The sequence below is a fragment of the Prosopis cineraria genome, unplaced genomic scaffold, assembly GCF_029017545.1.
Source record: "Prosopis cineraria cultivar Desert tree isolate PC_DT_omini unplaced genomic scaffold, ASM2901754v1 PC4, whole genome shotgun sequence".
NCBI lineage: Eukaryota > Viridiplantae > Streptophyta > Magnoliopsida > Fabales > Fabaceae > Prosopis > Prosopis cineraria.
Genome location: NW_026555335.1, coordinates 12,574,291 through 12,646,379, shown reverse-complemented (window position 1 = coordinate 12,646,379; position 72,089 = coordinate 12,574,291). Strand labels below are relative to the sequence as shown.

General features: G+C 31.3%; 3 protein-coding genes across 3 annotated transcripts; 2 read left to right on the top strand and 1 right to left on the bottom strand.

The window, feature by feature from the left end:
* Positions 1-13,316: 13,316 nt before the first annotated feature.
* Positions 13,317-17,050, bottom strand: LOC129308271 (protein SUPPRESSOR OF MAX2 1-like). Its single transcript, XM_054949338.1, has 3 exons — positions 15,535-17,050; positions 15,011-15,287; positions 13,317-14,929 (listed from the first exon to the last, which is right to left on the bottom strand). Exons 1-3 carry the CDS (start codon positions 16,704-16,706, stop codon positions 13,436-13,438), a joined length of 2,943 nt encoding a protein of 980 aa, XP_054805313.1. The 5' UTR covers positions 16,707-17,050; the 3' UTR covers positions 13,317-13,435.
* Positions 17,051-31,910: 14,860 nt separating this feature from the next.
* Positions 31,911-37,865, top strand: LOC129309426 (uncharacterized). The gene is given in 12 exon segments (XM_054951003.1): positions 31,911-32,214; positions 32,348-32,469; positions 33,198-33,298; positions 33,752-33,947; positions 34,027-34,119; positions 34,647-34,706; positions 34,861-34,935; positions 35,502-35,541; positions 35,544-35,581; positions 36,272-36,618; positions 36,692-36,871; positions 37,628-37,865. Coding segments are annotated over 11 exon segments (1,296 nt in total). The 5' UTR covers positions 31,911-32,057; the 3' UTR covers positions 36,759-36,871; positions 37,628-37,865.
* A 15,783-nt stretch (positions 37,866-53,648) lies between these two features.
* LOC129308015 (diacylglycerol kinase 4-like) lies at positions 53,649-68,469 on the top strand. The gene is made up of 12 exons (XM_054948970.1): positions 53,649-54,068; positions 54,965-55,087; positions 55,291-55,428; positions 55,510-55,595; positions 56,613-56,700; positions 61,746-61,821; positions 62,293-62,375; positions 62,666-62,736; positions 64,191-64,268; positions 64,535-64,622; positions 65,731-65,847; positions 68,094-68,469. The coding sequence occupies exons 1-12, from the start codon at positions 53,727-53,729 to the stop codon at positions 68,250-68,252; spliced, it is 1,449 nt and encodes a 482-aa protein (XP_054804945.1). The 5' UTR covers positions 53,649-53,726; the 3' UTR covers positions 68,253-68,469.
* Positions 68,470-72,089: the final 3,620 nt, after the last annotated feature.

Sequence of the window (72,089 nt, the reverse complement as noted above, 5' to 3'; positions counted from 1 at the left end):
AGTCAACTCATTAAACTGACACGTGTTTATCTCGTATTAAATTTTACTTTTAACTTCAATATGATGTTTGTTTGTTTTTTCCTTGCTCGTTTCTTATGTTTGCTACCATTTGTTTGCAAATTAAAGAAGAAGAAGAAGAAGAAGAAGAATAAAACGACCTCGATTTATTAGTTACATAATATGCCCTTACACACGAATTTTGAAATTGAACACAGTAAATCTAAACTGATAACCTAATAAATGGGTTGCTCATATATAATAACTATTAAATACAAATTAAACAATATAGAATATTTCCTTAAATAAATGCATTAAATGTGGGTTCATATTTCTTGGAATTGGTAATCAAACTACAATGCCCAAATTAAAAGTTTAAGATATTCTATTTAACAACTGCTTCTGATTTTATAAGCTTGCAAAGTAGCTTGGCCAAAAAAAACAAAAAAGCTTGCAAAGCAGCTGCCAATAAATTCTTGATTTTTACACTCTCTATTAAAAATATAAAATATTTTTTGAGAGAGTTAAATGTTTAAAAATATAAAGTATTTTTAATCTTTCAAAATGTAATCATTACCCTTTTTTTTTCCTAAAAGTGTCCTTATTGATAGTAACTTTATATTTATTATAGGGTGTTTAATAGGGGTGAATATGAAAAGATAGAGTTAATTTAAAGTAGATAATTATTTTTTATTGAAGGGTAAAATTCAATTAAAAATATTTTATATTTTTGAACAGAGAGAATATACACTTCCAAATTTTAATCACCAAACAAATCAATATGAGAAATTTCTAAATTGATAACCTATTAAATGCGCAGTGTGCTCACATATTTAATGCATACTAAATACAAAATAGAAGACATCCAATATTTCTTAAAATAATGAAATCAAATTTAATTATATTGGATGTTGTAAGGAATATTTAATGTGATTATTCAAACGAAAGACACTTACTTCTCTGATGCCATTTATAGGATAGAGAGAAGAAAAAATTTAGTCCTACTTATAAAGCACTTAGTAATATTCAATGTATTTATTTACATTTTTGTCTTTATTAAATACTTTGAATAAAAATATTAGTAATGAGATTTAAAAATATGTATTAGGAGTAAAGGTGAAAATTTGTTAAATTTTAAAATAAAGTTAATGAGATTTAAAATTTTTTTAATTTTGATAAAATATGTTAAAAGTAACTTATAAATAAGATTGGAAGGAATATATTTCATTAGCAAAAATATGCACATAAATCACACAGTTAGTGAAAGCATTTAATGGGCGAGTGTTTTATAGAATAATTTGTGCACTAGCAAGTATCAAAATTAAGAAAATTAATATTAATTTGTGGTATGTTTATTTTAAAAGTTAAAATTAAAAAATTAAAAAATTTGTAATAAAATTGATAGTGTTTTAAGAAATAATTCGTGCCCTAGTCAATATCAAAATTAATTCAATTAACATCCCATCTAGCTGCACGAATTATTCATGAACGCAAGACACTTTCATTCAACATCATGGAAATCATTCTTGCCACCGTGGATTTTTCATTTTGGTATGCTATAATCGTGCTATACATCAATGGTTGACGTTTTAGTTTTTTATGTCATAACTCTTTCTTGAAGCATTTTTCAATCGTTTAAAATAACACAATATTGACACCAATCATAGTAAAAGTATAAGATTAATTGTTATGAAATCACAAGGTGAATCATCATAATCAACACCTATCCTGATTTTTTTTTTTCCGTATGCCCATCTTTTTTGTACATTGCACTCACCTCCAATTTTTATTCATTCTTACCAGATTCAATCTTCACTACTACAAAATAAGTTTACAGGAGCACTTTTTTTGACCTTAGGGAGCGCTTTTGAAGCGCTCCCGTATCGAGCGCTCCGAAATGTACAGGAACACTTTTTTAAATGCGCTCCTATAAGAGAGCTTCGATTTATAAAGGCACACGTCATATACGGGAGCGCTCTTTATAGGAGCGCCTCCGTATGCTGACACCTTATCGAAGCGCTCTTTGTAGGAGCGCTCTCGTATGCTGACAACTTACCGGAGCACTCTTTAAAAAGTGCTCTCGTAAGTGACTTTATCGGAGCGCTCCTCAAATGAGCGCTCTCGTATATTATATTTATTTTTTAAAATTAAATTTTTTAAATTTCTCCTTTTACATATCTTTAACAATGGCAAATTATAATATCAAAAACTAATTTAAAAATAATATCGACATAAAAATTTATATACAAGAAAAGAATTTAAAACTGATACAACAATTTCAATTTTCTAACTAACCTAGTTTAATTTCTAACAAGCTTAACAAATGAAACTATTGTTATTTTTTTAATATTAAAATCTAACTTCCTATCACAAACAGCCAATAATATATTATGACCATTCTTTAACTAAATTTTATATTTGCTTCATAGTAAAATGTAAATATCTTGCTCCGATAAAATACTACACAAGATATGAAAGCAATATATAAGTAATTAACATTATATTAACTTAATTTCAAAGCTTTTGACTTACATTTTTAGGAATGATCAACTCTTGTTGTGTGATTACTTCTCTCATAAACTTCATAATATAGTATCCACACTCTCAACCTTCTAATGTGTAGGTACCTATAAAACAATAAAAGATCGATGTCATTATCAAAATATGGTAGAAATAAATTTTAATTTAATTTAAAATACTTCAGTGATGAAGTTATATATATGATACAAGTATTTGCTGTCAAAAATCCAGAAGAGTCTCCCCTATAACTTGGAAGTTCCAGAATTTTTTAAAAATTCTACATCAATCCAGAATAACATATTCCGAATAACAAATATAAAATATCAATCAAAGAATCATTTAGATATGTACCAACTTGTTTTATTAAGAAAATAATACAAACCTTTATTCTTTTTCATGAATAAAACTCAACAAAATTAAGTCTTTCGGTGTTTGGAGGGAGACCTTCACCTCCTCGATAACGTGCTACAGCCCTATTATATAATGATTAAGCATACCAAGTAAAAATTAATTATTATAATAAACATATATAAAGAATATAAAACTAAAAACTTACTGATTAAATAATATCCTTATAGATTTGTAGTTCTTAAAGTCACTATCTCTTAATGAATCAAGATAATAAATCACAGGGATAAATGGATTGATACAAACAAGCACCCAATGTTGCCTGAAAAAATAAAGTATTTCATTAACTAAAATATCAACTAAAATTAAAAATAAACAATAATAACAGTTTACCTTGAATTGTGAGGAGCTAAAAATAATGTTTCTTTTACCTTTGGCTTTGAATGCATCAGTAATTTTTTGAGAATAGTACTCAACACTGTAGGTACCAGTGTTGTGCGGGTTAATAAATGAAAATTTTGTCATCAATGAGCCTGCCATCACAAAAGTATGATATAAGTACCTAAAATGAAAACAAATAGAATCATTCACAACTAAAATTAAATAAATAACATAATAAGTAATAAAATTGAGAAAGTACCTGATGTATAAACTAATTTGTGTGGTTTGTAGCCAATCCTTTGTTAGAATCTCATTAATATTTTTAGCTGCTAATTTTTTGCTAATTATTTCACCATAAATCTCCTTTTCAAATTCTATTTCACGGATCTCATTTTTAAATGTTGTCCACATAATCATTTTAAGTGCATTTTGATGAGAATATTTCAACTGAGTAGATTATGTGCTGGTCTTCCCTGCCTTAGTCACAGAAGTAGATCCTTTCGACGGCTTTTCTTTTGCTTTGATTGGCTTCTTTACAACTTCTTTAAATTTTGAGGACTACAAGATGTAAAATGGATTAGTAAGGCCGTAAGAAAACATGAATGATTTTAAAGAACCATCAATTATTATACCTGTAACTTAATGAGCTTTGAAGGCCAAGCCACATAAGTTCCAACAGCATCAAAAATTGTGAATATATCCTCATCTTCTATTTGCACTGGCACCTCAGCATCGTTTTCTATTGGAATAGTTATAGTCACCTTTAAGTGATCAACAGGCAACGGTCTGGAGTGTATAGTAACACTATTGTCATTATACACATATCTGAGTATCACAACACGACAATGTAGTGATTCTAACCATAATTGACATTGAGACTCGCCCAAAAAATTAAAAATTAATATTTTAAAAAAAATGTGAAACATAATTTGTGAATAAAGAGAAGATAATAGAAAGAAAATTATAACCTCAGGAAAGTCTTCTTTAGTATGGAAGGAACAACTATCTTTATCACTGAAGCTACCTTGTGGCATATTTATAACTCCAATCATTTGCTCAAATCTCTTTTCCATTGAAGCTTAAAATTTTTTTTTCCATTCTCGCCTCCGTTTCTGCTATCCTTACATTAAAATCATCTTCAGTAAAAATTTTAGACCGACATCCAAAGTAGGTGCCCTAAGAAATGCCAAATCCGACTCCTCTAACACGACCAAAGACCTCTAGAGCTCCCAATGTCCTACCAAGGACATCCATATGCTCCTCCACATCATCTTGTGATATTGATTGTGATAATGCTTCCTGTTGAACAAATTGTAAACTAATTATTAAGTAAATAATGTAAATAAAATAATATACTAAAATATTAATACTCACACAATCTTCCCAGACTTTTCGAGTGCATTCATGAAGTGATTTTCCTTCTTTATCTTTTCGAGCAGTCTTCCAAACAAGAGCTTGAGAAATTGGAGCATTAGGTCCAACTTCTTCCCTCTATTTAAAGAAGATATTAGAATAATTAAAAAACATTTTCTTATATATATAAGTAATATCAATAGACGATATTAATTGAAACTTACTAAACCATGTTCAATATTTGGATAGCTCTTTCTTCCTGCTCTATATTGAAAAGAAGTACTCACGACTCTAGAATGATTAACCTGGCTGATCTGTTAAAATTTAGGCTGTTGGCGTATTTTAATAAATTCATCCTAATGCTCTTGCTGGATCTCTGGATGCATTTTAGGAGGATGAGGATTAAATTCTTTATTTATATCTTTTAGATGATATGTTGTGAGGGTAGTTCAAAACTTTCTATGAGCATATGTTGTTTTTCTTATGATATAATGCCTATGACTCTCATCCAGATCAAAAGATATACATAAATCTTCCCATATATGATTTTTGCTTTTTCAAGCTGTGGGTCATTTTTCTTTCTCCAGTCTGTAATGCAACAAGGAACATAATGACGAGCTACGACCCCTATATAACTAGCCAACTAAGGAGACTTAACTAATTGGCTCCTATCATTCCAATTCACTAGTAATTTACGACCAGTTGCTTGAGCCCGTATTACTACTTTCATAACAGTTTTACCCCGTTTAACCTTCTTGAATGCTTCTTCTTTAGTGGGTGGAGCATCACCACTGTTCTCAGGTAGGGTAGCCATATACCTGAAAGGAAAAAAGTAAATTTTTAGCAACAAAAAAAAAATTTAACAATTAAAAATAAATTTTTAACAATTAAAAGGAAATTTAAATAAAGAACTTACAAGTGTTAAAATTTATTTTTTTTTTCTTTTTTTTGTCTTTTCTTTTGTGTGTTCTACATATCCCTCATCAATCCAAATCCTTCCGTGTGATCTTCTCTAATATAAAAGGCATTATCCCCAGTTGAAATATCAAATGTCCGTGATGTTCTCATAAAAGGGTCATTCTCAACATTGAAATCTTCATCCTCTTCATTACCCACTATTCTATTTGTTAAAAGAACAATCGACTAATTTTTATGCGTTGGATCTGACACATAAAACACTTGTCGAGCTTGTGATGCCAAAATGAATTGTTCATCTTTATGAGCCACCTTATTAAAATCTACTTGAATAAAACCTAACTCGTCAATTCGAAAGCCATTTTTATTGTCAACCCACATGCAACAAAAGACAAGTTCGCAAACTTGATATAATCCAATTTCCAAATGTGTTCTATAATCCTAAAATATGACATCATTACATAGATTGGGTTCTTGTCTTTAAAACTAGAGACATGCATTGATTGAGCTTTAAGCGTTACACCACTATTTTGCATAGTGCTCCGAGCATCTTGGCTTTTCGTATAAATATAAAGTCATTAATTACATAACCTGTATAAGAAAATACTTCAAATCCGAGACCCCTAGCCAAAAACCTCAACCTTTTGATGGGTGAGACTCCTCAGAGATGTGAGCTCTAAACTAATATATAAAGTGCTGGTTGTGATATGTTGCTAGTCATGTTTCATTTTTACCTTTATTCTGACTCTTAACTATTGCCTTGTGTTTGTTGATATATGGTTGAACTTCCTCAGTGTTGTGTAAAACATACAAGTGAACTTGCTCCCATTATGTCTTGTCTATGCTGATGAGTTTCTTCCCAATGATTCTACCTTGTTCACCTATGGTGTCTTTTGTGTACTTTGGCAACCTAATGGCATTCATATTAGAGAGATATCCTGTGCATAATTCAACTACTTCTTTCATGATGTACCTCTCAACAATACACCCCTCGGGCCAACTTCGATTTTTTACATATCCTTTTAATGCTTTCAAGTAACGCTCTACTGGGTACATCCATCTCAAATAAGCGAGCCCACACAACTTTATCTCTCTAACTAAGTGAAATGATAAATGAACCATGATGTCAAAGAACGAAAGCAGAAAATACATTTCCAGCTGACTTAAAATCTTATCTATTTCATGTTTTAGCTTTGGCAATTTTTTCAGGTTAATTATCTTGCTACAAATTGCCTTAAAGAAGAAACAAAATCTAGTAATCGTGGCTCGCATCTTCTTCAGCAAAATGGATCGTATACCAATCGGCAATAAATTTTCCATGATGATATGACAATCATAAGTCTTGAGACCTACTAGTTTGAGGTCTTTCGTGGATACAAGGCTACTTACATTTGAAGAATATCTTTCTAGCACTTTAACTTCATGCAAGAATTCACAGAAAGCTAATTTTTCCTTTCTAAACAAGGTGTGAGCTGCTGGAGGTAAAAAAGTGTGTTTTCCCTTCCTCTCTGGTGCCAACTCTTCTCTTAACCCCATGCTAATTAAATCCATCCTTGCATTAATACCATCTTTACTCTTTCCTGAAATGTGGAGTAATGTACCAACAAGACTATCGCAGACATTCTTTTCGATATGCATTGCATCCAAGAAATGCCTAACATCTAGGGTCTTCCAGTATGGTAGCTTAAAGAATATGGACTTCTTTTTCCAACCATTCTTAACAATCTTACTTGCAAATGATTTTTCAAATTCAATATTTAAATCTTTGACCTTTTTAAAGAGCTGCTCACCAGTTAATGGCATGAGAACTCTACCCTTCTCTAGGTGGCCATTAAAGGCCTTTTCAATCATCGGTAATGATGTGTTTGCGGCAAAAATCATCAATGACTAATGAAGACATTCTTTCTACAATGTTCCAACTGCACTGAACAAGTGTACTCCTCATATACTGCATATGCATCTCGTCCTTTGATATTGTATCCTGATAAATTGCCATAGACAGGAAAGTCATTTATGGTGCCAAACAACATTGCTCGCAGGATGAAATGTTTTTCTCTATACCCATCATAAACTTCCATACCTGTCTCCTACAAAATCTTCAGATCTTCAATTAAAGGAGCTAAGTACACATCTATATCATTTCCTAGTTGTCAAGGCCCAAAAATCAACAATGACAGCATCATAAATTTGAGCCTCATGCACAATACTGGAGCGAGGTTGTAGATCATTAAAATAATCGACCATGTACTATGAGTACTACTTTGCATGTCATGTGGGTTCATTCCGTCAGTGGCCAGTGCAAGGCATAAGTTTCTATCTTCAACCCCAAACTCAGGGTATATAAGATCAAACTTTTTCCATTGAGGAGAATCTGCAGGGTGCCATAGCTTGCCATCCTTAATTCTCTCATCAGCATGCCATGTTAAGTATTTAGCATCTTCTGCAATGCTGTATAGGCATCTAAATCTTGGTATGATTAGAAAATACCATAATGCCTTCGCTAGGCTACATCCATTTCTTTTGTACCATGATGCATCACATTTTGGACATTTATCTAAGGTTGAATGCTCTTTTTGAAAGAGGACACAATCATTTGGACATGCATGTATCTTCTCATAGCTCATCCCAATATAACAGAGCACTTTTTTAGCTTCGTAAGTATTAGGTGGAAGCTCATTGTACTCAGGTAACATTTCATATAAGAGTTCAAGCAAATCCATGAAACTCTTATCGCTCCATCCATTCACTGCTTTTAGGTTGTATAGTTTCGAAATAACTAACAATTTTGTGAATTTTTTACAACCGAGGTATAATGGTTTATCAACATCATTCTTTAATCTCTCAAACATCTCAGGACAATCCCTAAGATCCTCTTCAATCACATCAATCATTTCATCAAGACGATCAACATCATATATTCCACTACTATGATCAAATGTTGAGTAGCTCGCACTATCCCTCCAATCACTTGCATTATTCCTTGTCTCCCCATGCATGGTCCAACAAGTATAAATTGGATCAATCCCATTACATATTAAATAATCTTTCAATTCTATTGGCTTTACTCTTTTTCCATAGCAACATTTTAAACAAGGACATATGACTTCATAGGGGTCTTGATCACGACAAAATGCAAATTCAATGACTTCATTCACACCATAGATCCATATCACTAATATGATTACCAAAATTCAATAAACAAAAGACTTAGATTTCTATAAAAAAAAATTCAACAGCATCTTCCTTAAAAGAACAACCACCCAAATGATCAAACAATTGAATTCCACAACACAATACATTTAAACTAAAAAAATAAATTCATTCAAATAAAAATTTAGTAGCATAATGCATCTAAATTCTGTCAATCAATTGTAATTTAATTAATAATAATAATCTCCCTTAAAAGTACATTTCATAAATAAAATAAAAGTATTCAAGTAGTTTCCTCAACTTTAATCTAAATTATCAACTACAAATACTTCATAATTTTAATATAAATAACTTCAATTCATATATTATATATAATATTGATTATTAAAAAAATATTTGAAGTTTATTCTCAAATATATATAAATTAATTATTAAAAAATACCTTTAAAGTGTAGTCTTCACGGCAGAAAATGGCGGTATTCATGACCGCAGCGACGTTGCTTCCTCCTGTGTACAGTAGCAGCACAGATCTGCAACAACAATGCAAATTTAGAACAGAGATGCAGATATGGAACAGAGATTCAGATCTGGAACAGCAAACAGCAGACAAAAAATAGCAGACAGCAAACAGCAAACAGCAAATAGCAGAGACAGATGGATGGCGACGGTGATGAAGACGATAGAACGGACAGCAATGGCGACACAGGAGAGGGAGATAGTGTGGCGACGGTGACAGTGATGCAGGAGATGGACGGTGATGCAGAACAGAAACAGAGATAAATGCGCGACACAAAGAAGGAAAGAGCAACAACAGCAAACTGGAACAGCAAACAGCGATGATGATAGACTAATACAGCAAAGATCTAGAACTTGTTGGGAATGTGGGGCCTCAACAAAAGAGAGAGAGGTTTGAAAGAAACTGAATGGAGAAAAGAAAACTGACAGAAAATAAATAAAGGCTGGAAACACTCTTCCGGAGCTCTCATTAAAGAGCGCTCCGGAAGAGTTTCGGAGCTCTCTTCCAGAGCGCTCTAAAAGAGCTCTTCCGGAGCTCTCTACCAGAGTGCTCGTTCATGAGCGGTCCGGAAGAGTGCTCTGCCGAGCTCTTCCAGAGTGCTTAAGTACGAGCGCTCCCGAAGGTATTTTTAGATTTTTTACAATATTTTATATATATTAATTAGGAGCGTTATCTTATTGAGAAGCCTGACATACAGGAGCGCTTATTTAGAAAAGCATTCCGGTAAATTCCACATTCACATTTTAGAGCGCTTATTTAAAAAGCGCTCATAAATACCCGCTCCTAAAGATATATTCTATAGTAGTGCTTATAAGTTTAAATGAGAATTAACCAAGAATATTTCACAGCAATGAGAATTTCTTGGCTCCATTGTTACGTGGTATTGGATTTAATTTAATAAAATTTGAATTTTATTTAAAATTTGAAATCAAATTTATTTTGGTTATAAAATGCTTTGCCTAGGGGTCAACATTTATTTATGATATTGCATGGACTTGAATACTTATAATTTGGCGATTGACTACAGGAAAATTAGATTGGAATATTGATATAAAAAAATAGTCCGAACCATTACTAAATATTGACCCAAATCTAAATTGATAACCTAATGAATGGGTACCCGGATTTATGAACTAATAAATATGAAAATGCACCTGCATTATTTCTTAAAATAAGAAAATTAAATACGGACTCTAGAATGCTTGAATAATTGGTAATTAATCAACAACCCTTACATGAATTAAAAGTGTAAGATATTATATTTAATTTAATGGCTAATAAAATTCTAAAATAGCTATCAATGAATTGTAGACTTAATAAACTTCCAAATGATAATAACCAATAAATCAACAAAAAGACTTACTAAACTAATAACCTGATAAATGCGGAATAGGAAATCATTCTTAAAATAAACTAATTAAATGCCTTCCTGTGAGATCTTGAACTTGAAGTCAACTATTAATGGAGTTGAAATTAAGATCAACTATGATATGGTACGATGACAAGATGATGATCTTGACCTATTAATAGAGATCTTCCAGTACGCGTTTCTGACGGCAAGCACACCTGAAGTATTCAATATTAGGGTGATCAAGATTAAACAATACATGAGTTGCATTGTAGTAATTTCAAAAAACAACCGACCTGCAAAGTAAATTTATTTAATAAGTCATCAAATAGTCTAGGAAGTCGGTCTATTTAATAAGCCAACAATTAACTTAATTAAAACATGACACTAAAACATTACCTTGGGTCGAGCAAATTGCAAAGACGGCAATTACACGGCTCTTGTACTACTCGATAATAGCAAACCATGCAGCAGACCCAAGAAGGATTCAATCAAATGAATTACCACCTAAAAAATGCAGTACTCTTTTAGTGACCTTTCAAAAATAACCAGGACAATAATAGCAAATGCAACTATTGAATATAAATATCAGAAGAATTAAAAAGAATTACTCACCAATCGTCAATTATTGCAAAATTAAATTGATCAATTTATGTGCCACAATGCTTGATTGGGAGATAGTCACCTACTCTAGATATGAGTCCAAAAACATCTGGATGACAAATTCTCTAATTAGAAATCAAAAAACTATAAAGTCCTGTTTGGTATACTGGAATTTGAAGCATGAAATTGGAAATGGATATGAAATTCTGAAAAATATTTGTTTGGTATTATGAAATTTGAAAATTTTCCATTTCCATATCCACCAAAATCGCTGGAATTGGCTTCCATGATACACTCCAAGGATTTCAAATTCTTTGTTCCATTCTCTAATTTTACCCCCTTCGGTCTCAAGCTTCTTGCTTTCTCAACTCCGACAACCTTCTCCCCATCCACCGGCGACCTTCTTCACCCTCTCCGATCCCCCCTTCCTCGCCAATAACCTTCTCCCCCCTCCGATCCTCCCTCCTTCTTGCCAGTGACCTCCTCCATCTTCAATCCTCCCCCCTCCCTGCTAATGACCTCCTTCATCTTCGATCCTCCCTCTTCATCTCCATTCATCGGAGGATAACCTACCTCAGTGCCCACGCATGATTGCCTCTAGGTAACCCGCCATGGATGTTGAACATAAGAGCTTCGAAGTCATACATTATTTTTCGACAGACTGTAACAGCCCTCCGCTCACCCCGCCTCCCCGAGGTCTTTTGCGACGCTGGACACTCTCCCTCCAAGCCCCACAACAGGGCGACCCCACCCGTTACGGTGAGCATCAGGAGACAAAGGCTTCCCCGCAGTAGTGTGCGGATTATTCCCCTTGCGGAGAGCCTCCCCTAGTTCGATCCTCCAACCTCTCCTACATAACAAAGTGACTCAATAATACCAGGTTCAGCCTCAACTTTATTATGTAGGAGAGGTTGGAGGATCGAACTTGGGGAGACTCTCCGCAAGGGGAATAATTCGCACACTACTGCGAGGAAGTTTCTAGAACATTTTAAAAACTTCTAGATTTTCTTAGATATTTCTAGATTTCTCTAAATAATTTTAGATTATTCTAGATGTTTCTATAACATTCTAGAAACATACTGAATCCTTCTTGAAAGCTCTGAAATTCTCTCTGTTATCTTGAAGGTCTTCAAAAATCCCACAACCTTGCGAGTTCTTTTATATCTGAACATAGGTTGTGACACTGTGCTCTCAACTCTGTTTCAAAGACTTGTCAATAGAGCTGTGTTGGTATGAGAGAGAAGATGAAATCGAAGAGGGGAGAGTGTGAAGCACACATAAGATGGGAGGTGTTTTTTGTTGTGAGTTCCATAAGTTTAAAAATAAACAGCCATGTAATCAAAATTGATGGAAGGCGTTGAATACTCTGTTTTTATAGTTAATAACTTTTTTTTTGCCCCACCAAATTGTACAGACTAACTAATACTTCTCAAAAAATAATTTATAACTAAATTTATACATTTATAAAAAAAATTTATACTTTTGAGTATACTCCCTTCTACAGGCATTTCATTAAAAGAATTATATTGAAATCCTACATAAGAAAATTAATTACTACAAAAGTTCATTGACTACTGAACTAAAGTTATTGCTCTATTATTAATGAACCTTATAGTAATTAATTTTTTTTTTGTATCGGATATATATGTAATTCTCCCTTTTTCATTTGTTAATATATGGAGTTCATTACGTACATGGAACCACAAACCATTTCCAAGTCATAGATGACAGATAATAACAAGCTCTTAGCTTATGTTTACCAATTACCTCTGTTCTTTTCTTCTCGTTGTAAAATATGTTTGCCACTTCTTACATATATTACATGGTTGTAAACTTGACATTGGTTGGTTTAAAAGTTCGCACCTGCTAGTTTTTTTTTTTTTAATGACTGTTTGACCTGTTATTCTAAATTTAAAACATATTCCACATTTAAACTTTTACAAGTAAATAAGCAATGATTAGTATTAAAGGATACTAACGTATTAAAAAAATGACTCGAGTGGATCATTAAGATTTAACATATATATTGGATGGATATAACTATTTTTTTAAAAAATAAATTATAGTAAATAATTTAAGTGGAGGTAAACAAGAGCATGGAACTACTTTCTTTACTAAATAAAACATGTAATTGTCAGTTGTGACACGCAAAAAAAAAAATGAACGAATAAAAAAAAATCATTTTATTAAAAAATTAATTATTCTCCTATATGAAAGAAAAGTCATTGCACTACAATCGTTTTTTGCATTCGTTTACTTCTATATCCCAACTAACATTTTATAATTACCACTGTGTCCCTCCCCTAGGTCTCCCCCACCACCCTTACCCAAGGAGGCAGCAAATCTCCATAACTCTGGCCACCATAATCTCCGTCCAAGTCATCTTCAAGCCTAACGGCTAGGGATTCAACGTCATTACTTTTGTCCAAGATTCCCTTCAATTGCTTGAAGCTCGGAACAAGCACCTTCTCTATCCATTCATCCAAGCTTGTTTGGCTTAGTCTCACTCCGCTAGCAATCTTTCGAAGAGCCTCCTCTTGTACTTCAATGCATATATCATTCTCAATCACGTCGGAAAATCTTCTCTCGACCGCGGCCATGAAACTGTGGCGAATGGCGCCGGCATCAATGGGCTTGAAGACGATGCAATCATCTACGCCATCCAACAGTTCTTGGGGTAGAAATAATGGAGTAGAGCTAGTGGGTGATTGGACGTTGTGAGTGAGATGGTTGTCTTCTTCATGATCCACCGTGAGGTCACTGGAATTCATTGAGCTATCTGTCTTGTCTTCGTCTGATTCTACAGCTTCGTTTAGATCAAAGGTTAAACCTGATGCATTTTCTTTTCGAGGCTTTGTGAACCTCTCTTCAATATTGCATAACCAATCTGGTCGACGCTTGGTTGTTCTCTTTGTTATAGAAAGTCGTAATTGCCAGCTCCTTCTTGTTAAATTGGCTAAGTTTTGTTCATTGATTGAAGTGTCATTTGCTATAAGGATAAACATGATGTTACCGAGACTGATTTCTCTGCCATGGGAATCACAAAACCGACCTTGCTCCATGGCTCGTTTTATACTGCCACGAATGAGTAAATCTGCTTCGTGGATGTCCTCCAAGATGATCACAGAAAATGGATTCCTCCTTATGGCTTCTGCTATTCGATCCAAAGCTGTTTTACCACGAACATCATGGACGTCGGTTTTCCGGTTGCCATGCCGTGCACCGAGCGAAAATGTGATCGGACTGGATCCAGATACAATCTCAGAAAGAGCTTCTGCCATCTTCTTCTTGCTTGCTCTATCGGAACCCAAGAACAAGAGCCACTTATCACCCTTGATCACTCCTCCTCGACGTTTTCCATTCCCCATTTTACATTGTGTCACAGTTGTTGCTATTGCTGATGCTGAATCTTTCTGCCACCATACCTTCTCTGTCAAGGCTTTAAGGAGCTTCTTAAAAGAGCCGTGATCCAACGATTTGTTGCTGTGAGTTTGAGATTCTGAAGAAATGCAGCCCAGAAAGGCCTTAACGTGAGTTGAATTGCTTGAGTTCGCTGTCCCAAGTGCCAGCTCGGTTGTCACTGGACTTCCCGGTGGGCTAACTGAGATTTTACTGGGTTGAGATTGACGTCCCAACAAGTTTTGATTGTAAAGGCTCATAGATGAGTGAGGAGTTGAAGCGTTTCTCTCTAAGCTGAGATTTTCCTGATGACATTTAGGATGCAAATGCAGGCATGTTTCGCGCCATTTCTTTTGCAATTCTTGAGTCTTCGTCATCCTCACTTTTTGGCTGTCACGCTATTGAAAGACAATTGCAAATATATGAGTATTTGTTTTATTTGAGGGAAAGGAATAGTCCAACTAAGTAGACAAAATTACCTGCATCATGATCTGAACCTTCATTTCATTGCCAGTTCTAGCATTTTGCAACCACTGTGGAAGGGATGATCGAATTGCTTCTGATGTAATGAAGGAATCATTTTTCTCAGTGTCTTTCAACACATCTGCTACTTCTCTCTCATAGCTCTGTGTACATTGTGGGCAGCACATTGTTCTTGGAGCGGAATCTGCCTTCTCATACCTCGGCTCCATTGTCGTACTAGGTAAGCCCTTTAAAGATTCAAGGGACACACCAAGAATGCCATTTGTCCCAAGCCTATTTATTGGAAAATACACATAGTTACATGGTATTAGCCGACACACTACAAACATGTTCTAGAGCTTAACCAAGCTTTTCAATGAAACATGAACACGGCATGCTTTACATTCAAAACAGAATTAATGGAATTGGAATTATAGGAATCAGAATTCATTAATTATAGCATCAGAACCTCCAAATTAAGAAAGCTTCTGCTTAGAAACTAGCAGTGTTTCAGAAAAGAAGAAGCAGCAGAAATGAAAACCTTGGAAACGTTTGAGGCAGAGGTGCTCTATCTGCAATTGGGACTGCTTGAAGATCCCAATCATTCTCCATGGAAGGGTGATAAACCTGACACCTCAGGTACGTCTCACATGTCGCAGTACCTATTAACCAAAGACGACATGTATCTCTGAACGTGGCAACAAGTTTTGTCATTTCTGCAACTATGGCTCGCCCAGTCTCTGTAAGGGCTTGTTGCTTCATGTTACTACTCGAACTAGCTGCTCCAATACCCACAGGCTGATCGACCAGCCATTTCAAGTCACCTAAGTTCAAGAAAACACCTCCAGAACCAGAATTGATTAAATCTCCCAGCTCCATCAGCCTTGCTGGTATTTGTGCTTTATCAGAAGGTAGCTCTTTCTCTAAGAAAATCGCGCGAGCTTTGTTGAAAGGCATCTCTTGCATCTCGTTATTCTCAATTTTTCTCAACAGTTCTCTCATCACTGAATTTGTCTCAGATTCACCCACCAAGATTGGGTTCCTCCTCTTTCTCCTCAACAATATATCAGTAATTCTTTTTGCTTCGTCAACCTTTTGCTGTCCCGATTGCAGCCTGGGATTCATATAGAAATTCGGACTAGGTGCCGCCGTCCTTGGCCGGATTCCTAGCCCAATTGAATTCGAAGTGATGTGGGAAGAGGAAGAAGAGAAATTCAACGACTTCTCCACCATGGCTTTCACGGCGGGACTGGAAAAACTAGCTTCCCTCATAACTCTGCTAACACTCGGGTCATCGAGTATGGATATGATGAGCTGTTCGAGCTCAACTTTCACGGCTAAGAGGGGTTGCTGCTGCTGCTCCGGACAGCCACGACGCTGATGAGCCTGAGCACGCTTGAGGGTAGCCATTAAAGCATTGGAAATGGGAGGGTCCGTCCCGGGAGTCATGTCGTGCGAAGTTTGCAATCGGTCCAGAGCAACACTGAAACAGAGCTCGAGGGCTCTGCACTGGAGAGGGTGAGACGAATGGGGGTGCGACTTCACACATGCTTGCCGGAGGAACCCAGAGGGCGAGGCCAGAAGCGTGGCGGCGACATGAAGCGGCGTCGTTTGGGTGTGGTTGCGACGACCCGCTTGGGCTATGGAATGGTTGAGAACAGTCACTGCTTCTGGCGTTAGAGTTTGGAGGATTGTGCTCAGCCCAGCTCTCATTTCCAGGAATGAAATTCCGATCAAAACACACAAATGAAATCCTGGTCTGATTCAAGAGTGAATGTTATCAGTAGCATATAGTGTGAAGGCCGGGCTTGTTGAGCAGTTTACTCTCAAGAAATTCAGGGTGAAGGCGTGTTACAGAGAAAGGTAGTAGTAGTCTAGTAGAGAATCGGCACAGAAGACGTCGGAGTGTGAAAGTAAAAAGGTGAGAATTTTTGGAAGATTACAGAGAATATGTAGAAGGAGGAGGAGGAAGAGACAGGGAGCGCGGCTGGGGGAAGCAGAAGAGTGGTCGTCAAACGGAACGCGCTGAAGGGGCGCGTGGTGTGTTCTGTGACGGTCACAGTCGCAGGTGAGATGTTGTCTCTCTCAACGACTTTGATGCTTTTCACACGCAACTCCTGCAAAAAGTTTATTCCCTTACTTTTTGCTTTGAATAGTCCTAATTTCAACCAAACCAACGCATAATAATATCAAAAGGGACACATAACAACACCGTTCATATCCGGCCAAAAAAAGAAATATAATTCCTCTTAATTATATAAATAATATCTTAAAATATTATAATTTTAATAAAATTTTAAAAATTTTTTATTATTTAATTTTAAATTAAAAATTTATTTTATTCTTATTATAATTTTTTATTCAATTCTTATAATTTTTTAAATAAAAGTTATAATTCTTTAAATAAAAATTGTGAATAATATTTTTTATTTTAAAAACTTATTCTTGCATATATAAATTACACTTTATAAATCATATTTTTTTATTTAACTCTTACAATTCATAAAATAAAAATTATTATTTTTTAAAATAAAAGTTATGATTGAGTTTTTTTTAATAACAAAAATCATACTTAATAAGTTGTGATTTATTATTTAACTTTTGTGATTTATGAAATAAAAATTATAATTTTTTAAATTAAAATTATAATTAGGACTTGTTATTTTCAGTAATAATAAAATAAATTTTTTATTTTAAAATTTATTGATATATATGTCTTTAGGGACTTCATTAAAATTATAATATTTTAAAAGATCAGACTATTATTTATATAATTTAAAAAATTTATTGTCATTTTTTTAAAAATAAAAATAAGTCATAATTTCTTATATAAAAAAGTGTTTTCATTTTTCATAAATGCTTTTATTTTTTTAAAAAAATTATTTTTAACCCGATCATTTTTCATAAATAAAAAATAGACACATACTTTATCGCTATCGAGTTTGAATTCAGGAATCCTTTCAAGAGACGTGGGATTACGTTAGTCAATAAAACAACTACTGTTGACTAAAGCTCATGGCTGTTTAGTGTTGTGTCTATTTACAACTATGAGCGTCATCTATATAAATGTTTAAAAAAAAACCCCTTAACCTCCTAACTCTTCTTTATTTAAAAAAGAAGAAGAAGAAGAAAACGTATGTATTCACACAAATATATTAATGTCAAGTTTAAACTTGAAATCACTTCCAAATGAAAGAAATGGTATTCATTGTGACAACAAACAGTTGACTATATAAATAAATATGATAGAGAGAATTGATCAACTCAAGTTAATATTTTGTTTAAATTTAGATTGAAGCTGAGATAATCACGTTTGCTGTAAGATAATAATTCATGTTGTAATTTCTTTTTTTATGATGCAAAGCGATGGGGGCATATATACACTACAGTACTTTAATGTTGCATTGACTTGGGTATGCGAAATAAATATGTGAAACAAGAAAGGAGGTAAAGTGAATGTCAAAGTCCTTTGCTTTCGAGTTGGAGTGAGAGGAAGACAAAGCATTAAATTTAAAATAAATTGAGAATGGCTCAATTCAATCCATCTCCATCTCTATCTCTACAGGTCGAAGCCGTCCAATTAATAGCTTTCCAATAAATTCACCCACCAAGTTCAACGGAAATTGCTTACTGCAATGCCAAATAACGAATGCCTTTTTCGCCCAACCAATCAATGGAATGTTGTTGTATAAATACAATGCACATACAGCAATTATTTTTTTATTTTATTTATACATTACTCTTAAAATATTTTATTAAGATTAATAAAATTTTAAAATTTACTAATTCTTTTTAAAAATTTAATAATTTTTTAAATTTATCATTGTCAATATATATACTTTAATAATATATTTTTATTATTAATATTCAGTGGGGTAAACAAGAAAAATTATAATAAAATATCTATACATTACTCTTAATATATTTTATTAAGATTAATAAAATTTTAAAATTTACTAATTATTTTTAAAAATTTAATAATTTTTTAAATTTATCATTGTCAAATATATATACTTTAATAATATATTTTTATTATTAATATTTAGTGGGATAAACAAGAAAAATTATAATAAAATATCAATAGCATGCCTTATAAATAAAATAAATAAAATCATTCTTTCTAGAGCTAGTAATTTATGTGAGCCAGTATGAATAAGTCTAAAAAATCTTAAGATGAAGCTTAAGAGTTTATAAAATTTTCATTAATTTAAACCTTTTTTGAAAGTTTGAAGAAATCTAAGCAAAACTCAAACTCAAATGAGTTTAGCTCAAATTCCTTTTTTATTATAAATAAAATTAGCATTCACCACAATTTTCACTTAATACCAATAAACCCTCTCACATACTCCCATTTTGTACTTCTAAATAAAGTTTTAATGTTCTAATAATTATTTATTTTTAATATTTTTTAAAGTATTGAGAAAAAATAAGCACAAGAGGTTATTTTTTATGTTTTCACTTTTATTCTTTTAATACTTAGTCTCACTCTAATAAGGATAAAAAAGGTTCACTGTAGTGTCATATCGCTTGAAAAATTATAATTTTTTAAGAAAAAAATTAAAATTGACTCAAAAAAAAGAAAAATAAAATAATGTTTAATAATTTTAATATTTGGGTGCTCAAACATACCCAAAATGTTAAAACTAAGCTTAATTATTTATATAAATTTTTTTATGTGTTTGAATATTTTAAGTGAGACTTAATAAATATGCTCAAACTAAACTCATTTCAAATAAACTCAGCCCACTCATCCGTTTTAGTTCTTTTCCCATCTTATAAATAAGATGAGAAGAAAACTCATGTCATAATCCTTTATAGAAGGTTCCGTCCTAGACGTTATTATGAGGAGGATGACCAGAAAGGTTCACTCATTAAAGTTTAAGGAGTGAAGAAATGCAAACACAGTAAAATTTGGCATGACTTGGCACGGAAATAATTACGAAATGTTAAGGCCAAAATGAGTACAGAGCATCGATGAAAAAATTCTCAAGAAATATTCTGTGACCTCATTAAAAAAATAAAAAATCTCTCAGTTTTGTCTTTAGCCTAATTTTCCACTCATGATCTTATTAATTAATTAAGGCGTGACGCTTTAAATGGGTCCTCCATTTATAAACACTTTTGATGATAACTTCATCACGCATCATCTACACCAAACAGGGCATTTACGATTATCTCTTTCTTTCAGTAGGCACAATTCCAATTTCTTATTTTTCCTCATCATTATTTTCCAAAAAATTTTCCAATCCCAATATGTATATATGACATGTATCTAGCAGGTTGAGTATTTGTCCTCGTTTAATATGATATCGTATGTTTAGCGGGCTGATATGATATGCACATGTATAGTGGGCTATGAGTATATTGATCCCTAAATAATTTTATATATTTTGATATGTGGGTTGAGCAAATGGTTCCATGATATGTCATTTACGAATATCATATGGTTTATGATATGCAATATATGATTATGAAAATGAGGGCAAGTACCCCATTAACAAAAAGTTAATATAGCTTTTATCTATACATGAAAAAAAAAAAATTACGCATAACCTTATTAAAAATTTCACTTGCCACCTCTAAAAAAAATTTCATTTGGTTCCCAACCTAAAAGAATTTATGTTTGACCCTATTTATTTTTTTAAAAAAATGTGAAATATATATCTAAAAATATAGTTTTCTTTTATATTTATTACAAAAATATAGTAGATTTTTAAATATTTTTTGGAAATTTCAATTATAGGTACCTACCATTTTTTAATAAGCGTGATGCTGATTAAATTTATACTGTATTAAGGGTTAAAGAGAGTACATACACATTTTTAACAGAATTTGTTGTAGTCCAATTGGGAAATTTAAGGCTTGTTGGGCTAAGTCAAGTCACTTAGGCTTAACCTATGCACAACTTGAAATTTTGGGTTGTGACCAAAAAAAAAAAAATCCCACAAGTTAATTGAAAGGGTCCCACATAACACATGCTAATGAGGCAAAGGGTCCCATATAACACTTATCACCATTGCAAGCCAAAATCCATCACCTAGTAGCATATGCTTTCTCATTAATCACTCCTATATATGCATAATAGACGATAATCATGTCATCAAGCTAAGGTCAAACTTGAATCAAACGCTCACAATAATAATAATAAGAAATTTCACATACAGCTGAGAGCAACAGAGAGACCTATATTATCTTGCTCATCAAATTAATTAAATATATATCGATGGCTCTTCACTCAAAGAGAGTGAAGTTTAGTTTTTTGTTCTTTTAATTTAATTGCTCTCTCTCTCTCTCTCTCTCTCTCTCTCTCTCTCTCTCTCTCACATATAATATTGAGTGGTGCAATTATTAGCTTCTTGTGACTGGCTGATTGAAATCTAAGAAGAGAGGGGGGAAATGAAATACATATATATGATATTATTAAAGACGAACTCAACTTAAATATTATCCCTCAACAAAATTTAAGAAGCCATAAAAAAGAATATACTTCCGCTAATTTTAAATACCACAATATATAAGTAAAGACATTGTACTAAGTTGTAACATGCAGCAGGAAAGGTTTGATTTCCATATACATATATAGGTTTTTTATTTGAAACAATATCTTATATGCAGTACGTGGTACCAATCATATTCAAGTATTGCCATATTTAAATAGGAGCATACCTCTCAAAAATATATTGTACTCTCCCCTTAGTTTGATACCAAGACCTATCAGTCATGCATAGATTTTACATTTTAATTTTTAGTTAAGATGTTATGAATGGAGAAAGACAGCTCGAAAACAGTTGGGAGATAACAAATCATATCTCAATTTAAAAAAAAAAGGTAGTGATGACCACCCAAAAAGTGAAGAAAAAACAAATGAATAACAACAATAAAATGACATTATATCTTAATTCAACATCAAAACTTAAATTGTAAATCTTTCCATTTTATTATATATTATTAATTGAACTTAATTTTATTTAATGGGAAACTTTGATATTGATTCAAATTCACTTACATTTAAACATATTAATACCAGGGAAGAAGGAAAAAGTTTCCAGTAACCACTTTCGATTGCTAGCTTTCGAAGTTTGAGTGGTTGGTTGAGAACAAAGCAAAACATAGTTAATTATCGGAAAAATTAGGGAGAGGGACGTAGTACTACTAAAATTTATTATATATAAAGAATCATAAAAATTGAAATTAGGATGAAAAAGCAAGATAAGTATAATTGATCATTATAATCTTAAGTATAAAATATGATAATAATGCCTTAAAATTAACGCGGGGTGCAATACAAACACTAATAGTATTCTTAAAAATAAGGTTGAGCAGTTTTTAACTCCACACATGACAACAAAAAGTAATATTAAATTTAATTACATCAAAATAAATAAAATCTTTACTTAAATTAAATCAATATAATTAAAAAATATTTAATGTTAAAAATTATTCAGTTTTACCAAGAACGCCCTGCCTCGATCTCTGGACTTGCTGATTTTTAGGGGGGATGAGATCATTAACTTGCTACTAGTTTTTGGGCATCAGTTTAGCTTAGTTTTAATTTGTTGCTTTTCATCCCTTTGTTCTAAAAAAGATAGCTTTCTCTCAGACAATGTGCTTTTGTCAATTTAAAAAGACATTTTGATATTCTATAGTAATGAAACGACGCAATTTTGTAATTTTTTTTTACAATTTTTTAGAGGAAAATATCATAAAATAATGCATTTGATTTATTTGCTTTAAAAAAATAGTTAAAAAATGCAAAATTATACCATATTCTGATTGTAAGATATCAAAATATTTCTCATTTTGTATAAAAATTCATAATAAAAATAATAAAAGAACAACAATTGAAAAGTTGGAGCATTACAAAAATATTAAAAGGGTGGGGCATTAGAGTTAGAGGCCACATGTCCTGAGAGAGAAGAGATCATCTCATATTGATCTTGTGATATAAAAAGAAAATATGATATATATGCACCTATGTCATTTTCTATTTAAGTATATTTTTTCTTTAAAAAATATGTTTTTATATACCAAACATGCAAATAATAGTTGCATTCTGATCACTTTTTCCTTGTCAAGCATGCACGTAGCTTTCAGATTAATACCATAGCCAGAGTGTTGAATGAAGAAAGGCACAGTTACACACACAGACACACACACTCTTGATGTTTTTAGCATAACGAGTATTAGCAGAAAGATCTGATACGGGAGCTCTTCATATATTGATTTTCCAGGATCCAAACCAAGACCAGGAAGATCATATGTGTAGCCAGTAATTAATGCAAGAGCTGTTGTGTGTAACCACGTGAAGATGCACGAGATTTAGTAGCAACGGTTATTGTCACATTAATGAAAAGTTTTGACACCAATTCTTTTGTTCACATGCAACAACAAAAAAAAAGCATATAAAGCTGTGAAATTTTTTGCGGTGATAAATATTATGTCGGCCTCCACGGAAGGCTTTTAGAAGGGATTCATCATATGTCACTATCAATATAAAAGATTTAAAATTTGCAGTAATAGTTTGATCATCACAAAAGATATGTAGGGTTATCTAGTTTAGACAGAGTCACAGTATTCATGATTTATTAACAGTACGATTGACTATATATAAATTAAATATTTAACATTGATGATAATCTATCGTCACTTTTGATATATATAAAATCTAGATATTGGTCTCAATTTCCATGCATTATACGATCTAATATAAATATAATATAATATAATTCATATTATTCATTGTTTATAAATAGTGTAATTTTTCAATTATGTGTGTTACATTAATTTTTGTATTTAATATTTGCTCTATTGTTTATATATATAATTTTAGAAGGTTTTATAGAGCATTCTTATTTATAAAATATTTTTAAATTTTTTTCCTTTAAATTAACTATAAAAAAATGAAATAAATCAAATAAAAAATATTAAATATCAACTCATTAAAATACAAAATCATTGTTTAGATTCCCAAAATCAAACCAAATAAACTAAAAAAAAAATTCTCTAAACATTAATAAAACAATAGCAAGATAATATTAAAAGTATCAGCATGATGATCATTGTCACTATCATCTTTAATATCAATAATATTTGGGTGTAATCGATTATGAGCTGTCTTTTTAATGGCAAAAAAAAAAATCAAAATTTTTTATTTTTAAAATATGTTTTATATTTGAACCTTCTCCTTCCACATTTATTCAAATATTAATATTTTTTTATATAAAAAATAAAATATAAACAAGCTCAAACAGGCGGGTCCTGTCCTAGAAGATCAGTCGATTTATTTTTGAACGAATTAAAATCGGTCCTTTTAAGATTGAATAAGCATTGATGAACCTGAACCTAAAATGCAAGCCCGGTTTTGACTGGACAGCGAGCCCGTGAGGTTTGGTCCGTTCACATTGGAGTAGCGCACATGAATGCGTGATTTGGTGGGGCCATGTAATTAATGCAAATAAATAAAAGATGTGGGAAAGCGGAAGAGACCCGAGGCGGCTGTTATCATGTCATGTAATGAAAGACCAAGAACATCAACGAAGCAAATAGCGTGGGATGCTCTTCCTCTATTTTTCATTTAAACCTTGGGGACAATCCAAGAGAGATTTCCACATTTTTCTTGTTTCCATTAGCATTGCATATGATCCATGCATCTCTTACTTTATCTTTTTTTTTTTCAGCTTTGGCATCTTAAATATTTGATTTGGACTAATTCAATTGGTATCTTATGCCTGTCTCTTTGAAAGAGATATATTTCATTGAGAATATAATTATTATTACATATCATAAGCTTAAACTCGAGACTTTTAGTTAATCTGGATTAAACTCCTAACTAATTAATCCATACACCTAGTGTTCTTTTATTTGCTTTTTATTAGTATATGATACTTCCTCTGTTCTAGATTTTAAATTTATAAGACAATTTTAAAAGTAATTTGATATTTTAAAATATAAGATAATTTGAATTGGGTTTTGATGATAAAATAATTATATATATCAAATAACTCAAGATTGCCTTATCATCTTTGAAATATATTAGGTTTGTTATAGACTTATAATTTAAATTTTAAAATAAAATAACTTATTTTTAATATTTTTTATTTTTTAATTAATATATAAGTTTTTTCTTTTTAATTTTTTTAACCAAGTCCTATAACCTAACTCGCTCAACTTGTAAAAAATTTAATAAGTTTAACAAATTTAATTAAGCTTCTATGTAGTTTGAATTTATGAAAGAAATGATAAGATTTTGTAAGCTAGAAATGTAAGAATAATAAACTTAAAAAATTAATTTCCAAGTTTAACTTAATTTATAAGGTAGTTGATATGATTTTGTAAGTTAAAAATATAAAACTGATAAATTTAAAGAGTTAATTTGAGAATTTAAAAACTATGATTGAAACTTTAAACACACAATGAGATGAATCTTAGGTTTAATTAAAATTTCCTTTTCTAAGATAAATCCTAATCTTCCAAATCCCTAACTTATTTGCCAATCATTAAAGAGACAATGGAATATATATTCAAGCAACCAATGTCTAGATGACCAATATTTTAATTAGTAAAACACACATTAATCACACTATGATTCATAGAAATTCTAGATCCAAATTGATAAGTTTAACTTATCTGTGTTATAACAAAAAAGGTTAGTTTAGTTAGTAAAATATTTGATTAATAATTTAAAGGTTATGGGTTTAAATCCTATTGCCAATGTGAGGACTTATTTGGTAAGTAATTCATAAGGACTTTTGTAAATACTCTTTAAAGTTTGAAGGTATGTTTTAATTTTGGAAAGTCTTAGGAGCCAACTTGTATGAAATTTTTCTAATTAAAAAAAAAAAAGCTTACTTGCACTCTAACCTCTACACTTTTTCTCAAGGATCTCAAATATCAAATGCTTGAATTGATCCTTATAAATTTTTAGTAGCTTGAGGGTTAATGCTTGAATTTTTTTGATATGATTATTTGATTGAGTTATATTAGAATATTTTCAAACCAAATTGAGGTTAATGCTTGAACTTGATTCTTGGGAATAAATAGTTTACGATTTTGGATTTTATGGATAATTTTTCATGCAACTTTTTTTCCCCTGAGCAAGGTCTTCCTCTCTCTCTCTCTCTCTCTCTCTCTCTCTGTTTTTTATTTTTTTGGCATTTTTCTCCCTGAATTGGACTTAAAAAGGACCCACACTCCAAAATACGGTTTTTCTATGATCCTCACACATGGGCCTGCTTCGATATGCTTATAGGCTTGAAATCTTTCGTCTAAATAAATGTCAGCCCAATCACCCTTAAAAATTCTCTTAAATTAATTGCACCAAAAAAAAAACCCAGAAAACTTCAAGTCTTCAACAATTACAAAAGAAATCAAGAGATCGTAAATAAAAATTTATAAAAAAAAAATAGATCATTAATTCTAACATTCTTGACACCTTTAATGAATGAAATTTTAATAAATTTCCGTAAATTAAAATATCAAAATTTTGCAAACTCACCTGCTATATTTGGTTGGGGGAGGGTGGGGGGAATTCCTTCTCCTCAATTGCAATTTTTTTGAAAAAATATAATTTTATATTTCTGCACTTTATTCAAGTTTTATTATAAATTTTTACACTTTTTTCAATATTTTAGATTTCTCTACTTTTTATTTTTCAGTGTTTTAGGTCTTTATAAGTATAAGGATTTAAAGTTATATTTTTTCAATTTTTTTTTAAATAAGGGATCATAAGAGGAGTCATTCCCTACATTTTCCCATCCAAACATTTAAAAAAATTTCCCTCATTTCCTCTCCCATTCCTTTTATTCAAACCTATTCAAAAGGTAATAAGTTAATTTTTGCTTATAATTTTAAGCTATTAATGCATGTACTTTTAAATTAAAAAAATTTAAATTTGTATCCTTCATGTTATTACTTTTTTGGGGCCAAATCTTCGTGCTAAAATTAGTTGATAAAAATTTAATATGATTTTATCTTTATATTTTTGATAAATTTCAATTGAAATAATATTCTACTTGTAATACAATGAAAACAAAAATTCATTATTTAAAAAGTATAAATCAAACTATCATACTATGATGTTCACTAAATGCTAATCCTAGGGTGAAAAAATAGGATAGGAAGCTTATTTGAAACTCACAGCTTGTCTAGGTGAGACCTAGTATAATCTAACCTTTTAAGCCTTCAACCAAATTCATTTAAATAAATAAATCATGCCTATTTATTTAAAGTTTGATCTATGGGCTATCAAATTTACTTATTTATATTTTGGATGTTATATCTTTGATATATTGGTTGTGTTTTAATTTTTAAAAAATGAATCTTTTAATTCTATAATTTCATTTCAGTCCTTAAATTTTGAGTTGGTGTAATTCAATCTCCATAACTTTAAATAAATTGAAACTCTGTTCTCAAATTTTGATTCCACATGGCTTAATTCCTAGAATTTAACCATTTAAAATATTAATCTTTATATTTTTTTAAAAAAAATAAAACTATAGGTGGAAAATTATTTCCTAAAACTTGGAGACAAATATTTTAAATCCTTAAAATTATAAGACCTAAATTGTAATAAGTTAATTTTTATAAAATGAGTTTCAAGCAAGTTAAAACTATAGTGATTGAGTTATTATCAAATCAAAGTTATATGATCAAATGATTAATTTTTTTCTTCAATTTTGATTATTCTAGACCAAGAAAGATTTACCATTTCTCATGTTGAAATATACAAACGTCCCTCCAACTTTAAAATAATTGCATGTAAACTACTCACCTTTTACTAGTATAAAAATAACTTTTTATAATGATTAAAAATAACTTTTTACAGCAGTTAAAGAAGCGATATTGTTTCAAAAAGTGTAAAAAGTTCATCTTTCTATATCGGTTATAAACTTGATGTAAAAACTAAAATTTTTACATCGGTTATAAAATCGATGTTGAAAATTATATACAAGAAAATAAAAAAATTTACTTTAACTTTTAACATCAGTTACCGGTTATTACCATAACCAATGTAAAAAATATTATATTCTACAGTGGTTATGGTAATAATCAGTGTAAAAATTATTTAATTTTTTATACTATATTTATTTTATCGATTTTACCCATTCCTGTGCATAAAAATTACCAAATCAGATAACTCAATTTATTTACAATTGTTTATCAAGTATTTATCAACTATATAAAACTATTTAACTTTTAAAAAAACTAACAATTATTTAAATTGTCAAAATTGCCATTGCTGTGCATAAAAATTGCCAAATCAAATAACTCAATTCATTTACAATTGTTTATCAAGTATTTATCAACTATACAAAACTATTTAATTATTAGAAAAACTAACAATTGTCTAAATTGTGTCAAGTATCAAAATTAAAATTTGTTTAAAAGTAACAAAAAACCTCACAAGTTTTTCATAAAATAGGTTGCCCAATGTATACGGATATTTTCAATTTTAGCTTCAGGAAATGCATTCAAATTGTCGAACATCTAAAATTTAATTCACAAAATAGGCATATTAATCAATCTTAAATAACATAATAAAATAAAACTTTTAAAAATATATTTATCTTTTTTATAAATTCGTCATGCCTAATGTGATGATATTGGACATGTGTCTCATGACATATAGACCACACAAGTTCGTCTTCACTGGTTGTCTATGACTCTATATAAGAACAAATCATAAGAAATTAGTAAGAAATTTTAATAATTGAACATATTAATAAAATATAGCATCACCTTTGGCTCAATCCATGTGGGATCCTTGAGCTCATGTTATGCTTTTATAAGACTATATTTTGATATGTTTCATTGCCCTATGATCAAGATCATCAAGTTAGTAAATATATTTAAAAAATTAAATTAAATAGTTTAGTAAAAATATTCTTACAAGTCTATGTCTTCTTCATTTCTGTCATAAGTTTGTAATGGAGGGAGCATAAAAAGACAATAGTGTTGCTTTTTATTGAAAGAACAAATAACTGTCAATGGTCCCTGTTAAATATGATACAAGTTAAAATAAATTCATATTGAAAAAAACTATTAATTATAAATTGATCCTTATGAGTGCACATATGGAGCCATAAAAATGTCCTTTTTAACTTCACATATTCTCTATTGGAGGTATTCAGCCCTTAACTCTGGAGTATTACCTTTCTCTGTCATGTGATGAGGACAAAGGAATTCAAGCTTATCACTTTTGCCCGATGTAATGCACAAATGATCAAGGTACCTACAACAATGCAATTATATTAGTTTACTAAACTTGATGATTAAGTTTACTTACAATAATGCAATTATATTAAAGAAAAACATATTTACATAATAAATAGTTCAATGTGTGGTGTGGTAAGCTAATTATTAGACAGAAGTTGAACCAAATCTTCCCTGTTCAATTGTTACTATCATGTCTTTCTTACCCACAACCTCCGGATCCATTTCTAAACTCTTGAATTGAATGATTAATCATACGTCGTTAAGATCATTCGCTAATGTAGAGTCAACGAGAGTTGTGGAAGTTTTAGGAGATTCGGTGAGAAAAGCTTCTGCATAATAAAAAGGCAAGAACTAGTTAATAAAAAACATATATTAAGAAGTTGCTATATAATAAAAATTCATGAAATTTCATACCACAGCTTGAAGCAGAATCACAAGTCTCTTGGATCATAGGATAAAATTGCCAACAACTTCAACCACAGTCTTCACCTCATCAGTAGGAAATGAAACCAAAGCATCTGGCACTTTTGGATCTGCAACCACACTCTGACTTGATCATCTTGAATTTGCTTGTGGTGAATGGTTGACCCCAAATTGTAGATGCTACTAAGAGCAACCAAATGTTTATCAGAATCTTCCAGAAATATCTTACACGATTCACCAATGTTGTCACCAGAAGAACCCTCTGACAAACGCTCAAAAACATTACTCCCTTTTATACTATGAAATACAGGAGATGTATGAACTGGTTTAGCAGTTGTCCCCTGTGTGAGCTCATCATGCTCATCATCTCCTCCTTCACTTGCTCTTTCATTTGTAGAAGCGAAGCTGCAAATAAAGCTTCAAACTCATCCTTAATCTACTTCCTTACAGTGGATATCAATACATCAAGCTTTTCTCTAGTCACTACACCTCTTGAATTGGGACATGCAGGTGCTCTAAAGTAGTCCTTAATGCCCATACCATATCCAACGCCCCTCACATGACCCGAATGCTCTGGTTTGCATGTAGCAACTATTAAGATATCATTTTTGCCCTTTGAAATGAAGCTTCCTTGGGCTTGTTGCTCCTTAAGAGCATTCTATAATATAAAAATAACAATATTAATTAATAATATATATACAATTGTATAGAAATTTAAAGGAACAAGGAATAATAATTTTACTCATAATCCTCTCGGCAATCTCCCGTACTGTCTCACTTGTATAGCCTCCTTTCTTGCACTGATGTCCATGTCTCCATTCTCCGCTCGAGAGACAGGTGATGATGGAGAAAGGAGTATGGAAGGATCAGACTTAGCTTCTTCTTCTCTCTTCTTCTGTTTCTCTGCCATCAATATATCATCAACTCTAGCATAACATCCACAAGACAGGGTGTGAGGGCATTGATTCTGTCGAGCAATTTCTCGCCTTTTAGCTCGTTTTTCCCATTAATAAATTAAATTTTAGATTTTATAATTGAAGTAAATATAAATAAAACTTAAATCAATTAAAAATTAATAGACCAAAGCTTTTTCAGAAGTCTAAATCCTAACAATTTCTTCCCAAGTATCTTCATCAAGGAACTGATATGTATCAAGAGTATTGGGACAAGCCTGACCCTCTGGCACCTCAACAAAGATATATCTTTTAACAAGATAGTCTTAAAATTTCTCCAACATGTTTCATAGTAAGAAATCAATTTGTGTTGACAATCTTGATTAGATGGAACATCATATGTGAACTACAATGAAGACATACGATAATAATCAGTAATTAACCAATAATATATAATTATAAAAAATTTAATTTTTAATTATTTACCTAAATACTTTCCAAATCTGTTCCTTCGCACGTTTTGGGACATCAGGCCAGTTTTCAAACAAAATAGGAGGCTTGGTACGCGATGGAAGGCCAAGAAAACTAACAAACTTGACTTTATGTGGCCTTATCGGATTCCATCTTCGGTCAAATGGAATTGATAACCTACGCCCAACACTCCTATTTAAAGTCAAATCTTTCAATCGTGTGCCATGTCTCCCCCTCCTCACAGACTGGCTCTGACTCGGCTCCTCACTAGGGGTGCCCTGACTCGGCTCCGCACTGGGAGCAACATCACTAATTGATTGGCTTGTAGTGGGCTGGCTCTGAGTGTCATTACCTTGATTCTCCGTATTCCTATTAATTCAAATAAATGAAATTAATTAAAAAAATCAAAGATAAAATAATTAAGAAAAATAATCCCACAATATAAATTTAATTGAATTAAATTAACATATTTTAATTTCAAAACTAAACTCATATAGGAATATTCTCCCATATCCTTTTATAGTGATAACTTCTTATAGCATGTTCATCTCTACTTCATCTACCACGTCCAAAATTGGTAGCCCACTTGAGAAGTTAGGAGTTTTAGAAATATCAAAATTTAATTCATGATCGTCATTACTATCAATCATCTTTTTACACCAGGTTGCCATGCCCCTGGTGTAAAAAGTTGGTTTTTTACACCAGGTGAACCTTCACTCGGTGTAAAAAGTGTCAAATACTTTAACATGATTATGAAAATGCTATCGCCTTAATTTTTTACATCTTTTACCTTTCAACTGATGTAAAAAATACCTTATAAATTTTATATTTTGTATTAGTATTTTATTTTTCGATACAAAACCCCAGCCGCTAATAACTCCTTATAAACAGAGTTTTCCATGTCTGGTGAGTTTTTCGAGAGCAGGTTCATGACTTGTGTTGTGAGTGCACCTGCAAACAAGTTCGCCTTGCAACTACTAGAATTTACGACATGACAAATGCATTAAAGTGAAATTTCATTATTGTTTTGACTACGACCCAGGACGACAAATCCGCCACTGTCATGAGGTTCAGGTTTCGTCCTCATTACTCACCTCACTCCCATTCTTACCCAACTGATCATCGACGAATCACGGAGTCTTCCGACTTGGAAGCAAAATGGCCGAGGTTTACCGTAACCTTAGTTCTTGCTGCTGTTTCCGTGACCGCTTCTGTGTCCGGTATCAACTTTAAACTCTGCCTTCCCTTTCGTTCTTTGTTTATTATCTTTTTATCCTGTTTGGCTCCGCTCAAGCTTCAAACTTCTCAAACCCCAACCCTCAAGAACTTCATGCAAGATATTGAAATTGGCAGTGTACTTGTTCAAGACGAAAACGAAAGCTTTGAAATCCAAGCTTCGTAAGCTCGAGGCATCTCTCAAGTCTTCCTTAGAGAAATGCGCCTCTGAGAGGCAAGGTCGGATTAGGGCACAGCAGGTTTCTTTCCTTCCCTCACTTGTTTGAATAGAAAGTCAAACTTTATCCTCTTGGAGTTGTTCTTGAAATATTAATATGAATGACTAAGTGGCAAGATTAAGCAGTTTGATTCTTATTGCTTACATTTCCTTCATCTCAATTAAGTTTTAGCATACAAGGCATGTTGACCATGTACTTTGTTTACACTTCAAACAGACAAGGCTTTCGCGTGAGAACACTAGAAATTTGTTTTTGGGCTAACGAACATAGCGGAGATATTAGTAAAACCAATAACTGGCCTTAAATTAAGAAGAGGTTGTTTTTTTAAAAAAAAAAAAAAATGGGTGCCAGGTGGGAAGTGATGGGGAGAGACAGGAACACAATCTAAAGCATTGTTTTCATCTTATAAACTTGTTCCAAAGACAGTCTAAGCTTTCAAGTTGAAGAGGCCTTATATGTAAATTCACTTGGTTCACGAGAGAGTGACCCTTGATGAATGTGGTGAATAATATTTGATAGAACTTGGATTCTTTATTGTTTAAACTTAAAGGACGGTTTTGTAAAACATGGTGGCTAACTATATGCCCAATTGACTTTAGATTATTGTCTATCTTTTATTAAATTTAATCTTATCTATACTTGGCATGCATTCTTGGGTCAGTGTATAAAGCCTAAGAGCCTTCATGTTATTGTTGCTATTTGCTACTTTCTTTTCTCTTTTACTAATTTCTTTGATTGAGTATTTGCAGGCCTTGAGAGAAGCACGAACACAGCCTAAAAGTGAAAACTTAGAGGTGAATTACTATCCCATGACACCTATTGGCATCATCCAATCATGCTTCTCTACAAGGTAAAATATTTGTGGATTATTTCATATCTTAATCGATGATTAAACAGTCCATTTGTGGGAGCTTGACAATTATTTAAACTTAAAATTGCCAAGTCTTGCAGTTTAAATTGTTTTTCTGTTGAAATGCAATGATTCAAAACACCATTCTTTCCCTAGGATTCAGAAGCTGGATTTTGAGTTCAGTCCATTTTATCAGACAAAAAAGAAGTGACAACTGCATTATTGACAGTTAGAGTGATTTCTTTGGTTTGCTTCCATTATAACAATTTATGCTAACTCCATAGGAGCCACTTGGGGTCCGTTCAGGTAGATAAATCATGTTCTAATCTGCCGCCTCTAAGACCTTAGGCCAAAACTCTCAATCTGGTGGAGTCCATTCTTGTGCTTAGTGGGCATCATGCCTGGTTCCTGCTTGATGCTCCATTCATTAACTATCACCTGACATACATGCAGAAATGGAACGCCAAGGCAACCATTACTTGTACCTCTTGCTAGAGCATCTTTGATTTTCAATACAACTCGTGTACCTCCAGCATCACTCGAGGGTCTTTCGGAATATTCTCATTGCTGGGTCATATATGTATTTCATTTAAATACAGATCTTGAGAAGTTATGGAATGATCCATCTAAGTCAAAGTTCAAGGCAAAGGTGTGTTGCTATCTTGTATATGGGTATCTTCTTGACACTCTTTCTGTTGAAAAATAACTTCTGGGGGATGGATATTTAGGTGAGGGTTCCAAGATTGCAAGGTGGAAGAAAGGGAGTGTTTGCCACACGATCCCCACATCGTCCTTGCCCCATTGGACTGACAGTTGCAAAGGTGATATTGGCTCTGTGTTGATGTTTCTGACAAGCTTGCTGAGACAGACATATGTTTGCATGATTTTATGGGGCTAATAATATAACTTCAGCTTGATGGATTAGTAGATTATTTAATTTAGGAGACCATCAAACTACCTAGACGATGATGTCCCTGAAAATATCAGCTCTTAATAGATATCTATACATATCCTCATAGCATTTCTGAATTGTTGCTTGCTTCTTCTTCTTCTGTTTTTTTTTTTTTAAAATCCTGTAAGATAATATCAGTGATTCAAGGTTCTTGTTCACATTTATAGTGGTTGCACACATTTAGTCAACTTGATATCTCTCCCCACCCTACCTAGTACAGATTTAGCTTGTGAAAGGAAGTGATTTTTGTTCTGCTGGAGTACCCGCAATTTTCATTAAAATTATGTGCAAATTAATTATTGAAATTAAAAATACTCCTTTTTCCTTTTTCTCTCTTGAAACAAACAAAATGTAGTAGTCCTAGTTTTCTTTCCATGAGCTAACTGTATTTTACAGGTGGAAGCCGTCCAGGGAAATATAGTTTTACTCTCTGGTGTGGACCTAGTTGATGGAACTGTAAGCTGTCTGATCTATGCTTCCCTGTGCTAACATTACAGTAATTATGTGTTATTTAGGTTATTGATTGTTTTGTTTTACTATGAACTTGATACTGGGTTCTATAATAATGATGCATGGGAAATCATGGCTACCATCTGAACATCATCAATAGCCAGTGCTTGATGTCAAGCCCTATCTACCGTACTGTGACAGCATTGTGGAAGCAAAAGTGCCGAATTGGCTGATGGTAATGATCCATTATCCTTTGTTTGTATTAAATGCTGCTTATGCTTTGGTCGTTTTAAACAAAAGATCTGTGTTTAGTGAGGAATGTGGGATATTGCAGTTCTTGTGTGGCATAGGTTATGTTATAAGAGCATGATTTTTTGCTTTGTATGAAATAAAGTGTTGCCAGTGTAAGTGGCAGCTCATTGGAGGATAAATTTCACATACATCTAATAGGAGAGATCTGTTATTAATCTTATGGTAGATTTTGTAAACTGGGCAGGAGGAGAGTGTTAAATCTGGAAGATTCATTTCTTCAATGATTTTTCGCTAACTTAGAATAATCATTCCCTAGATGCCATATTTAGTCATTCCATGTGGGAAGAAAGAGATTCACAACTATCATACTTGTTAGTAGTCTATAAAATCCTGATCATATATTCCAACAATTATCTTTACCAATGATCCGCATAAAACTATAGAAGATAATTAAATATCTGAGTAGCATTAATTTTTTTCTTTCATCTCAGGCATATGGAACCATGATATTTGATTTTCTGTTTTTGATGAAGTTCACTGCTTTTTCAGGAGGATAACTTACTTGCAGTGGCTTCTGTAAGCTTCTCAGATGACTTACTTCCGCCCTAGAAAATTGCTGGAGAATAGCTGTGAGTTGTTAATGGCTTACTTGAAATATTGAACTCAATGCCTGCCTCTGCATTGTCTAGCGTCGTGTACCTATATGATTTAGGACAAAATTTAAGCACAGTTTTTAAGATGTCTGCTGCCATGTTCTCCAATAAAACATGACAGATTAATATTTTTATGGCTCAGCACCACTTGATTGACTATTTCAATAAAGTTTCTTCACATGCTTTGTTTTGGTGGGAGAATCTCATACGAATCACCTGAAAATCTTATGTTTTGTTAGTTAATTCAATACTTCAATACCCTTGATAAGTGCATAGTCATGATTCATGATGGATTCTGATATATAAAATTTATTGACTTGCAAAGATGGATATCTTGTTCAAGAAATAGTGTCCCGAAATACCAAAACGTTTTTCAGTCCATAAAATACTCTGCCTTGCACAAACACTCTTAATCATAACAATTTCTGTGAATGATGTAAAGACTCTTTTGTGCATGCATCTTAGTAACTTCGTAAAGCCTGCTTGCATTTTCTGCATGACTAAGATGATTTGTAGCTAATGAGACTTCTCAGTTCATAATGAAATACTGAAAATGGAGCGGTACCATCTAAGTTATAGGTTGTCATGTAATGTGTGTGTGTGTGTCTTTCTTCCTTTTATTACCACTCATTTGGATGATATCTGATGACTTGCTTGCTGCCTTAGGGAAAGAGATCACTTTATGCATCAGCAGGCGAATTCCAAGGCTTGATAAAGCAGGTTCTTTCATGGGATATTCGGTCAGTTAGTCAACGGAAGAGACCTCATGATGCCATCCCAAAGAAAGACAATGATGAACAGAATGGTGACTCTTGTGACATGGATGAGAACCAAGATGAAGCAGCTTGCACGCTTGAAAGAGAGCAGACTTCTCTATATTCCAAGGAAGTAATTTATCACCTTATTTTGGAGGGACTGGATATCTCCTATAGAATTGATGACAATAGTAATGTCATCGTTGAAAAGGTGTCACCTTTTGCCGGCCTAAGCAATGATCGTAATTTCGTAGCCAGGTTCTTTCTTTGTGTCTTGAAGTCTATTGCTCATGTAAAGTTACTTTTTGACACAATGTATGTTTGCTCTCAGGCTGCCAACATCACCAGCAATAGTTTCGCAAGGAAATGATTTATTGAACCGTGAGCCACATTTGTAATGAAATTGAGATTGAGTGAGTACAATTCAAGGTACAGATCTTCAAGCATTAGTGTCCAGTATCTGTCTGATGATGCAAGCATCATTAGAGCATTCACTCTTTCTGATGTCCAGGTAACTCATTTTTGTCATTAAAACACATTTATGTTTTTATCATTCAGATTTTAGACTATTTCTCATGTATCACACACATTAATGTTTGTTCCAGGGAACATACAACAATAGGTCCCTGTATTTTAATTGCATTTTGTTTTCAGTCTCCATTGTTTTATTTCGTCGTTTTCATTCCCTTAAGTTTGATCCATCTGCAATGTTAGTCCATGTAGTTTTAAAAATGCACATAAGGCCCATGAGCTAGTGCCAAAATAATTAATTTTCATGACATGAATTTAATTCTGTTGACCCCTTTACTGACATGTACTTGATATTTCCTTTGCCTCCTAAATTTTGTTTAAGCCAAATGTAAAAGAAAGGTTTTTTTCTCTATTTATCTTTTATTTTCAATCATATCTAGTCAATTTATTTTCATTTCATCATCATTTTTTTACCATATCAGTAAAGAGGTTAGCAGAGTTACAATGAAAATATCTCCGTCAGTGCCATCTCATAGTTTATATGTGCATTTTTAAAACTACAGGAATTAAAAATAAAACGCAATCAATGTAGAGCGACCTATTGTTGTGTACATCATGAAGGTCCCTGATACATTTGTTCAATCTACATACATCAATCTTATACTGAAATTCTTGATCGTGTTCTCCCCCCCCCCCCTCTTTTTATTTATATTAATTATTTCTGATTTTTTAATACAGTAAATGAAGATCTAACTAGATCCTTATAGAAAATGTTGGATGATATTTGTGGATGCAGAGACAATGAAACGATGCTTTCAACTCCTAGCAACTGATCCGGACGATGACATTCCGTTAATTAGTGAACCTGTGCAAAACTGCAAACCATGGCTACCAGATACTCCCTCCGGGCTTGACCCCAAAAAAAAATTCCTCTAGTCCTATTTATAAGACACTTTTTAAAAGTAATTTTTAGTTTAAAATACAGGTATCTTGTAATAATTATTTTTTTTTTAATTTTACCCTTTCTTGATTAACCTGAAAGTTTTTAATATAATTTTATTATTATTTAAAGTTAAGGGTAAAAATAAAAGTATATCTTATCTTTTTATGATATAAAAAAAAATTAACTTTTTTAATATGTGTGAAACAGTTGGAAATGTCTTATAATAAGAATCGAAAAAAGTATTCAACTATGAATCTGTCAAATGTTCTCACTTTTGACTATTTCATCTTCAAAACCTACCAAAGTTATCCAGCACTGGATATGTGATTTAGGAGATTGTGTTAGATTATATTATTTTGTTGAACGATTTTCAAACTTTGCTGCAGATGTTTTGTGCTCAAGACAAGTTTAAAAGCTTGATTTGCAGATAGTAACGTGTTTTGCTGGCAAGTATGATAGTAATGTTTCCTACTAGATGATTGCCTTGTGGTTCTTTATTTATCTATTACTATTTGAGCAAAAAAAAAAAAGTTGCAAAATGTCAAATGGTATAAAAGATTGATGGTATTTTTTCGATGAGAAAAATGTGTAATATATAACTATAAATTAGTATGGAAAATATTATTTCTTTTATAACTTTCCTAATTTAGCAATGCTAATTTTGTAATAATGATTTTATGTTAACATAATATTTTATCTTGTATTGAATTTGGATGATCTCAGGCCATTCGATGCAAGAGATTCCCCCCCTAATTTTTTAGTTTATTTTTGGCGTTAATTAAGCAAAAGGGAAAGATTAGGCACAAATTCTCACTAGTTTTTGTGCTCATCCTTACTTTCCTTTCATTGCAAAAAAAAGAAATCAACTCAATCAAGACTCAGAATCTGAATTCAAGGTAACAGATATAAAGTAAAATTGTTATTGGTTATATTTTTATGATTTTGATTTATTTGCTGACCAACAAAGGATGATTAAATTGGTAATGATGTAGTTCGTGATTTACGTGGTTGTGACATCAAATCTAATTATAGCTTTTAAAGCCACAAGGTATACCTTGGCTTTGGTAGTCTGTCAAGACTTAAATCACTTAAATTTGTATTTATAAAAGAAAAAAGAGGAAAGATTTATTTTTCTTTTTTTGATTATTTTCAGATATTCATTTATTGAAATTAATCTTATTTGAGGGAAAGCTAAACATTAAATTTATTGCAATTTTATTTATTTTTCAGCAAGAACACCTATGGATTTTATTGTCAATTATTCTTTTTCAACATGTTAGAGTCATGAAAATTGAATAAAACATTTCAATTTGAATAAAAATAATAAGTTGAAAAATAAAATCTTGGAAAGTATGGAATTGTTTGAAATTATTTTTATTTTATTGTTTTGATAACTGATATTTTGTAAAATATGTTCTAAGAATAAAAAAATAATGAAAATAAATATTTTTCTCATTCTCCCGTATTCTCAAAAACAATAATTTTAAAATACCTGAAAGTTGTTTAACTTGTTTTCATTTTTCTGTTCTTCAAAATAATATTTTATTTTTTATTCTCTAAAATATTTTTTAAAAATACATTATTAAACAGATTTTTTTATTTTTTTATTCTAAAAAATAAAAAACTATTTTTAAAATAAATTGTCAAACAAACCCTATGATTCTGAAGCACCACAACATGAAGGAATATGAAGGACTTGCTCCCTAAATTAACTTTTTATGCTTGTTATAAGGAATCTTTTTGGCTAAATGACAGCCTCAAATTTTCTCTGTAAATATTTTGTCCTTTTTGGTTCGTCCCGACCTCATTGCAATTTCCACAGAATCATTCCCTACCTCATTACTATTACATGACATGGAAAGAGTAATAGACACCAGACACGAAGGGAAAAAAAAAAAAATTCAATAGTTGAAACTCAATTATTAAATTTTAATTTGACGCCACTCAAAACTTATAATTTTGATTCAATTAAAATGATCAACTAATAATAGTCAAATTGAGTAAAAAGCCTCTTATTTCTTTTAAATAAATTGAACGTTTTAACGTTTGTACATGAAAAAGATCATATTAAAAAAACTGTTATTAATTGGTTTTAAAAATGCTCAAATTGAAACTGATAATATTAGATACAATATAGCTATATTAAACAAGATTAAAAAAAAATAGGATTTTGGTAGTCATAATATGGTGTGTTTATCTTTATCTCTATTTTTTTTTTTTTTTTGCATACAGAAGTTTATGTGAGTTGAATTTCAAAATTTATCAAGGCCAATGCATGTTTTCAAGCTAAAAAAACTTACATATCATCCACCAATAAAGCTTTCAGGTTGACAATGTTCTCACAACCTTGTACATTATAAATCAAATCATTAAAAAATTGGATTCACCTTACATGACAGCTAAAAGCATTTCACGTCTCTTTCTGTTTTTTTTTTTTTGGCACTTGTCAGAAGAAATCTTGATTAGATCCTTAAGTCATATGGGCCTTTATTTTAGGCATTAAAAAAAAAGGACAGAGAGATCATCCTGGGGCCTTTTTCTCTAGAGAAGCCCAAATGTGCCCTGAAGATTTCATACCAACCAAAATTTTTCAATTTTTTTAACTTTACTTTTGAACCATTTCAATTGAATTGTAATATTTAACGTTTTATTTTAAAATGGATTAAAAACATTCAAATTAACCTTTTTTTGACCTGCCATATAAATTAACTTGAACATATGAAAAGAAGATATAAGTAATTGAATTGAGAGAAAAGAATTTAATATACCATTTCAATACATTCTTGGGTTTAATTTGTATATGAATATAAAAAAAATTATATTTGAAAGTCAAATTGTTGACTCAAATCATACATCCGACAGTGGGTGATTTGGCATTTGAAAAAAAAAAAAACAGAGAGAGAAGAAGAAAAGAAAGGAAGAAGATGAGAGATGAAATGGGAAAAGCGATTAGAAAAAGAAAGGAAAAGAAAAATAAATTCACAATCAAGGGTTGGACCACCAAAACACTGACGTCTCCTTTTCACAGTTGGAGACTCAAATCTGTCCTCATATACGAACTTGTCAAAGGGAAAAAAATATCATATGAAATTAATTTTTTACTAAGTATATGCCTATAACATGCACACATTGTCATCATTTTAAATATAAGGTATTTTTTTTAAGGTCTTATGTTTCCAGTTTCCTTATATAAAGTATTTTGCAAATTTTAAGGATGATTATTATCTTTTTACCCAAAACGTTCTTACTATAGTGTGTCGAAATTACTTTCCTCATATAAAGTATTTTTCACGCATTTTTTTCAATGAAAAAATGATTCATAACTCAAAAGAGTTTACAAGCAACGAACAAGTTAAGACCAACTTTTCATTAGCCACCACATTATTATAATAAGGTCGCAGTTAATTTTTCTTTGAAAGATACCTAATCAATCTAAAGCATTTTTAGCCAATTAGTGGGTGTTAAAATTGACTTCCACATACATAAATTTTAAGGACATAACTTAGTCCTTATGAAAAGGAATTTAACTTGACCTAGTATGTGGGTGAAACTAATATTTTCATTTTTAAGTAAGAGATTGATCGCTTCTGTATAATCAGTGAATACTCTAACTCTTTAAAAACCTTTGCTTCAATATAATTGTAAGCCATACAAGATAGCTATGGCCTTAATGGTAGCCAGTCCTATAATAGTATGGTCCATTCCTTATGCATTAAACAAGAGTAAAATTGGAAAAATTTGAAAACTTAATTCTTGGTGGGTACGCATTAGGTAAAAATGACATTATACTTGAAATGGAAGTAATAGTGACATTTTATTTTGTTCAAATTTTAACATAGACTCAGTCAAAAATTTTTAATTTTCGGGAGATATAAACGAGACCCATAGAGTTTTATACTCTGTCTCCTCTTTTATTTTTAAAAAATAAAGTTTTAAACCTAAAATTGATTTAAAAAAGAAAATTAAAGTTAGAGGAGTAGCTGGAAGACAATAGAGATGAGGTGGGTTTGCATGTGCAATAATTGTGGAGCTTGAAAGATTGGTATGAGATCCCAAAACTCAGTTCCACAATAGAATTTAAGAATGGTCGGTTGGGGGTTGCTTCTGAGTTGGGAATGCGAGCTTCATGTATCACATTAATTGGAATAATTTTCAGAAATCGATTTTGGTCCAGAAACTCCGTTTTGACATAAGCTAATCTAACTTGCTTTCAATTTTCAATTCTTGCTGTTGAACCTCAATTATTTTGTCAGAATTGTGAAACTATCATATACACCCCAGGTCGTGAACTAAACTAAATCCATTTTGAGTCACTCAAAAAACTTCATCGCATAGAACATATGGGTGCAGCATCTTCTACCGCTATTATATAAATCTTAAAGGACTACTAGTATATATATAATATTATTTATTAAATAAAATTCAAGATATTTAATAACATGTAAATTTATCAATATTTATATTATAAAAGGCAGTGTTTCTTGTAAAGGGTTTGTGTATTCTACTTCAACAGACGGGAAATAAATAAATAATAATAATAAGAACAATAATAATAATAATAATGATAATAATAATAATAATGGAAAATTAAACTCTTACTCCCTCCGTTTAAAAATGTAAGGTATTTTTTGAAAAGTTAGATATTAAAAAATATAAGACATTTTTAGCCTTTTGAGCTGTAATCATTACCTTTTTTTATAGTGACTTTATATTTATTATAGGATGTTTAATAAGAATAAATATAAAAAGATAAAGTTAGTTTAAAAGTAGATAATTACTTTATTAAAAAGTAAGATTTTAATAAATTTAATAATATTATATACTTGAAATTAATATTTACACTTTAAAAAAGTAATGCCTTTTATAATAATTTGTATATTTAAAATTAATTTTGATCAAATCATCCAAACATCTTTAATTATATCAAAATTAAATTTAAAAAACAATATCCAACCATTTTAACATTATAATATAATCAATATAATTGAAATTAATATATAATCAATTTTTTATAATTAATTATATTTAATTAAAATTCAAAAGAGCTCTATGACTTTAGAAACATTTATCCAGACACCCCACGGTTTCCAAAACTCTATTTCCTTTCGCAGATGAGGGTGACTTTTGCTATTCTTCCATCAAAATGAGGAATTGACAATTGGAGTGTGGGGTATCGGAATTAGGAAATTCATTCCTGCGAGCTGTTTAGAATAATACAGCTTTTTCCATTTTTTTTAAAGAATATCAACTATGCAATTCTTTTTAATATAAAAATAATCAAGGGCCATTGAGATCCTTGGAGCGTAATTAAATGCTTATGGTGCCATCATGGTTCATGAATATCATAATTGATATTTAGTGTACATGTAATTAAATTTATTTCACGTTAATACATTGATTTATTTTTTAATTGGATTAATTTTATCTATATTACATTATAAAAATGAATACCTTTTATTGTAATTTGCATATTCAAAATTGATTCTAAAAAAATTATCCAGACATTTTTGATTTATCAAAATTAATTTTAAAAAATATTATCTATACATCCTTACGTTCTATTAATATTTTTTTTTTCCAATTGAAATCTAAACATATCTAGTTATTATAGATTTTTTTTAGAAATATTGCTTGATTTAAAATATAAGATATTGGATAGATAATTATACCCTTATTTTATCATTTTTTATTCAAGTAATAATTAATAATGGTGTTTTGAATAATTCAAAAGTTATATTTATTCCACTCAAGGATATGATAGGAAAAATGTAAATTTTTTTTTAAAAAATCAAGAATTTAATAACCAACTTTTTTTATATGCGTAAAAAATTACCCCCTTCAATTCAAAATATAAGCAGTTTTTAAGAAAAATACACCTATTAATAAAGTCTTCATTTTCATAAAATTATATTTTGCTTTTCCCTTTTACTCTAGTCCCAATTACCAATACACTTTATAATGAGTAAGAGATATATTTATACAAATATTTATGTTAATAAATATAATAGGTAAAATGAGAAAAAAATTTATATGTATTAGGTTGCTTATATTTTGAATTGAAATTAATTAAAGAAAAATGCTTATATTTTGGACCATAGGGAATAATTAACAATGGTTTATAAACTTCATACTATGATTTAGAAGAGGTATTAGCTGGTAGCTAGGTATTATGGCTTAGTTAAATTATAAGCTTAGTACCATATTTTGTAAATTTTAAGAGGTTAAGAGAGTATTTTAAAACATTCAAAAGAATCTAGAATGTTTCAAAATGTTTTAGAAACATTTGGAACAATTCAAAATTATCTAGAACAATTTAGAAGGATAAAGAAGGTTCTAAAAGCTTATGAAGAAATGTGAAAATGAATAGAATAATTTGAAATATTATAAAATATTCTAAAATGTTTCAAACATATTTTGAGATGGTCTTTAAAAAAGTATATGTAAATATATAGATATTTTATGTAGATATTTATATGGAGAATTTTAGAGAGAAGTAACAACTATAGAATCAAATTAATCTTTAGTGTCCATTTAAGAGACGGGATCATTATAGATAAAAAGGAAGGTCTATAATTATTTCTGTCGTTCTCATTTGTAACCATTATTAGATTCTCAAAGTAATACAACTTTTACATTTCTCAAGCTTTCATTTATTCCCTGCTCTAAAGGCTTTCATTTTTTAACTTTGTCAAGTATCCTTCTTTTCAACAAATAAGACTTACTTAGTACCTTCAAATAAAGAAAGTTTAAGTGCCATGTGGATTGAAAGACTGGCCTCGTGACATAAGCCCACTTCATCACCTATTTAAGAAATAGATCAGGCCAAATTCAAGTTCTTTATTAAACTTATTTAGATAAATAGGTGAGACTTATTTTTACAAGACTTGTCCTATTAGCCAGGTTCACCTATTTGCATTATTATTATTATTATTATTATTATTATTATGCAATTGGTTAATTAAGTTGTGCATGTATAAATTTTAATAGACCTAACCATTATTTAAAGCCTAATATTTAGGCTTGTTTAAAAGGCTAAATTTTATGTAAACCTTTTAAATATGCTCATAGGCTAGGTCAGTCTTTTGTAGGCTCATGCGTGAGCTGAAAAAAAAAGTATTTTATAAATTTTAGGTTAGACTTAAATTTCTAACCCACCACATACTCAAATTTATTTAATCAGAATCTAACTAGGTTTAATTTATTTTTGCCTTTAAACTTAATACTATCTTTATCTTCAATTGTAAGTCACTTTTAAAAAAGATTTAATATCTCAAATATAAAATATTTTAAGAATATTAAAGTTTCATTAAATATGTTTATTTTAACATTTTTTTTTCTATGTATTTATTTTATGACTATTTCTTTTTTAATATGTTAAATGAATGATATTTTAAAATGTCTATATTTTTGTTTTGAAAAAATAAAAGTTGTTGAGATTATTTAATAAAATTTATTGATAAAAATTTTATTTAAAAATATTTTATAATTTAAGAGTAAATATTAAGAAATTAGTTATAAAAACACATAATTTTAATGCGTAGGGAATGTGGGGGCAAAGAATAGTGGGAGCGATAAGCAATCCCTTTCAGGCTTTCACCACCTTTGATTATTTTCATGGCATTTTAATTTTATTGCGCATAACTGCCCAACCGTCACCCCCCCTTGTGGAACCTTATCTCCTGCTAGTACAGGCAATCCACAAATGCTTGTTGGCCCGGGAAGGAAGGGAGAAGGGGGCAAATGATCGTATAGATCTCATAAGATAGATTTATTTATAATAAATTTTTTAAAATTTAAAACCTACAGTCAAAGTCTCTAAGACATGAGTGTAATTAAAATTAAATTATAAAAATAATACTATTTTATTTAAACATATATTACATCAATTAAATAATTAATTTATAACTACTTTATCATCCATTTGCAACTATAATTTTAACTTTTTATAATTTTAACTTCGCAAATTCAATAATTAAACAATTATACGTTACTAATAAAATTTAATATTAATTGTTTTCAACTACTGATATATGAAGTTACAGTTATAAAAAGTTAAAGTTATAGTTGTAAATTACTGATAAAATAGTTATAAATTATTTAACTGATATAATATATATATATATTTAATTACGTATTATTATCTTTTTATGTCAATTTCAAATTATATTCAAGTCCTAAGGGAGTTAGTTATAGTTTCTAAATAAATTTAGTGAGATTTATTTATAAATAAATTTGCTCGATGAAATTTATAAGTAATTGTCCCAAAAAAAAAAAAATAAAAATAAATACTTTCAAATAATGTAGATGATAATTTGATCTTTTAAAATGTCATAATATCAATAACGTTTTTAAAAAATTTTTCTCATTAAGGAATTAAAATAAATAACTAAATTACTCTTAGTTCAAATATCAATTTTCATTTATAAGTTTTGTTTCAAGATTCACAATTTTTTTCTTAAAATTATAAGAATTTAATAGTAATTCGCTACTTTATAATATAAATTCTAATATTTCTTAAGTATTATAAATATTAATTATTATTCATAAATTTTATTTTAATATTCATAATTTTTTTTAAAATAATATAATTGGGATTTGAAAACTTAAATTAAAAACAATTTAATTATTTGTATTAATTTGTTAATAATAAAAAAGTTTTTAAAAACTTTATTGATATTATAATATTTTAAAAAATTAAATAATTATTTATATAATTCGATAAAATTGTATTATTATTTTTTTTTAAAAAAACCACATATGGTTTTCAAATCACATTAATTTGCCAGCATTACTGGTTCCTATCACATCCTCATTAATTGTGCAAAATCTTTAACATCTCCTACTCCCACTTTCAAAACTTAAAAATACGGAGCAATGCCGAGGCAGACTCAAGTCACTCAGCCACTCTTCTCTCCGCGTTCGCTGGCATTCTTAAATTCCTCCCATTTAAATAATGTATATACTCATAATGTGCCACGTTACAGGGTTTTAAGGGAAGAAAAATTAATAGTCAAGTCCTCAAAAAATGAATCAATGATAATTATATTTTCAATTTTTTTAAAATTATAAAAATTAATTTAACCAGTTGTAATAGAAATTTAAATTGCAATTGATTTTTCAAAAAAATTATCAAAAATCTAATTGTCATTAAATCTCTCTTTTAAGACTAAGTATTATTCTCCCTTTTAAAAATATATTTGAATAGTGAACAGTCTACCTTTAAATTTTCAGTGTTGTCGTTTTTCTTTTTAAAAAGCCTTGTAAGACATATAAATTTTAGACATAATTATCAACCTATATTTAGAATTATTATTTATAACTGTTTGAATGAATTTTTATGACTCTTTTTTTTCAAAAATTTTTGTTAAAGATTTAACTATCATTTTTTTTAGCTTTACTATCATTCTCTTTTTTTAATAAAAGGCTTGTGATGTGGCACATTATGAGCATCTAGATTATTTAAACCGATAGGATTTAAGGATGATAAGATACACTTAGAGGACTTGGACCTGAAGCAGAGGGGCTCAATGGATCAAATAGAGCTCTTATGAATGTTAATTACCAATTCAATGTTTTAACTTTAAATCTACTTTTTTTTCTGTAAAAAGTAAAAAAATACTCTCATTTGATATCACAAGGTATTTTTAACTAAATTATACTTTTTAATAAATTGGTTAGTTGCTTTCAAAATTTCATACTCTTTTCATATTTATCCTTATTTAATAGGATGTTTCAATTAAAAATGTAATAATTACACTTCTAATTAAGAATATTTTTTTTAAATATTTTTAATTATACCTTAAAATACCTGGACTGTTTTATATTTTTTAACATCTTATCTTATAAAGAATGTGTTTTATTCATAGTTGTCAAACTCTTGAATTGACTCTACGAGTTTAACATTTTTACATTTTTAACTTATAAAATTATGTCAACTTGCTCATAAATTAACTCGGTTAAACTCACAAATTTAATTCTGAGTTTACTATTTTTATGTTTCTAACTTATAAAATTATGTTAACTAATTCATCAATTAAAATTAGATACAAGCTTAGTTAAACTTATTAAACTCGTAATTTTTTTTTATTGAGTGAAATAAGTATATACTATGAAGAATTCAGTTCATGAAAGTTATAAAACCTAGTTCAAAGAAAAAAAAATTGAAATGCAAAAATTAATATTAATAAAAAAGAAAATAAAAATATCAAAAATAAGTTCCCATATTTTAAAAATAAAAATACCAAAAATAAGTTCTCCTATTTTCAAATTTTATGTCTTATATATGATAATTTATTAATGTAGATGAGTTTAATTTCATTGATTTATATTTTTAATATATTTACATTAAATTATAGTCGTATTTTAACGGTTATTTACTATACGAATTTATATTTCTATCATGAATTTACTTAAACTTATGAGTTTAATAACTTTAGTTTCATTTTTAAACTGATGTGTGTTTGTGTGTGTGAAACGCTGATGCACTCGTATGTCATACTTATACATGTACCTGTCTTGTATCATTCATGTTGCAATCATATATTTAGGATACGTATCACATATTATATACTTTATAATCTAAAAACTTTAAAAATTAAAATTTTAGTTAATTAATATAAATATCCTTTTATTACTGGTTTAAAACCCAAGTTATATAATGTAGTCTTCCTTTAAAAATATTAAAATGCGTTTGTATTTCTGCACATATATTCTAAAATTTTGAAAATCACCACATCCTACATATCATATTGTATGTATGTGTTTGTATTTAATACACGTATCCCCCAAATCAATGCTTTTTAGCCACATTGGATATACGTAACACCCAACTACTTTAACTTGGTTTTATGGCCAGCCAATTGATACCGCAACACCACTCATTTTGTTAATTGCTTTAGGATATATCTCTATTTAATGTATCAAAAAACAAGTTAAATTCTATTGTGCACGAATTGCGAAATGTATAATTTAATTTATTATGAATTTTATATAGTTAATTGATTCACATTTATGAAATTTATATCTTTTTAATACATTTATCCAATATAATCTGATATTAGAATATATTAAAAAATTATTAACCCTAACTGGGTGTCACTGTTTCAACATGATCCCCCCGTCCCTTAAAAAAAAAAAAAAGTTTAAACCTCGCATCTTATTTTAGCGAAGTTGAGTCTCTTTCAATATGAAAAAAATTTAGGTAGATTGAATAAACTACATCATTTATAGTTTGTTTAATAAAAATATGACATTTATATTATATTAAATATAAATTAATTTTGATATTAATGATAGTAAAGAGAGAAATATAATAAATTAAATTTACATTTTGTTATAAGAAAAATCAATTAAAAAATCTCACACAAGATTATATTTAGATTATTTAGAACATTCTAATTGACCAAACTATAAATGATATGGTGCACTCGATTTACCTAAATATTTCTCCTTCCAATACTCTATAAATATTTATTAATTTGTTGCAAGGGGAAGTTATAATATTATCCGTTTTTATAATTGAAATGATTGTTAATTTTTAATTGGCTTCGTTCTATTATATTTATTTAGATATATTATTACATGGGTTAGTTTTATTTTAATTCTTTGACTGCAGACTTAATTTTATTTTATTAATTATATGTATATTACTTTTTTTGACCATTAAATATGTATATTACTTTTGAAGAATACTTATGTAACTACTTAGCTAATAAAATTCACCAAATATTAAAATATTGACGGTCTGAATAAAATCTATTATAATAAAAAATAATGGGTCAAGTGGAAGTTGCATCCTTAAAATTACAGGCCCTTGTATCTAAGATCCTAAATTTATTTTTTATATAATATCTTTTTCAATTTTTAAAAATATTATAATATTATTCTTATCATTAATAAAAGTTAATTTTAACAGTTATTTAATGGTTAAAATTAATTTTTGTTGACTGATAAATTTAATGAATCTTACTTGAAAATTTAATGGTTGTAAATAAGGGTTTGCGAGTAGCAAATCATTAAAACTGAAAATACGTTTAATAAGTTTTTTGTTTAAAAATCAGATAATTTTACCTACAAATTCTTGTTTTGGACCAACGAGAAAATTTGTTGCCCCTATTTTGAAATTTCAAATCTTTTGATTTTTATTTTAGTTTAATTTAATTTAATCTTTTCATCCATTATCGTCAGTCACTCATTCTCCCCTACAGTGAAATTCTTATTAGAAGCAAACGAAATTTTTATGGGGGCACTAATGAAAATTTTTATACATGAGTGGGACGGAATTGAATTGTAGAGACATTGTATTGAATTTTCACTTTTTAGTAAGGGGAACTGCCTCCCATAGCAACAAATAGGTACAGTCCGATAAGAGATGATTGAACATAATTACACACTTGACCTTAGCCAAAGGCCGAGAAAGGTATAGATGATTGAACATAATTAAAGTGGCAATGCTATACTGACATGATCGCAAAAAGAATAATTATAAGTTTAATTACAGACACAATATTTTGATTTGAATAAAAATATTGATGAACATTGTAATTATAATGGGAAAAATTATAAATAGAGCAAGTGAAAAAAAAAATGCCATGCAAATAATATTTGAAGAAAAACACCCGGTTAAATTGATGTCAATGAGAAAAAGTCTTATATTTTTGGGAGGAACACAATTATCAATCCTTATAGTTTTTTTAAATTTTACTTTTAATCCTTGTAGTTTTATTTAGTATTTTCAGTCCTTATAATTTTAAGAAAGATTCGATAATATTTCCTTCGTTCAAAAATATAAGGTATTTTTTAAAAAGTTGAGTGTTCAAGAATATAAGGCATTTGTAGTCTTTCGAGGTGTAATCATTACTTTTTTTTAAAGCGTTCCTATTGATGAATAACTTTATATTTATTGTAGGGTATTTAATAGGAGTAAATATGGAAAGAGTTAATTTGAAAGTAGATAACTACTTTTATTGAAAGGTGAGATTCAGTTAAAAATGCCTTACATTTTTGAACAGATGGAGTACTTATTTTTCAAATCCCTGTAATTTTAATTTTTTTTAATATTTTGTTTTTATAAAAATTGAAAACACTAGAAAAAATTATAAGAACTAAAATCAAAATTCGATGAAATTATAGGGATCAAAGATTATATTTTTCTTATTTTTTTAAAAAAATAATTAGAAGTTTAATTTTTAATATATAAAACAAACCTAATTTAATGGGATTTACTGTTTTTAAATTTCCCTCTATATTTTGAGAGAGGTTGACCTCTCCTGATAGCAAATGCTTCATGTATGCAAATTAAAAGAAAAGATGAAGATGAGACACCTCACCTTTTGACCTTTTAAATTTTTTTCCCCTCCCCTCATTTAATCCTTGCTTGCACTTGCGTGAGGAAGTAGATATCAACTACTGCTTAATTCTCCCCCATAATAACACCTGAAAAGTGGACCCCTGAGCGTTGGTAGCTAAATGAATTGATTAGAATTTGGTGGTAAGTAGGTGGTAACTTTTGTGATGCTCAATTTAATTGGGATACTAATTAAGAGAGCAGAACCACTTCCTTCACACGACTTTCCACTGTGAAAAGAGAAGCACGAACACCAATCACAGCAACGCATCACCTTCCATGAACTTTTACTAGCACCACCAGCCCCATCCCAAACCAAAGCCACTAGAGCTGCGATGAACAAATCGAAACCACCTCCAACTAGCCCAAATTGAAAGTCTTAAGGCAAGGAACCATATTAGATTCAGATGGAATAGAAGAGATTTATGAGCATAAGAGTTGCCTTCCACCTAGAATCTTGTAGCCATTGAACCAAACTTAGGAGAAGCTTAAGAAAATGAGATTCTTCATGGGGCTTTTGAAATCCCTTCATTTGCGCCGTTGCTTTTGAGGATGAAAATAGATTAAACTGAGTTAGATTTTAATCAAATAGGTTTGAGTTTGTATAAATTTTTTTTTACAATTCAGACTTGAATTGCTTAAAGCCTAATTAGATTTGAAAGCCTACTTAAAAATAAATCTTTTATATAGGTTCGTATTTTAGTTTTAAACGTTTTAAATATACTTTATAACTATTATAATATATCGTAATAAGATTAACATATACGTCTTACCATATATAATAATTACAATATATAATAATAATTGAATCCTCCTTCCATTAAAAAATGTAAGGCATTTTTAACTAAATTTTACCCCTCAATAAAGTAGTTATCTACTTTCTAACTAATCCTATCTTTTCATATTTACCCCTATTAAACACCCTACAATAAATATAAAGTCATAATCAATAGGGATATTTTTGAAAAAAAAGACAATAATTACACCTTGAAAGACTAAAAATGCCTTATATTTTTGAACATTTAACTCCATAAAAATGTCTTACATTTTTTAATGAAAGGAGTAAAATACAATATAATAATAAAATAATACTATTAAGATTAATATATAAATCTAATATGATTGAAAATATAACTAAAAATAAAAAAATAAGTTGATTAAAAATTAAATAGTGAAACTGATATACTTGTGATATATAAATAAGCCGACCTGTTGGGTTCATATGTTAGGTTTTGAAAAAAATATGCATAATTTATTTAATTAAATATGTTTAATTAAAAGCTTAAATTTAGCAAGAGCCTATTTATGAAATAAGTTAGGTTAAATTATACCTAAAGTAAGTCAAATTGTAGATTCTGGTTAAGTGCTTATTCTATTTTCACCCCTAATCGCCTTCTTCCTTACTTCCACTAACATGACCAACAACCCTATAAAACCCACCCCATTGAAGGCAATAGCTTTCAACAAAAACACACAAAATAAAGATATAATCCACCTAAAAATTAGGGTGGGTTTCTCTTATTTATTTATTATTATTTTTTATTATAAATCTAAATTATTTAAATTAAATTTATATTTTTAAAAATTATAAAAACTAAATTTTAAATTTAATTTAACGATTTAAATTTGTATTGATTTCCTCTCCTTTTTTGTTTTTTTTTTTCTGTAAAAGAAAAAATCCAACTCCCAAAGAACCACCATCCACGGACGACCTCCTCGCCAGCCTACGTCAGAGAGAGAGAGAGAGAGAGAGAGAGAGAGAGGTACTGGGGACCACAGCACAGCTGCACAGGGACACAGGAGTACTTATGGAACGGAGCGATTGAAACCCCACACGGGAGAGACAGAGCGGTTTGCCCTGCTCGAACCTTGCTTTAACAACTTTTTTTATGTATAAAAATAAAAATCTAAATTTTGCCCCAAAAAAAATCTAAAATGCATAACTGAATTAAAAATTATATTGTCAATATCCCGCATTCCCGCTGAACCTCTTATTGTTTTCCAATTCTAATTCTAAATTAGAAAATATTCTTATTCATATCGTTGTCATGATCACGAAACTTCGCAATCCACTGTTAACCTGGCTCCATTGTCGTAAAACGTGGTCGCGTTAATTCTACTATCTCTGAGGTGAAAAGAAAGAGGAAGTTTCTGCTGAATTAAACGTGTAGACTAATCTTCTTCGATTTACCTTTTTTTGTGTAATTAAGGGCGTGATGGAAGGGCAATTCCCCAGATTGAGAAGAAATGTTCTTTCACTAGAAGATCCCAATCCGAAACCTGCTGCAAATGGGGACGATCCTCTTCCCCTGAATAAGAATATGATTATCCTATTGATTGGCCAATCAGGTGAAATTACCCTACCTTACCCGCACGCCACTTTCTATCTCTCTCAGTGCGCTTTACGACACTGTATCTATTGAGACAGAATTACGGCCGCGAATCTGTATATATAAAAATATTATTATATTTAAAGCATTTAAATTTAAAGAATTTTGAGAATTTGAATTGAATAATATATCCAGCGAGGCCAACTTGCAGTTTCAAGTTGAAGTTTGACAATCAACCAACCAGGTCTCGCTTTTCCCTTTCTCGCCGGAGACGAAGATGGAAGGGCCGTCTACGGCGGGAGATTCCCATAAGATTACGGTGAGGTCGTCGGTGATCGAGTCGTTTGGAGCATGCGGGCTCTCGGGGCTCCGGATTGACAAGGAGGAGTTGAAGCAGAAACTCATGATGCCTCGGTACCTCCGGTTGGCAATACGTGATTGTATTCGCTTGCAGGATCCCACCGCTGGAGAGAGCCACTTCAGAAGTCGCAACGCTGACGACTATGGCAATGTCGAGCCACCGGAGACGCCTATGGTGGTCTTTATTAATCGCCGCAGCGGTGGCCGACTTGGCTCTGTGCTCAAGGAGAGGCTTCAGTATTTGATGGGTGATGAACAGGTGATATATATATATATATGTATAAATATATCGAAATTCAATTTTTTTTATTGGTTTTTAAACTGCGTGATCCAGGCTGATTAAGAATTTTTGTTATGTGGTTGTTGATTTTGTCCAAGTGCATGCATTTGCTGTTTGGCAATGATACGAAGAACTTAGAGTTGGAGTGATGATCAAGGAGTGTGTGACTGCTGAGTTGTACGGCGTGAATGTGTTTCTTCGATTAGCTTTGCTTTTAATGATTTTAATTTGAGGCTTTTTTGCTTAAGGCGTTGGAGTACTCTTGTGCTGAGCAGACTAAGCGGCGAAAAGGCCAAAGGGTTTCTCACGCCGGTGTCATATTCATGTTGGCTTACAACTGGAGAGTAACATGAAAGGAAAGAAATAAAAACAAGCAATCGTAACAACTGAGAAATGGAATATCTACTCAGGGAGCAACTGAAAGATGCAAAATGAGAATTGGTTCTGACAAGAAACTAAATATTTTTTGTGCATCCCTCCTCGTTTTCATTTCCCGTTTTCACTCTCACTACGCAAACCCTGGACGCTTACAAAAAGCTCACTGCTGCGTTTTCTGTTGTTAGCATGCCTTTATCAAGCCTAATTATCGGAAAGGAAATATTAAAGAATTCAACTGCTGAAAATTTGTGTTAGCCATTCTTAGTTAAAGTCACCTCCAACCTTAATCTTTCCTGTCTTCCTTTTCTCCTATTTATTTTCAACATGACAATGTTTCGTTTATCTTGGCTCTAGAGCATATTTAAACGAGATTTGAATTGCATTAACACAATGCAAGTTTTAGTTTGAGACAAATGAATGCAGGAACTGCTTTTTCTTGCTTTGATCTTAATTCTTTTTTTCTTCCATGTCATGATTAATTATGTTTTGTACTGTAGGTTTTTGACCTAATAGATGTGAAGCCTCATGAATTTGTCAAGTATGGATTAGGTTGCCTGGAGACATTGGCTGGTCTTGGTGATTCTTGTGCCAAAGAATGTCGTAAGAGATTAAGAGTTATGGTATGCTGATTTTTTTTTTTTGACAAAATTATTGTATGTTGATGAATCTATTTCAATCATGAATTTACATTCTACATCCAATTTACAGTGTATAAAAAATATTCCTCTTCTTCTGTTATCAGCTGTAATGCCAATACCGCATAATTAAATCCATTTCCTTCTAAAATAGAATTACCATTGGATTATGCTGGGTGGTTGGACAGGTTGCAGGAGGTGATGGTACAGTTGGTTGGGTGTTAGGATGTCTCACAGAACTTCATAGAGAAGGCCGGCTGCCAGTTCCTCCTGTTGGGGTTGTACCACTTGGTACAGGCAACGATCTATCCAGAAGTTTTGGCTGGGTAAGAATCCATATACGATGAAACTATGGGCTAGATTAGTGTTTTCTACTTTGTTAATATGTGCATTTGATCTGTCATCAGGGTGGGTCATTTCCTTATGCTTGGAAGTCAGCTATCAAGAGATCTCTTCACAGGGCTGGTACTGGTCAAATTTGTCGTTTGGATAGGTGATCTTATCTTTTTTTTTTTTTTTGGTAATATAGGCGATCTTATCTTAATTTTGAACTTTGCAGTGTCAAATTGCAGCTTTTATCAATTATCTTTCTCCTGTGCAAAAAAAAAAAAAAAAAAGCTGTCTGCCGTTAACTATTGTCTACCGAACAAAGTGTGGTGTTGTGTGTGTGTGTTGTGTTTTGGTTAATGCCCAAAGGTATGCGTGTGGAGGATTTTATATTGGGGGCCATGCTTATGTTTTCATTCCATAAGGTCTTGTTCTTGTTTAATGACATCTTCTTGTTCTTTTTTAGGCATTAATTTGACTGGAGTCTTTTCTGAAATACAGTATGATAAGAACTCACAACACTAAATATTTTGGATTGACTGCTTCTATATGCAACAAGAGAAATTTAAAAGCTGTATGCAGGTTATGGGTCTGTTCCATGAACATATGTACTTTTTTCTCATGACCGTCAATGCTTGTAACAGTATAATAACATCTGTCATTTAAGTAAATAAACTGAGATGCAAGAAGCTCATTTAGCTTTTACTATTGATGTGAAAGTTTAAACTTATTTCATAAGATGACATGTCAATATATATTACGGTAAAAGCATGGGGAATGCCCAAAATAGTCCCCTACACTAAATTCAACACACAGTTGACAAGATTCGATAATAGTAAGTAGTAACTGCTATCTTTCTGGATATTTTTTACTTCCAGTTACTTGATATTCATATTCTTTTTGACACTGTTTGTTTTGGTGCCAGATATGAATTTGGAAAATTGAATGATTGAGGTTTTGTGCTTTACATAACCATTTGTATTATCATGGAAAGCATGGAGCCTATAAGTTAACAGTACAGCTTTCATTGTCTATGTCAACATGGACGAAATTCTATAGATGATTAGAGTTGTCTGAAATGTTTAGGTCTTTTTCCAGGTTCTCTTTGCTCTAATGACTTCTGTTGTTCTCTCACATCAGTTCAGTTTGTTTTCCTTTCTGGTTTGGTGTGTTTTTAATGCAGTTGGCGAGTTTCACTTTCAATGCCAGATGGCATAGCTCTGAAAGCACCATATTCTCTGAAGCCTACGGAAGAGTTAACTCTGGATGAGGTTGTGGATTTGGTCTTTTTCATCGCATACTTGCCTTATTTTTCATATGGAACACTGGTACCTTGCCTTTTTTTTGATGCTACAAGTGATTATAGTTATGGCATGCGCTTCAGGTTGAGCATATTCTGAAGCTCATTTTGAAATTTTTATTGTTGTTGTTGTAATTGCTGTCGTCATCATCATTGTCATCTATATATAAAGTTGGTGATGGAATATGTCATTACTTTGATTTTGATTGAAGGCATGAATGTGACTGCTTTAACAGGGGAAAAATCAAATATTTCTATAGCAAAACCAGTTAACAATGTTTATGATATTTAGTTGTTATAAGAAGAGGGGTGGTTAGGCAATTAATAGGGTGATTGTAATGAGGATATTTGGACTTATGATGAAGAATTAAGGTTTTTTTTTTTTTGAAAACAAACTCAATTCTTCATCATAAGTTCAGATATCTTGGTAGACGGCATGGAGTTGATGTAAGCGAAAATAAATCTGCTAGACTCTCTAAGCAAGTATCTCACTTAAAGAAACTAGTAGCCAAGTCAAGAAGAGAATCCCCAATGACTGCAAATAATTTCTGATTAAATCTGGAATAATGTCTACAAGCCAGGGACGGATCCACATTAAGGCTTGTGGAGGCAATTGCCCCCACAAGCCAAGAAAATATTAGATAACAAGACCCCAAAATTTTTATATGCCTCCATCAGAAAATTTCATTTGCCCCCATCATTTCAGAACATTCACTTGCCCCCTTACAAAAATTCACTTCTCCCATATAAAAATTTATGATTTAAAAGATTAAAAAAATTTATCCCATTAAAAAGTAATTTTTTATTTTATGCATTCTTTTTAGCATTTAACTTTATTATGTTATATCCTTAATAAAAATTACAACAACAACAACAACAACAACAAGCCTTTATCCCACTAGGTGGGGTCGGCTACATGGATTGCAAGACGCCATTGTGCTCTATCATTTATTAAGCTTTTAGAAATATTATTAATTAAGAGATCACGTTCAACAACTTCCAAGAGTGTTCTCTTAGGCCTTCCTCTACCTCTCTTAATCGGACTCAAAGTTATATGTTCCACTCTTCTCACTGGTGCCTCCCTTGGTCTTCTTTGTACATGCCCAAACCATCTCAACCGATTTTCTACCATTTTTTCCTCAATAGGTGCCACCCTCACTTTTTCACGTATGTGCTCATTTCGAATTTTATCTTTACGTGTATGTCCGCACATCCATCGTAACATTCTCATCTCTGCTACTCCAACTTTATGTTCTTGCTGTCCCGTTAGAGCCCAGCATTCACTACTATATAACATTGCCGGTCTGATAGCAGTACGATAAAACTTTCCTTTAAGTTTATTAGGCACCTTACGGTCACAAATAACTCCTTTAGCTTTTCTCCAATTAAACCACCCAGCTTGAATTCTATGTGAAATATCTCCACTGATTTCGCCATCATTTTGGATAATGGCTCCCAAATATCTAAACTTTTCCACTTGAGGTATAATTTGATCTCCCAATTTCACTTCCAAATTATTTTCGAATAGTCCTTTATCAAATTTACAATATAAATATTCCGTCTTACTTCTACTCAGACGAAAACCTTTCGACTCCAATGTCCTCCTCCATAACTCAAGTTTGCAATTAACCTCTTCTCTTGTCTCTGCTATAAGAACTATATCATCCGCGAAGAGCATACATTTCGGGATTTCCTCTTGAATATGTTCCGTCAAAACATTTAAAATCAAGTTGAACAAATAAGGACTCAGAGATGATCCCTGATGTAGCCCAATCTTTATAGGAAAATCCTTTGTTTGACCACTAGGCGTTCTTATACTAGTTTTTACCCCCTCATACATATCTTGTATGGCTTTAATATAAGCAATCCGTACTCCCTTTTTTTCCAACGCTTTCCAAAGCACTTCTCTTGGTATACGGTCATATGCTTTTTCCAAATCAATAAAAACCATGTGTAGATCTTTATCTTTACAACGATACTTTTCCATTAATCCCCTTAGTAGATAAATCGCTTCTGTAGTTGATCTACCTGGCATAAAACCAAATTGATTCTCAGAAATACTTGTCTCCAATCTCAACCTGTGCTCAATTACTTTCTCCCACAATTTCATTGTGTGGCTCATGAGTTTAATCCCTCTATAGTTAGTATATCTCCTTTATTTTTATAAATAGGAATTAATGTACTTCTCCTCCACTCATCGGGCATTTTCTTGGACCGTAAAATCACATTAAATAACTTAGTTAACCATCTCACCCCTTCTTCACCTAAACATTTCCACGCTTCGATAGATATACAATCAGGTCCGTTAGCTCTACCATTTGCCATTTTCTTAAGAGCTTCCTTTACCTCCTTATCACGTATTTTTCGATAGAATGACAAATTTTGTTCTCCTTCACCAGTTACTAAATCCTCCAAGTTACTAGATGAATCCTCTCCATCATTGAAAAGTTTAGAAAAATAAGTCTCCCATCTATTTTTAATTTCATCATCTGTAACTAAAATTCTTCCCTCTTCATCCTTAATACACCTTACCTGTTCTAGATCTCTTGATTTTCTTTCCCTACTCTTGGCAATCTTGTAAATATTTTGCTCTCCTTCCTTCGTCTCAAGGTTCTTATAAAATTCTTCAAAAGCTTTAGAACGAGCTTCACCCACAGCTCTCTTAGTTTCCTTCTTAGCCATACGGTACCTCTCCCAATTTTCCTCATTGTTACACAAATGTATGGCTTTAAAACAGTTCTTCTTATACTTGATTTTGTCCTGTACACTATTATTCCACCACCAAGACTCCTTATCTCTCGGACCAGAACCTTTCGATTCTCCCAAAACTACTTTTGCAACCTCCCGTATCTTTTTAGCCATATCCTCCCATATGATGTTAGCACTTCCCTGAGAATCCCAAATTCCTTTATCCAAAAGATTTCGCTTGAAAATATCTTGCTTCTCACCTTTTAATTGCCACCACCTAATCCTTGGTGTTACTACTTGTCGACGTTTTTGGATTTTACTCATAATACACACATCAAGGACTAGGACCCTATGTTGTGTCGTTACAGCATCTCCAGGGATCACCTTACAATTTTTACAAAGTTTTCTATCTGTGTTCCTAACCAAAAGAAAATCAATCTGCGACCTTGAGGCTCCACTTTTGTAGGTGATGAGATGCTCATCTCTCTTCTTGAAACAAGTGTTGGCAATCTTAAAATCATACGCCAATGAGAAATCAAGAAGAGTTTGCCCTTCATTGTTTAGCTCTCCAAAACCAAAACCACCATGCACCCTCGCATACTGACCAGCTTCCCTCCCGACATGCCCATTAAAGTCTCCTCCAATAAAAATCTTTTCACTCTGTGGTATGTGTCGAATCAACCCCTCCAGATCCTCCCAAAATAATTCCTTAAGACTGGCTTCTGTCCCGACTTGCGGCGCATAAGCGCTAACAATATTAACAGTCTCACGTCCAATTATCATTTTTAAAGAAATAATTCTGTCTCCAATTCTGCTAACTTCTACAACGTTCTTCTTCCACTCCTTATCTATAATGATGCCTACTCCATTGCGTGCACTTACTTTTCCTGTATACCAAAATTTGAAACCTTGAATATCCTTAGCTTCTTCTCCACGCCATTTTGTTTCTTGCAAGCAAAGGATATTGATTTTCCTTTGAATCATAACCCCTACAACCTCTACAGATTTACAATTTAATGTCCCAACATTCCAAGTACCAAATCTAATTTTGCTCTTATGGACTAACTTCTTTAGCCGCGTGCGTCCAGAATGACGCGGTAGCCCTTGCTCATTTAACACTACATCCGGGCGCCGATGCAGCGGCTCTAACTCACTTATCACTGTACTCGAGCCATGCAGCGCGTTACTTACGGGCAACGACCTAGCATTAACATTATAACGTCTATTGTCCATGTTCATGATAGATTCAACAAATTTTTACATTGGCTGTTGATGGCCTAACACAACCCTCCTCCTTTACCCGGGCTTGGGACCGGCTATAAACATAGGCGGAGTTATCCTTAATAAAAATTAATAAATATTTAAATTTATTTTATAAAAAATATTAATATTTATTTTAAATATACCACCAATTTGTTTTTCTAGATCCGTCACTGCTACAAGCTGTCTGACCCAATATATAGACTGCAAAGTAACAAATGACTCCTAAAATGACTACCCGCAACCTTAAGCTTTGGATTAGCGGGCATAACAGGCTGAACAACATTTATTTATTGAAAATAAAATCATAACTGTTCCTAAATCTTAGGACACTTTGAACAGAATCTGATAGTTCCTAATATTGGGGAATAAAGCAACGGAAAATAATTAAAATAATAAAATGACAGAATAATTTGAGACTAAGTCAGCTGCACACATGACTGCCTCCCACTGTAGGTGTGGTCTATCATATCCCTATTATAATCACCCTACTAATTGCCTAACTACCCCTCTTATTACAACTACATATCAATCACTCACAAAAAGTAGGCTGACTAATGTATAATTGTCTTTGTTGGTCATTGTATTAGTGTAAATGAAGGTTGAGGGGTCAATGCTTAGCATAATTGAGTCTTTAAATGATATATTTTGGTTTGGTTCTTTCCTTTCTCCTTAAGTGTTTTCTATATTCTCAATGTGACTTAAAAAGTGAAACCCTTAGTAATTCATCATTGTTGAGCTCTTTATCAGTTTTTTTTATAACCAAAGGAAACTTTATGCATTAGGTTGAAGAAAATGGCACAAGTTTTTCTTACATTCTTGTCAAATTGACTTGTGAGTCTCAAATGTTTTTTTTTTCACCTCTAAAAATGCTCAAATTACTCTGAAAAATTGATAGGTCGGCATATTGGAAAAGACTGGGTCATATTTAAAGTCCTCAATGTAATAATGTCTTTATGTATTAAATTAATTTTTGTAGTATAAAATATAATTTCTTCTAATTCCATATACATGTTATATCAGCAAAAGAATTTTTCTTTCAATTTAGGAAGTTTCTTGTGTATGCAGGATTTGGAAGTTGAGGGAAAACTGCCTGAGAATGTTAACTATCATGAAGGAGTGTTCTACAATTATTTCAGTATAGGTATTGTGATGTGTACAATGCTTGTATCATGGTCTTGCCTTGAACTTTTAGTCAAGATTAACCTTTGTGATCTGAGGGTGAAGCTACCAGACAAGAGAGAATTCAGTCCAAGGGATTATTACTTTGATTGGTGTCTGCCTAGTATTTATTTATCCTGGGAATAATTTAAGAATGGAGTCAAGCTGGCTTTAAAGTCTACTGCTTTTTGCAAGGATTGGTTCGGCAATTTTTGCAAGATGCTTGATGCCATTGGGATTGCAATTTGTCGTTTGAATGAGAATGCCATCACACTTGAAATTTTGCTTTTGTTCCTTTCCTAGTTTTTTTGGGGTACAGAACAAACTTAGAAACTATGAATGTACTGCTTTTACTTGTAGGTTTGATGCGATAGCTATTTCAGATGCCACAAATAAAATGTCATTCTATTTGTGAACATTCTCGTTGTTCATATTTAGTCATTTTATCATACAGGAATGGATGCCCAAGTGGCTTATGGTTTCCATCATCTACGCAATGAGAAACCCTACCTTGCAAATGGTCCTATTGCGAATAAGGTATGATGTACCTAGACCAGTTGACTAATGCTTGCTAGGGTAACATAAATTATTATTTCCCCCGAAGTAGGGTCCCTATGCCTAAATTACTAAATTATATGTTAACCTGTTTTGAGCAGGTAATCTGTAAAAAGGTGGTACTTTCTTGTGTTTGAGCAACTGTGTGTTTAGAATAACTTGTTGCATTAACAGGCTAACAGCTTCCATTTATTCATGGGCCCTTAATGATATTATAGCTCTCTGTCATTCCAATACATGGATGTGGACCAATCTTATTTTCTTGGTTGCAGATAATATATTCTGGTTATGGTTGCACGCAAGGCTGGTTTTTCACTCCTTGCACTAGTGATCCAAGTTTAAGGTAAAGGCTATTCCAAAATTCTTAACGCTTCTTTACTCTCCCTTTGAAGCTATAATATACAAAACCTGTAGTATGTTACAAATACAACCCAATTGAAGAGAATAGAAGAAAGAACAATGGCAAAATAGCCAGCTCTAAAGAATTCAGCCATTTATTCAGAAACTTAAGAAACTAAAGTTTCTCTTCATAATGCCATTAGCAGACAAATTGCTCTTATAATTGTTTGACCTCCTTCCTTGAAATGACTGCTTTGGCATTCTTCTAGCTGCTTTTTTCTGCCATGTTGCTTAATACGTGATAATAATATTAATAGAACAGGGAGACTGGAAAAATGAAACTACGGAGAAAAGGAAGGGGCTAATATTTTTTGTTAAAAAAGAAAAAAAAAAACTATTGGGAGACTCAACAACTTTTTCTATATTCGACTGTAATCATTTTTTTTTTTTGGGGTCTGAACTATAATCAAGTTTAGGCTAAGCAAACAAAGTCCCATATCCCTTTTGCTTTGCGTGCAGTATAATGAACTATTTATATAATCTGGAGTATTTGACTGAACAATTAACAACTCTTGGAGTAACTATTTTCACAACCTTATACCTTCTGGGTTTACTAAACTGTCAATACCAATGCTGCTTAGAGTTAGAAATTAGCCTCTCGTAGAAGCTTAGAAAGCTTCTTAACATTGCTTAATCCCGTAGTGCACATCCCTACTATTGACAAAGTGTTCCATAAAAACTCTAGAATCTTACTCATCACAGCTCCCTGGGTTGTACCAAGATCTTTGGCTGGAACTTCTTGATATCAAAAACAATACTGAAGGACATGGTCAGTACGAAATACCACAACTGCCAGGCTGGAATATAACAGTAATTTTAAAGGTGTGACTTCTATTGAGGGGAAAATGATAGAAAATCATTTAAGATGGTTTGGACATGGATAGAGAAGACTGTAGGAGGCACTAATGAGGAAAATGAAATGAATAATCTCGAACCCTTTAAAGAGGGATAAAGAAAGACCAAAGAGAACACTTACGGAAGTTGTTGAACATGACTTTTAGTTAACAATATTGATGATAGAGCATAATGGTGTTGTGCAATTCGTGTAGCCGACTTTACCTAGTAGGGTAAGGCCTATTGTTGTTGTTGTGCTCCTTTGACATAATGTGGCACATGATCTGAATTTTGATTTGGCTTCCATTGTAGATATTTCCCCTTTTTCTTCCTTTGTTGACTCTCCATTATATTCTCTGTCAGAAGTTTGTTTCTAGTTACGTGGATTTTCACTTGATGCCTGCTACCCTATGCAGTTCATAAATTTGGATTTGATTATTTACAATAATCTCAGGAAAACCTTTATCTTGTGGAAATCAAAGTTCTACGCTCCAGTAATTAAGGATGACGATTGATTCCTATATTGTATTCCTAATTACTTGAGTATTAATTTTCTGTTATTAGGGGACTTAACAACATACTGCGGATCCATGTCAAAAAGGTCAATTGCTCAGACTGGGAGAAGGTTACAGTTCCTTCAAGGTGATTATTTATTTATTTTCATATCAACTGGGTAACGAAGCAACACCCTATTTAATTGAACATCATTACTTTTGACATGAGGCTAGTTGCTAGGGATTGTGTGTTTCTTCTCTTGGTTCTGAATTTCCTCTGTCTTGGTCTTGTTCTTATATTTCCATGTTCATAGATGCACAGTTCAGTAAATGTAGCGTATCAGCAGTCAAGTTTGTGCTATTCTTTTTGGTTTGTCCCCTTCTATGTGATAAGATTATGTTATTTCCTTTCAGTGTAAGGTCAATAGTTGCTATGAATCTTCATAGCTATGGAAGTGGAAGAAACCCCTGGGGTAAACCAAAGCCTGAGTATTTGGAAAAGGTATTCTCTTTTTGTTGTCTGATATTTCCTGTCATACTGATAATCTTAAACCATTAAAGCATTCATTCTCTGATTATATCTTTTTGCTTTTTGGAATACCCCCTGTATTATTTTGGAGACATCAATAAATCTGTTTGTGCCCCTTCGGTGACTGAAATGTGACTTCAATTTTTTCTTTTCCAAGAGACATTTCCATAAAGCAGTTAAACCCTTTGTCGTATCACATCATGGACTATGTATGCCTGAGTTTCTTCTCAGTCTCTAGTGCCTGGTGGTTGTGTTATGATTGGGAGCATTAGTGTCCGTTTAGATTTCAGTTGAGTATAATAGATTATGAAAATAATTGATTAAATGGTAAATTTTAATCATAATTGATTATGTTATAACACAATGTGTTTGGATACTGTTTTTATAAAATTAATTTTAACAGAATTGAAGATGTTTGGATAATTAATTCAGAATCAATTTTAGTTGTATAAAGTACCATAAAGGACATTGCCTTTTAAAATTAAATTATTAATAAATTTATATCTAATATTATTAAAGTTGTTACGTTTTATTTAAGAAGTAAAATATATTATTTAAATTACATATCTAATTAATTAAAAAATTTAAATTATATTAATATTAACATTTAAATTTACGTAAATAAGTAACTCAATATATCTTAGTTAAAATAAATTTAATAAAAGAGAAATATTTAATTCTTAAGCACCAAACATTAATTTTTATTAAGAAAAAAAAAGAGAAGAGAAGAGAGTTTGGTTTTATTTTTATAAAATTTTGTACCTTTCTTATAATTTTTCTTCGGCCTTTCTTTGTAATCTTTCCCAATACCTTTGTAAATTTGAACGCAAAAGCTCATTCTTTCAGCTTTGGCAAAAAATCAATTTTTTGGAAAAGTTGCTGTTTGGGTAATTGAAGCAAAAATCAATTTTTTTCCTCAAAAAATCGATTAACATGGCTATCCAAACACACACTTATTATGGTGATTGCCATGGACTTCTGATTGGTGATTATTACTGAATATGAACTTGCACGATGATGCTGTAAATCATGTCTTACAATTTTAAGGAGGTTAACTGAAAGGGCTTTTTCGTAATTCCAGAGACAATTTGTTGAAGCCCATGTGGATGATGGACTTCTGGAAATATTTGGTCTAAAGCAAGGATGGCATGCATCATTTGTCATGTTTGAACTTATATCTGCGAAGCACATTGCTCAGGTACGATATATTTTAGTTTGAAATTGTTTATGGGTTGTGTTTTTGGGTAATTTTCACTTCTCAAATGCAAAATGTGACTTAGGAATCCCTAACTGCTTGGTGTATTGGAGGGTGAACGGATTCTAAATTGAGTCAAAGTAGATTTTACATTGGTGTATTGGACTTGGAAATGATTGAGTCAAAGTAGATTTCACATTTGTGGAATGTTCCATGACTGGACTTGGAATCATGGGGATCAAACTTCCATGTTGCTCTTGGCTTTGTTGCATTCAAATCTTATGCTGAGGATGCCTTCGCGTTGATGGTCTGTTGACTACTGATTAAAATTGTGGCATTAGATCGAGTAATTAACTCTCACCGTTATTGTAGGGGTTTTTGAGCACTTTTTCAAAATCATTATTAACCATTAATTATCTGGATGGACAATATTCTGTTCTCCCGTGTTGGGTGCATTGAGAACTCCGAAGATAACCCATCAATAAGTGACACTACTGTCGAACAGCACCAAAATTAATAAAAACTAGATTTTGCAGTAAAGTGCAACCTAGGTCGTCTCCCTAAGAGTCAATAGAGTAATTATTTAAATTATGATTATGAAAAGGTAAATAATGGGGGGGTTTTTTTATGATGAAATTAAAAACTAAATTATAAATAAATAAATAGAGGAAATTCAATTAAGAAAATTACCGACAACAAGCAGCGCAATCAATCACAACCCAATCACCTAAATTTAACCTTCCTCGTCTACAAAATAAATTAATTTTATTCAACTTTATTATTCTGGTTTCATTATAATATTTCTCAAATTATCATTCAAGAATTAAACAAGAAGTTAAGTTATAGATTAATTGAAATCTCCTTTAACCCACAACCTAACAATTGTTTTATAGCCACACCAAAAACAAAGCATGGATAATCACCCAAGCCAAGCCAAATTACTCTTACAATGCTATATCAATCGATTATAGCAATTAAAACCTCAGATAAAATTTATAACTCAAAAATTATGCAATAAAGCTACTCTAATCAGTAATAGTAATTAAAGCATAAAATTTAGAGGTAGAGAGAAGAAGAGAAAATTGGAATAAAGCTAAAATAAAATCTTTCCTGAATATTAAAGACTCTGATTAAAATTTAGGATCATGGTTTGTGATTGATCACACCAAAAAAAAATTAGCTCTCCATAGAAATAAAAAATCAAACAACATGAAATGAAAAATTGAGAAACCATCACCCAAGAAATTGGAAGAAGGAAAGACGAATGGCGATCGCTGCTCTGTTTCCCTTCTTTCCTTTTTTTTTCCCAGATCGTGCTTCCTCTCCGTCCCCCATCTATTCATATATATATATATATATATATATGAAAAGTGGACCCTAATTAAAAATTACACTAAATAATTCAAAATAAATTCAAATAAAATTTTAAAGATTTGATTCTTGATTTGATCTCCAAGCATGCCCATATTCTTCTTATCCAAAATATTCTTCATCAATATCTTTCAAATTGAATCTAGAAAATCTGCACAAATAAAATAAAATTAAATAGCACCTGTGCAAAAATATTAAAGATATTATTTATATTTTAAAATCAAAGATTTAGTTAGTTAAAATTCCAAAACTGAATATTAGCTAATAAAATCAAATAATATCTAATTAAACTCAATTAGCCTTAAATAAATAATTAAAAGTCTAAATTAAAAGAATAAAAATATATAAAATTATCATTTATCAATAAGTGAATCTGAATGCCATCTACCCTGTTTCTTTCTTCACATTTTTTGTTTAATCCTTTTTTTTTTCCCCTGGTATGAAGAAAGTCTTTTGACCTTGCAAGGTGGCAATGAACCTTTAATATTAGCCCACCTTAATCTTAGAAGAGTGAGGTTGGTGCCGTGGGAGCTGTTAGATTTAGCTCGTTGCCTTGTGTATCCAATTGAGATCTTCTGCAGTGCATTATATTTGAGAGAGTAGCTTAAAAGAAGAGAATTATGTATGGAATCCTGTTTCTTTTCACACACTATTTTCACTGTCTATCTAGATACACATAATGCATTTATTTCTTAGATTCAGAGAATTCAGATCATGGCCTACCTTGTACTTGTGTCTAAAATGTAGTCAATACTATTTGTGCCAAACGTAATCACCATTATTTGGCTTGGCATAGTGAAATTTCCGTCACCCCAGAGATTAATTCTATCAGCGTCTCTTGGCTCTGAAGTTCTATTCCACTTGTGCCTACCTTGCAGGCAGCTGCTGTTCGGTTGGAGCTGATAGGTGGGGAGTGGAAAAATGCTTATATGCAAATGGATGGAGAACCCTGGAAACAGCCATTGGATAAGAACTTGTCCACAATCTTGGAAATAAAGAGGGAGCCTTACCAGTCATACATGATTCGTGGAGAGTAATTCTTTTTTTAATATTCACCTTGATTTGCTTACATAGTTGGGATTCTTTCAGGGCGTGTAAATTGTATGTATTATAGGTACTGACGCTTGTTTGAACAATGTGTTCGGAAACTAGCTTCACTTTTTTATTGTGTAATGAAATGTAGTTTTCACAACATTTGGATCCAAAGATATTGCCCGCTAAAATTTCAATAAATTATTATTTACTTTTGTACTATTTTATTCTCTTCTCTCTCTCTTTTTTTTACCAGCTACCATTTTATTCTTTATAAATAGAAATAATACACACACAAATTTTACCCAAAGCCTTGCGTCTGGATTGCCAAATGAAGGAGAGTGACAATAATTTATTGAACAAAAACTTACAGGAGAATTCCAAACGATGGTCTTAGCAAGCCATGAAATTATCCCAAAAGAGGCAATATACGAAGATCTGATAGAGGCCACTCCAAGTAGCTCTGGAAATAAAACAATCAACGAATATATACCTAGGATATTCTTCTTCTCGATAGCCAAGGAATGACATTGAAGAGAATTTTTTTTTTTTTGAGCTAATCATGTTCAAAGCATTAAATGTAAACACTTCTGTTTACAGGGTTTGAGTTTAGGTTTGTCAGGGACTATTCCTGTTGGTGACACTGAAAAAGAATTGTTATTGAGATGCTGAACTGAAAATGTCACAGGATACCCTCGACGACAATTTTCCAAAGCAAAGAGGAAGAGTGACAGTGTATTTGGCAGGCAGGTCAATTCTCCCAGTTTTCTTCCAAGCATAAGCTTTATTCCTTTGAGTTAATATGTTGTTGATGAAGCAGTTTGAAAGCTGATGAGAATTCGCAATCTTTAAATTTTTTTTTTTAATTCCAAAAGAGGCAGTCTCTATCCTCTAAACTGGGTGTCGGAGTAGTGAGAATTTTTGAAGCAGCCTGAGAGGAGACTTTAGAGACATTATCAGATCACCAACAGTATTAACAGAGACAAAAGTGACGGAGAAGATTGATTATAAAAAAAAAAAAAAAAAAAGAAAAAAGGAAAAAGGAAAAAAAGAAAGTGATGGAGAAGATTCAGCTCTTAACGGCCACAAAAAGGTCTCTGATCCAATCCCACCTTCTATTTAAACCTTATTCAATACAGTGGAACTATCGATCCTCAATTTAACCTCAAAAGAGAGAGATTCATTTCAAATATTTCCTTTGACTTGACTTCGTTTTTATTTGGATTCTTCTTTTTAAGCATGATGCTGGGCCTGGGAAGTTCGGATTTAATACTTGTAAATTTTCTCTGGCTATGTAAAATTTAGTTAAAAGAGATCTATCATTTATCCTTAATATCTTGAGAAAGATAATTTCTATTATAGAGGGACCCTACTCTTTGTATTTGCCAAAAAAAAAAATTCAGAAAGTCATTTTCTCCAATTTTATATTGCTAAGTTTGCGCCCTTTGGTCATTGGATTACAAATTCTTAATTACGATTTTGGGAAATATTATATTATCAAATGGAAAAATGAGTAGCTAGAAAATATTAATTGGAGGGTATATGTTGAGTTCCTTTCAACTGAAACATCGCATTCATCTGTCTGTCTGTTTATTATTTGGAGAACACATGTCATTGCTTCCCTCTAACATATTCCTCTAAATCCGACAAATATCGTTTATTATTATAATTTCAAATTCTTTTACCACTTAAAGAGAAGGAAATTCAATACTCTAGTAATTTTTATTTATGTAAAGATATTTTTCTATTTCTTAAAAATTAATAACAAATATTTTAGAATATTTTTATATATCAACATCTGATCAAATAATAAAACATATTTCCTTTTCATGACATGCCAAATTTACTCAGTATTTCAATTCATCAAACTACATTTCCACTATCATTATCATTCTCATTCCTATTCTCGATTTGTATGTAAAGATCTATGGGAAAATAAGTAGTGGGGAAATCGTAGTAGAAAATGTGTAGGGTTGGAGATGAATTCAGTGAGAGATAATGAAGTGCACTATAAAAGGCCATGGATGCCCCATAATGTCGTCAGCAAGCAATTCATACTTTGTGTCTTCTCTAGAGGAAGCATCCATCTGTGCTCTTCCCACTCAATACTCCTACTGATCATCTACTCACTCTCCACATTCTTATTTTTTTTTAATTACTTATATGTTACTGTGCTTTTGCTTTCTCCCAGTTATTTCCTCGGCCACTGTCGTCCCAGAATGTTAAATCACACAAGATTCATCACTGTGATAGCCATGAAAGCCTGTTTCCAGTGGCTGGTGAATTTTGTGGTGTTCAAGACATGAAGCTGCAGTAGTGAATTTCTTTTCCAATCACAGCCTCTTCCAAGTCCTTTTCACAAATGTTTTCAAGTGACAAGTAAAGGGTTATAACCTGTGACCAAGATTATTAAAGCCCAAATTTCTCAGTATTAATGCACCTAAATGATATGCTTTGTTTGGAGAACTGATTGTTTGGTGTGAGACTAATTAATAAGGTTAGAGAGTAAAACAAGGGGAGAATTACATTCAAGTCTTACACAAAAAAATTAATTAATACAAGGTTTATTGATAATTGAAAAAAGAGATTGATGACCCAATTTATTGTCTATCTCTTAAGTTTAGTTATCACTGAATCTTATAGTAATTAATTTTTTTGTATAAGATTTTAATTTAATTGTCCTTAAAACAAAGTTGAGAAATAATGAGGTGCTTTGTTATGTGGGACCACTAATGACACAAAAAAAAAACTAATGGTAATCTTTTTTTTTGGCTGACAGATAATCTTATTTTAATATACTCTTTCTAGACCAAAATATGGGCATTCGTAACTAATTCATGGTTTTCAAAAAATTAGTTGAAATCTTAATTTCTTTAAAAAAAAGTTGCATCTTTCAAATTATACCTCTAGTAAATATCATATATAAGTACCGTGATAATGATATTTAAAATTTTAATGCTTCATTTAAAAAAAAAGTGTAATAAATGAAGTAAGGATATAGTTGAAAAAGTAATTATAAGTTACCCAATACCCTATATGTTAGATCAAGCAAAGCTTCAAAATGTCTTATATTGTGGTTTGGAAGGAGGGGAGAGTGTGTGTGTGTCCCTCTAGGTTCTTATGCCCTGTTTTGTCATCCTTTAGACGCTACTTGTGATATATATACAAAGGGATGATCTGAATTGATCATGATTAGATGAATATAACTGTGATCTGTGAAGGAATGTTTGTGTCCCTTGTTCTCTCATGCATTATTTGTATTCTTTGAAGTTGTTAAAAAATATGTAATTTTTTAATTTTATCTTTCTTACCATTAATAATTATACTGAATTGTTGCATGTATAGGACTTCAAACAACATAAATAAACAAGGGATAAAATTAAAAACATATCTTTAATACCCTAACTTTGCCTATATTAAGAACCAAGAAAGCTTTAAAATTGAACTTTGCCTTATACTAAGATTAGGAGAAAATATATAATTATCTAAAACAAACAACTTATTTTTCTTTTGTAACCCTAATGAATTGACCTACTCATCACTGGTCAACTCACACAAAGGCTTGTAAACACGATGTCAACTAAAATTTGTTAGTGCAGCCCAATAAAACACGGATCACATAAATTGAGCTTACAAAATTTACAGTTAACCATATTTAAATATAGGTTTTAGTAAGCAAAACATGATTTATATATGGAAGATTATATATCTAGAAAATCCAACGTCATCATCAGCTTGTGTTTAATTAATTACAGTGCATAAATATACTTGGCCTTTCGCTCACTTTGGAGATAGAATCCTCATTCTCCCGGATCACAGATCAATGTGGTTTCCCAATGCAA

Bases quoted from the DNA above. Each gene is read 5' to 3' on its own strand.
- LOC129308271 (XM_054949338.1), bottom strand. From the start codon at position 16,706: ATGAGAGCTGGGCTGAGCACAATCCTCCAAACTCTAACGCCAGAAGCA. The intron at 15,288-15,534 runs GTTTTCATTTCT...TCCAATAAATAG, and splicing joins CTGCCTCAAACGTTTCCAAG to GCTTGGGACAAATGGCATTC. The intron at 14,930-15,010 runs GTAATTTTGTCT...GTCTTTCAATAG, and splicing joins AGGTTCAGATCATGATGCAG to CGTGACAGCCAAAAAGTGAG.
- LOC129308015 (XM_054948970.1), top strand. From the start codon at position 53,727: ATGGAAGGGCCGTCTACGGCGGGAGATTCCCATAAGATTACGGTGAGG. The intron at 55,088-55,290 runs GTATGCTGATTT...GTGGTTGGACAG, and splicing joins GTAAGAGATTAAGAGTTATG to GTTGCAGGAGGTGATGGTAC. The intron at 55,596-56,612 runs GTGATCTTATCT...TTTTTAATGCAG, and splicing joins CAAATTTGTCGTTTGGATAG to TTGGCGAGTTTCACTTTCAA.